This window comes from Camellia sinensis, chromosome 3, assembly GCF_055761805.1.
Source record: "Camellia sinensis isolate YWXY chromosome 3, ASM5576180v1, whole genome shotgun sequence".
NCBI classification, from domain to species: domain Eukaryota; kingdom Viridiplantae; phylum Streptophyta; class Magnoliopsida; order Ericales; family Theaceae; genus Camellia; species Camellia sinensis.
In genome coordinates, this window is record NC_138963.1 from 31,147,076 (window position 1) to 31,215,021 (window position 67,946).

The 67,946-nt window shown below is 37.9% G+C and overlaps 2 protein-coding genes across 2 annotated transcripts; one reads left to right on the plus strand and one right to left on the minus strand.

Moving 5' to 3' along the window:
* The first annotated feature begins 37,315 nt into the window (after positions 1 to 37,315).
* On the plus strand, positions 37,316 to 38,702 carry LOC114300788 (zinc finger protein ZAT5). Its single transcript, XM_028245651.2, has one exon. The coding sequence runs from the start codon at positions 37,727 to 37,729 to the stop codon at positions 38,546 to 38,548; it is 822 nt and encodes a 273-aa protein (XP_028101452.1). The 5' UTR covers positions 37,316 to 37,726; the 3' UTR covers positions 38,549 to 38,702.
* Positions 38,703 to 46,078: 7,376 nt separating this feature from the next.
* On the minus strand, positions 46,079 to 58,517 carry LOC114300791 (uncharacterized). The gene is made up of 5 exons (XM_082919443.1): positions 58,269 to 58,517; positions 57,476 to 57,549; positions 57,224 to 57,405; positions 54,402 to 54,602; positions 46,079 to 46,455 (listed from the first exon to the last, which is right to left on the minus strand). Exons 1-5 carry the CDS (start codon positions 58,394 to 58,396, stop codon positions 46,312 to 46,314), a joined length of 729 nt encoding a protein of 242 aa, XP_082775569.1. The 5' UTR covers positions 58,397 to 58,517; the 3' UTR covers positions 46,079 to 46,311.
* Positions 58,518 to 67,946: the final 9,429 nt, after the last annotated feature.

Genomic DNA, 67,946 nt, shown 5'->3' on the forward strand with positions numbered 1-67,946 from the left:
TTCATAATCTTCGATTAACTCATTTTGTGAATTGCTCAAAAATTTTAACAAGTATTCCTTGCTCCTTAATTATCATTCCTTCCCTCTACACCTTCTCCCCGCCCCCTAATGTGAACGTAAGTTGAACTTAGGATCACATTAGGGAAGTTGGCTTCGTGCCGTAGACCTGATGTGTTCTTCTTTCGCCGATGTATTAAACTTCTGGTATTTAATTCACCCCCTTTAGACCCTCTTTCTCATGGCCTTTGCAAACTATCATCGCTGTTTCCTGAAGCATTTATTCCTTTCACAATTCTGGTCACCACTTCTGGCGTACACTTTAGTAGTTCTAATCAAAACGACGTTTGACTCCGGAGAATCTTTTGCCGACATTTAACTTTGTGCACTCTTTAACTTGTAAATTCTCTCAAAAATTTCAACAAGTGTCAAACATCATTTCGGTTTAACTTCGGCTAAGTATTATCTCAATTTAACTTTAGTTAAACATCACCTCAGTTTAACTTCGGTTAAACATCATCTCGGCTTAACTTCGGTTAAGCATCATCTCAGTTTTTGAAGTTTTTCTTCTTTTTTTTTTGTCGCTTGTACTCTTGTACCTTTTTGTTCTTTAGATAATGTAAGCTCTGCATATGGCCGATGTGCCTCCTTGTTCTTCAATGTCTAATTCAACTTTCCTTCTCTGAATGAAGCGCTCTTCGTCGCCCTTCTAGACGAGGATTTTCTTCAGTGTCTCTTCACTCTTTTTGGCTGGCTCCTTGCCGACATCATCTAGGACCTCCATGTCCTCGTCTTCAATCTCTGCCTTCCCTGGTTCCCGAATGTTGCAGGTAGTTTTCATTGCTGCCATAGAGCAATTCTTCGCCTGCAGTTGATCTCCTCTGACTTCTTCAATCCCATGTTCTGTGGGGAACCGCAATAGTTGATGCAACGTTGAGGGAACTGCCCCCATTGCATGCAACCATGGCCTTCCCAAGATGATGTTGTAAGGTGAAGGCGTGTCAATCACGACGAATTCTGTTTTGATCTTCTTCTAACTGCTCTTGCAAGATTCTATACTTAGAATATTGTGCATGCCTTTCATACTTTGCCTCCTTTGTGCAATCTTCTCGGGGTTACATACCTCGGGTATAATAGCTACAAAACTTTTACTTCGGCAAGATACTGACCTGCAAACTTTTCATAAATTCTAACAAGTGTGAAACATATACTACTCAATGTTAACTTTGCAAACTTTTTCTCAAGTTTCAACAAGTGTTTAAACGGTGATCTCGGTCTAGCCTACTTGTAAATTGCTACAAATTTCAACAAGGATTAACATAACAAGTGTTAAACAATAATCTATTTGTAAATTGCTACGAATTTCAACAAGTGTTTAAACAATATACTTAGCTTTTACCTCAACCTGTAAATTGCTGCAAATTTCAACAGATGATCACATGTCGGCTTAACATTATCTTGTAAATTGCTACAAATTTCAACAAGTGTTAAGCATCTTCTTTGGTTGGACCAACCTGTAGATTGCTACAAGTGTGCAGACTATAACCTCGGCTTCACTTCGACTTGCAAATTGCTACAAATTTCAACAAGTGAAGAGAAACAGTAATCTCGGCTTAACTCCGACTTGTAAATTGCTACAAATTTCAACAAGTGAAGATAAGGAATCAGCTTAACTCCACCTTGTAAATTGCTACAAATTTCAACAAGTGAAGATAAGGAATCAGCTTAATTCCAACTTGTAAATTGCTACAAATTTCAACAAGTGAATTAAGGAATCAGCTTGACTCCAACTTGTAAATTGCTACAAATTTCAACAAGTGAAGACAAGGAATCAGCTTGACTCCAACTTGTAAATTGCTACAAATTTCAACAAGTGGAGACAAGGAATCAGCTTGACACCAACTTGTAAATTGCTACAAATTTCAACAAGTGGAGACAAGGAATCATCTCGGCTTAATTTCAATTAAGCATCATCTCGGCTTAACTTCGGTTAAGCATCGTCTCGGTTTAACTTCGGTTAAACATCATCTGGGCTTAACTTCGGTTAAGCATTATCTTGGCTTAACTACGGTTAAGCATCTTCTTGGTCTTAACTTCGGGTTAAGAATCTTCTCGGCTTAACTACGGTTAAGCATCTTCTTGGTCTTAACTTCGGGTTAAGAATCTTCTTGGCTTAACTATGGTTAAGCATCTCCTGGATCTTAACTACGGTTAAGTATCTTCTTGGTCTTAACTTCAGGTTAAGAATCTTCTTGGCTTAACTACGGTTAAGCATCTTCTTGGCTTAACTACGGTTAAGAATCTTCTCGGCTTAACTATGGTTAAGCATCTTCTGGATCTTAACTACGGTTAAGTGTCTTCTTGGTCTTAACTTCAGGTTAAGAATCTTCTTGGCTTAACTACGGTTAAGCATCTTCTTGGTCTTAACTTCGGGTTAAGAATCTTCTCGGCTTAACTACGGTTAAGCATCTTCTTGGTCTTAACTTCGGGTTAAGAATCTTCTTGGATTCAAGCCGGAGTTTTCAACCCGGCCAACTTTAGTCTGATCTTCTGTGTTTCCTTTTTATCCTCTGGGATCTTAGATCTGTTCGCTGTGCTCTTCTCTTCTCGGACTCAGTTGCCGAGATCTTATCTTCTAGAATCTTGGATTTGCTCACTCAGGTTGAGCTCTTCTTTTCTCGGACCTACTTATCTAGGCCGAGATTATGTCTTCTGGGATCTGGGATCCGGGATTTGGAATCCGGGATCTGCTCACTCAGGATGAGTTCTTCTATACTTGAATGTTATCTCCTTGGGAGCGCTCATGCCCCCTGTCTTTGCATCCCTTCTGGAAGGGTCTTCGTTCCTCCGCAGGTATCTATCATTCCATACCTGGAGGTCTTCCTCGTTGCTTCGATCTGTTGTCTTTGGTGCGTCACCTTCCTGGTCGGCTTCTTTCACTCCGTGACTCTGGTCACGAGTTTCTGTGTTGCGGTTGTCTCCTTCAACGTCGAGATCGATAGGTCTCCGACTCCCAGCAGGAGCGTTGTCTCCAGTCTGATCTTCTGTCCGTCATTGGCCATCTATTCTTCCTTCGTTCCCACAGACGGCGCCAAATTGTGTGGGTGATTTTCCGACCACACTGCCCGCTTAGTAACCAGCTGGAGAGCACTGGCAGAATAGATGGCACCTGACTGACCTGTAACAGAAATATAAGAATCCTGCGGTGGTTTCGACCACCCGGGGGCACTCCGACGATCAAGTCAGTATATCTCTCAAAGATAAATCAAGTATTAAACTCACAAACTTGAGTATCAAAAACATACCTTAGACCCATGGGGGTGCCTCTCTTTTATAGCCAATACAATCCTAGTCCAAAAAGGAGCCTGGCCCTAATGGACTTAGGATTACTGCTAATCTGGGACTCCTAGTGGAATTAGGATAAACTCTCTAAGAGTCTTATCTTTACCCAAACTGAAGTCTTCTCCCAATCTAGGACTCTTGTCCATATCCAAGTTGAGTTCCCTCTTCATTCTAGGACTCTTGTCCCTTATCCGCTTATCTCGGATTCCGATATCTTCGGAGGAAACCTCGGCCTAGCCGAGATGACCTCGGCACAACGACCAAGACACGTGGCACCTCGGCTGACACGTCGGCGTCACCTTGCCACGTGTTGGTACTCAGAAAATATATCCCCACAATAATAATAATAATAATAATAATAAATAAAATAAAATAAAATAAAATAAATAATAATAATAATAATATTTCTGATTGTTTAGTAAATAATTGCCCCAAATCCCACTTTTTATGTAATTCTCCCGAAAATATGAACCCATGTCTTCTTTGAGAATCTGAAGAGGAAATGTTAAAAGAGTACAATAAGGGATGTAAATTAAGAAAATGGACTGAACCTAAACTTGCGGGTGGAGTGCGCACAAAGTCTTTTGTCTATGAAATAGGATGTTGACACATGTATATAGCAACTTGTGTTTCTTATTCCCAAATGTATCAGTTGCAACTCCCAAATTGGTTACTTACTCCACAAACATCTCTAGAACTACTACAACTAGCCATCCCACTTCCACCACCTGTTGTTTTCAAAAAAGTTAATAAATTAAATGAGTTATGTATGGATTTATTTGTACCTAATTTAACTCATAGGAAAGGTTTTGTTTGCTTAAACCTCTTTGTTAACTGAAGAGTTTGGATTAGATTGTTTTAAATGCATAATTCGTTTTGGCTCATCCAAATCTATTTAAACTCGTCCGTATGCCATCTCTAGTCACACTACAAAAAAAGTCATTTTTAACTACTAAAATATTGGTCGCCAATTGTCTGTTTTTTGGTCGCCAAAGCCATTTGTTGACAAAAAATTTTGGTCACTACATTTGTTGCCAAAAACCTGTCGGGGAAGGTTTTGCCGACTAAAAAACCTTTGGTCGGCAAAAAGCTATTCTTTAGCGACCAAAATTTTGGTCGCCAATAGTCAATTATATTTCTTTAAAATCATACATTCACTGACCAATGTTTTAGTCGCCAATAGTCAAGGAATCGCTGACCAAAACCTTTAATCGCCAAAAGCTACCAAACGGCGACCAACATTTTTAGTCACCAAAAGCTTCCTCCGTGAAAAAAAATAATAACCTTTAATCGCCAAAAGCTACCAAACGGCGACCAACATTTTTAGTCACCAAAAGCTTCCTCCGTGAAAAAAAATAATTCATTTTTAAGCTTTCCATCCGCTCTTATAAAGACTCGAACCACCGACCTCCCACAACATAAGCCTTATGCACCACACACTTCCCACTATGCCAATGTAACACCACATGATTATATATGTAATATATATTATTTATATGTATGTAATATACATAATTATTTTTATTGACATAATTTATGTGAAAATAAATCATTTAGTAGGAAAATAAAAATAAAAATTTAACTTTTAGCGACCAAAATAATTTTGGTCGGCGAAGAGACTTTCGCGATAAAAAAGACCACTTTTCGCTACTAAATTTGTTTTTAGTCGTCAATTGGACACTTTTTGGCTACTAAATTTTTTTTAGTCGCCAAAAAACTTACTTTTGGCTACTAAAAAATGTTTTAGTCGGTAAAACCCACATAATTGGCTACCAAACTTAGAATTAGTCGCCAATTGTAGACTTTTTGGGTACTAAATTTTTTTTAGTCAGCAAAAATTGTACTTTTGGCTACTAAAAATGTTTAGTCGGTAAAACCCACATAATTGGCGACCAAAATTATAATTAGTCAACAATTGTTGCCTTTTTGGCTACTAAAATTTTTTTAGTCGGCGAAAACTATACTTTTGGCTACTAAAAATGTTTTAGTCGGGTAAAACCCATATAATTGGCGACCAAACTTATTTTTAGTCGCCAATTGTGGACTTTTGGCTACTAAATTTGTTTAGTCACCAAAAAGCTTCACAATTGGCTACTAATTCTTTTTTGGTCGCTGAAAGCTATACTTTCAGCGACCAAATTCTTTTTAGTTGGGAAATTTGGTAGGCAATTGTGTTTTTTCTTGTAGTGTCATATCATATACAGTTAGCCCAGACCCCAAAATATGCTGTTCTCTGGCTTCTAGATTAACCAAAAAACTAATCAAGGAGGAGAAATTGGATTCTGTTTTTGGTCTGTTTGGCTGTTGGCTAGGGTTGGTTTTCTGGGATTCTTTGTGCTCCCTGATACCACTACAGGAAATCATGGATTTAGCGACGTTTAATTAACAGCGTTTTTTTAAACGTCACCTTTTCTGATAATTAACGACGTTTTGTAAACGTAGCCTTTTGTGTTAATTAAAACGGTTCTGTTTCTGAATAGAGGTCGTTTGAAAGCGCCTCCAAATCCTTATTTCCAAACCCACTCCCTGTCTCTCTTCAAACCCCTATTTCCAAACCCTACACAAAGTCGATCTATTCTCACAACTCCAAGGGGACTCTCTCTCTCTCTCTCTCTTTAAACCCTAATTTCAGTCTCAGAGGATCGAATCAATACGAAGTTCTCTCGCTCGATTCCTCTTCAGCATGGTGATTCCTCTTAGTGATTCATCTCAAAGCGATTGCGATTTTGATTTTGAAGTTCTCTCTCTCTCGATTGTGAGCACCACCTTCTACAATCTTGGCATTCAGGCAGTTATATTATATAAGCAGTTAGCCTCATGGCAAGCATGCTATCATGGTAGTCACTCGCACACATGCAAGGATGCTAAAGCATAAACACTTACCGAGTACTCCGAGCCAAAACAAAAGATAGTTAGTAATCATGCATGATCCTAGCTATGTCAAGAATGCCTAATGCAACACATGCAAAATGCAACTAAGATAGGCTCGACTATTCTAAAATGTCATGTGAAATGCAACTTGATACATGTATTCAAACAGGAATTGAAATACAATGCAGTTAGTATGATGCGCCGAGCCCGGTGCATGCAAGACAGATGAATGAATGCAAACATGCGAGCATAAGGATGCTAATTGAAACATGCCCTAAAACTAACCGTCGTAAGCTGGTAAATAAAAAGGAGAAAGAAATAGGGGTTGGAAGACATGCATCACACACACGCACACTTATTTACAACAGTTGTGCCCTCTCGACGGAGGGTCCGAATGAATAATACAGAACCAACTAACTAATCTAAGCTAATCTAATTAAACTAGTTATTACACAACGAAATGAATAACAAGCTACAGCTAATTATTACACAACTCTAATTAATCAACAAATTAACTAAGTAAGCAATTTAAATAGGCATGTAAACCAAATGAAATAGGGTGCCTCAGCTCTGCTTAGGATGACAAAGGATGCATACATGCTCAAGTTGCCTTGTTCGGAAATCTCTCGCGACGCCCCGATTTGCCTCTGTTTGCAATTGATCTCAGAAACTTGCACGAAACTCCAGAGAGAAGAAACTCCACCTTGGGAATCTGTAGGGATGCTGCCGACCAGATATTGGCCTTGGAGACCACCGGCCGACCACTTTTTGTGGTGAAAACCAGAAAAAGTGGTCGGCCTGCCACTTTATCTAGTCGGCCGACCTGTTTTTGCTGCTGGTTTCTAGTTTTCTGCAATAGAGAGCAAGAAAGGAGCATGGCAAAGTATTTGCAACACATATATGCACAACCACCCTCCCTATCATTATACCAGCTCAAGGGAGTATAGTTCTCGACCCTCGGGTCACTAATCATGCATCTCGATGCATGATGGCCAAGGAGCCAAATTGAACAACTCAATATGAAATGAATGCACACACGAACACATAAAGCCTAAAACTCTATCATGTATAGTCAAGAGTGTCGGCGACCAAGAATTGAGACACGTTTCATCACTTTGAGTATGAAACGTCCCTCGTTTTCCATGTTTGGACTAACTCCTATTCCAAACACAATGCAATAAAACATGACATACACAATGCGGCTCTAGCATGCAAACATATAATGCAACAAAACAAGCATGCAAACAACATGCAAGGGACAAGCATGCAAACATGCAATGTAATGTAACTTAGCATACTCAATGCCAATGGCATGCACAATGCGCAATGCTAAGAACCACATGGCCCACTCAATGCAATGTGACATGATTAACTTAACAAAACTAATGACATGCAAATTATGCTAATGCATGCATACTCAATGCAAGACAACATAAGCATGCAACAATATGAACAACAATTAGCATACACAATGCGAATAGACATGGCATACACAACGCAATGAACCATATGGAATACACAATGCTCGATGGACTTAAACCAAAATGGACTGACCTCAGTCATGCCCAAATCAGTGGCCATAACACCAAGACTAAGGCATCAAAAGGCAAGACACACATGTACACATATTGGTCCACAAGCTCGGCAACAAGAACACAACCCTTAGGGCCACTCAAGGGGTGACAAAAGTGGGAGCATGGCAAGTCTATATGCTCTGAAATTACATACAAAGTGAAGCCATATCATGCAAATAGCTCAAATAAAACATACCAAGAGACTTGAAATACAAAGCTAGTCAAGGGCTTTACACTACAACCGTACCAAACAATGCTCAAATGACCTAAAGCACTCAAAACAGACCTAATGCAGGTCAAAACAGTGGCTGAAATGGATTGAAATGATAGCATGTTAAGCAAGAAAAAGCATGCCCAAATGATGGCTCGCAAGCAAGGCACAAAGCTCAACTCTCAAATACAATTAAAGAGTGATAAACATGAGAGTATGGAAAAGATATAAGCTCTGAAATTCCATTCCAAATGATGTCAAGGTATGCAAACATCACAAATATAGCATGCTAAGGACCTCAAAACTCAAGACTAGCCAAAGCATTTGCACTATAACTATACAAAACATGAGTGATATGACCATGGCAACCCAAAACAGTCATAGAACAGCCCAAAATATGAATAAAATCATGCTGGAGCATAGCCAAAATATGCTAGAATGATGAGCCAAAACATCGTGCATAGAAAGCTAGTAAGCAAGATTTGTTCTACAAGTACATAAGCCACTCAAGAGACAACCAAAACAGCTTTAGACAGATTTATGGCATGCCAAATGATAGTAAAAAACCCATTGAAATGGAGTCAATACATGCTAGCAAGACATGCTACTTTGATGGGCCACAAATGGGATTACACTACACATACTAGATGCATGCACAAGGTGACCAAACCCGCCATGGATAGGCAGGTCCTAAAAGTCACAAAAAAGTGCCTGAACCAAGCCTCAAAAGTAAAGGGATACATGCTCCTTTGATAGGCAAAAAATGCAAGCAAACAAAACCAAAAGAGAGGGGGTCACCCCCCTCTGGTTTTAGGCCTCAAAACCACATGCCTACCACTGAAAATCCACTGGATTTCAGTGGCTAAAAGGCCAAACAAAGACTAACTCAAAGGCATTAAGGCATGGCTCAAAATAAGGCTAAACAAGGCATGCAACAGGGTAGGAGACCCTCAGCACCCAAGAGGCCTTAAACAAACATGTTAAGTACTAAAAAATAAAGCTTTTTTCAGTTAAAAGTTAATCCATATGAAGCATGCAAATATGGCTAAGAGTGTAATCAAAATAGAGCTTAAAAAAGGGAAAAAGAGGGTTACCCTTGAAGCACTGCAAAACCAGCAGATTTCTTGAGCCAAAACCAACTTTTGAGCTCTCACAAGACCCTCTAGCAACTCAGCAATAAGGTAAGAGTGTTTGGCTAGGAGGTTATAGTGCAAAAGTGAAGGAATAACACTCTTTAAGGCACAAAATATAGAGGGAGAGAAGAATATAGAGAGGGAGATGTATGTATATACCCTAAGCCAACTTCAGAACCTGAGACAAGAGAGAGAGGCTTTCCTCTTATAGAAAAACAAGCACCAAGCTTGTTGAAGAAGTTTGAAGCTAGATGCAATCCCTTCATACACGTGTATGGAGGATGCAATCTGTGCACTCCAGCTGGCACAGATGGCATCCACAACACCTATAGAATATGTAGGAAGGCTGCCGACCAGTTAAAGTGGTCGCCCCGCCACTTTTTCTGGTCGGCCAGCTAGTTTTTCTAGTCAGCAGGAAAATTCTGCTTTCTAGGTCTAACTTCAAATGGCCATAACTCCTTCATATGGACTCCTTTTCAGGTCATTATTGTGTCCAAATTGAAGCCCCGAAAGTAAGCTTTCCAATGGTGGCAGTCTTGCATCAAAATTCCAACTGTGTAAAACGTTATACCTGTTTTGGTGAAGCCACGCAGTTTTGGTCCTACCCAAATTCATGCCGAACTTCTCCCAAACTAGTTTTCTTCTCTCCTTTCCTCTTTTCTTCAACTCCAAACCCATAAACAAAGTGTTTTGAAAGATTTTTCAAGGATTTCATCTCTCTTTCATTCATTTCCACTTTGTCCTTGCTCGGTTTACCGAAAAGCGCGATATTTAACAAAATGCGAGTGTCGGAATATCGTAAAAACTTTATTTTCAAAAATTTTGAAAGAGAGGGTTTCAAGGTCTAAAATCTTTTGATCAAGATTGTTTTGGTCCAAAGGGGTATGAAGTTGAGATTTGTCTGTCTCCATGCCGAAGAAACTGAACTTTGCACACATTTCTCCACCAAGTAAACCATCAGTAATGCCCAAGTTTTAAGGGCGGTCAAAAATGGGGTGTCTACAATGAAGAACTGTGTTAAATCAAGAAGGGTTGACTTTTGTTAAATCTATTTTCTATAACAGCTTTAGATATGTTACATATGATCTCTATAATTGAAATTGGTTTGATTTTTTTTTGCAGGAATAGTATGTATCCTGAGCAGTTAACTCATCTCAATTGTGAACTACAACTCTTTATGAGTTCAAGAAGAGCATACAGTCTGTAATGCTTTTGTAATGGAAGTGGATAGAACCATAGATAGACCTGTAGACACCTTAAAGATGGGTTTTGAGCCACTGGTTTGGTATTGTCAGCCAGTGGCAAACAAACATTTTGGTTGTTTCCATCTCCAATTTAGTTATTATGGGCCTGTGCTTATATTGAATATGGCTGACTACGAAAAATTTATCGCTATTTTTTAGTTTTTTTATAGGTATTTTTTTAGTTTAATAACATAAAATTAGCACAATTTAACAAAAAAAAAAAAAAAGAAGAAGAAAGGGCTATCACGGCGTTTCTAAAAACGTCGCTAAATAGCATACCAACGGTTGGAGTTTTGAAAAAAAGATACGGCGGCATTTTAAAAACGTCGCTAAATAGCATGGTGACGTCATGTTACTGTTAGAAGAACTTTTAGCGGCGATTTTATAAAAACGCCACCTACAGTAATATAGCGACGTTTCTAAAGCGCTATAGAGTTATAGTGACGGCCGCATCTTCGATGTTTTGTGCTAAACGTCGCAAAATGATTTAACGGCGTTTTTGAGACCTATAGCGGCGCTTTTTAAACGCCTCTAAAACTCTAATTTCCAGCAGTGTACGTTGATCTGCTATTATTCAGGTGGAACTCTGTTCAAGGCCTGATTGATGTTGGGTAGGCTTCGTGGTAGGGGTGCTGCAAATGCATGATGATGTGTGGTTGCTGGTTGTAAGGGGAAATAAGGAGATGATGCTGATAACATAGTGCTGTTTTTGGGTTGGTCGATAATGTGTTTGGGAGTTGGTGCTGTTTTTAGTTCACAACTGTTAAGGTGGTGTAGTGGGCTAGTGTTGTTGTTCTCTATGGTGTTGTATTTTTGTTTTCTTGTTTTGGTTTGCCAGGTGAGGTTGTTTTTGGGTGTTTGTGGTTGGTTCCTCACCAACTGTTGATGGTGTGCTAGCATATGATTAGGCGATTTTATTGGTGTCAACCTAGTTGGGATTGATTTGGCTCGCTATGATACTTTTTGCACTCATCCTTCTTTTCCTCTATTGTTGTATTACTTTTTCCTCTTCATCAATATAGTTCTTTTCTTTGCTGATCAAAAAAAAAATATACAGTTATGTACGCATGTGGGGATATATTTTTGAGTACCGAAACGTGGCAAGGTGACGCCAACATGTCAGCCGAGGTGCCACGTGTCAGGGTCATAATGCCGAGGTGATCTCGATCAAGCCAAGATTATCTCCGAAGATATCGGAAGACGATATAATCGGATAAGAGATAAGGGACAAGAGTCCTAGAATGAAGAGGAGACTTAGCCAAGTTAAGGATAAAACTCTTAAGGAGTTTATCTTTATCTCTTGAGGAGTCCAAAGTAAGTACTGAACATGAATCCATAGAAGTCAGGCTTCTACTGGAATTAGGATTGAGGTAACTATAAAAGAGAGGCACCCCCGTGGGTCTAAGGTACGCAATTTCATGCTTTTTGATACTCAAGCTTGTGAGTTTAGCACTTGATTTATCCTTGAGAGATATACTGACTTGATCGTCGGAGTGCCCTCGGGTGGACGAACCACCGCCGAAATCTTCTCTTTCTGTTGCAGGTCAGCCAGGTGCCATCTATTCTGCCGGTGCTCTCCAGCTGGTTACTAAGCGGGCAGTGTGGTCAGAAAATCACTCACACAATTTGGCACCGTCTGTGGGAACGAAAGTAGAATAGATGGCCAGTAACGGACAGAAGGAAAAGATTGGGGATGACACTCCTGCTGGGAGTGGGAGACCTATTGACCTCGATGGCGAAGGAGAAAGGTCGAACGCAGAAACTCATAAACAAAATCACGGAGCGAAAGACGTCGGCCAGACTAGCGACGCACCAAAGAAACCTGATCAAAGCAGGTACTACAACGAAAACGACCTCCAGGTTTGGAAGGATAGGTGCCTACGGAGGGACGAAAAGGTAAAAGAGATGGCAAACAAATTGGCACACCTGCAGTCGGTCGTCAATCTCATGATGCAAAATAACGTCATGCAGCCACCATACCCGCTGCACGACACGCCGATTCCAGCGGCCAATACCCAAAAGGGAGGACAGAAAACAATCCCCGTAGTCCCTCAGCACAACGGAGACGAGAGATACTCACACCGACCTTCTAGGGAGGACGGACGAAGAGAATCAAGAAGAGAAGGATCATGGAGGACGCATTGCACAAAGGAGGCAGACCCCAAAGGACATCGGCATGTTCAGGGACAGACAATGTGCTTCGACACAACTCATGGAGAAGGATCGAAAAGGGCTCACCACGAGGCCGAGAGTAGTATACCGAAAAGACTGAAGTCGAAAGATAGTCGAGCTCCTGGGCGGAGCAAAGAAGACTTAAGAGATTACCTCAAAAGGAAGCAACAGAATGCCGAAGCCGAGGTAACCTTTCCAGATAAGCCGAGAACACCATTCTCGGTGGAATTAGACAGCTTTGAGGCACCAAAGCGATTCAATATGCCGAGGTTTCAAATATACAATGGAAAGTCAGACCCCAACTTCCACGTTGGACTATATTTGAATTCAATGGCATTATATAGTGGAAACGAGCCGTTGCTCTGCAAAGTGTTCCCCTCATCCTTCGGGGAGATTGCATCAGATTGGTTCCACAAACTACCGAAGGGAAGCGTGAAGACTTGGGAAGGCCTGGCCGAGATGTTTGTGGCCAGGTTTGTGACAAACAAGTTGAAGCCATTAAGGGTGGACGCATTAATGGTTCTGAAGATCAGCAAGGATGAAGGCCTTAAGGCCTATGCAAAAAGATACTATGAGGTGTTCAATCGAATACCCGAATGTAATCAAGAAGTGGCAGTCGTATCTTTCAAGAACGGCTTGAAAGACAACTGTCCACTATGAAAGTGTCTGGCAAAGACATTGCCAAAAAGTATGGAGGAGCTCATGGCGAGAATCGAGAAGTACACCAAAGCCGAAGAAGACACGTCGGGAACCAGGGAGATAAAGCAAGAGAAAGGAAACGGCTCGTCGAAGTGAGGCCGAGGTAACAACGGAATGAGCAGGCAAGAGGCAGAACTGAGGGCCACACAAGTAGTAACAACTGTGTTCCGAATCCCAATTCCCAAAGTCCTGGATCAAATTCGGAACCAGCCCTATTTCAGAACACCAGAAAGGATTTCAGGAGAGTTCATGGGAAGAAACATTGACAGGCATTGTGTCTACCATAATGAAGATGGGCATACAACTCAGGGTTATAGAGCCCTGAAAACATATTTGGAAGATCTAGTGAGACAATGACATCTGAGAGACCTTGTCGATGAGACCAGAACAAGGGAAGAATGGGCAAGATTGCCTCAGGCACCAGCAGCCCCACCTCTCCCAGCATAACAGCCGCAGGCAGGAGGACCTCGGATAATCAACGTAATCCACTCGAAGGTCAACGAAAACGAAATCCGAGGAGAGACCCAGAAAGTGAAGCACCTGCAACATGTCTACCAAGTCGGGAAAAAAAGACATCGGGCAGAGGAATGCCAAGGACCAATGATGACCTTTACTGAAGCCGACCTAGAGATGGTTCAGCATCCGCATAATGATGCCTTGGTAGTATCCCTCCAGGTTGGGGTGTGCCAAGTGAAACGCATCTTGATTGATCATGGCAGCTCTTGCGACATCATGTACGTCCGATGTTACAAAGAGCTCGGCCTTCATCAAGATGATATGGAACAGTCCAATGCCCCAATGGTTGGGTTCAATGGAATGCCGACATGGCCTCTGGGAACAGTAAGCTTAGAGGTGCAGGCTGGCACCAGAAAGATCAAGACAGAATTCACCATCATCGACACACCCTCCCTTTACAACATCATCTTGGGGAGGCCATGGTTGCATGCAATGGGGGCTGTTCCCTTAACATTGCATCAACTATTGCGATTCCCAACAGAGAATGGGATAGAAGAAGTCAGAGACGATCAGCTGCAGGCGAAGAATTGCTCCATGGCAGCAATGAAATCTACCTGCAGCGTGTGAGAGCCAGAGAAGGCAGAAATTGAAAATGAGGACGTGGAAGTCCTAAAAGACGTCGGCAAAGAGCCAGCCGAGAAGAACGAAGAGGCACTGAAGAAAATCCTCGTCCAGGATGGGGATGAAGAACGCTTCTTTCTTCTCGGCTCAGGTTTAGCCGAAGAAGAGGAAAAGGAGTTGGAAACTTTTTTGAGAGCAAGTATTAAGGTGTTCGCTTGGGCACCTTACGAAATGCCTGGCATTGACCCCGAGGTCAAGTGCCACAAACTGAATGTTGACAGGTCGGCCAAACCTGTAATTCAACGAGCCAGAAGACTGCCGTTGATGCACGTCAAAGCAGTAGAAGAAGAAGTAGACACGCTCCTGGAGGCCAGGGCCATTAGAGAAGTACACTACCCCACATGGCTATCCAATACAGTGGTGGTAAAGAAGAAGAACGGTAAATGGAGGGTCTGCGTAGACTTCACCAGCCTCAACAAAGCCTGTCCCAAAGACAGCTCTCCTCTACCAAAGATTGACCAGCTAGTAGATGCCACTTCAGGGCATGAAAGAATGAGCTTCCTAGATGCCTACAGGGGGTACCACCAGATAGCCATGTGCCCCTCAGATGAAGAGAAGACAGTGTTTATCACCCCAAAAGGCCTGTATTGTTACAGAGTAATGCCTTTCGGGTTGAAAAATGCAGGAGCAACTTACCAAAGGCTGGTAACCAAAATGTTCAAGCACCTGATTGGCCGAACAGTAGAAGTCTACATCGACGACATGGTCGTTAAGACCAAGGAGCCTGAGGGTCATCTTGCCGATCTAAAAACAGTCTTTGAAATCCTTAAAACATATCGGCTCCGACTCAATGCATCGAAGTGTGCATTTGGAGTTGGAACTGGTAAGTTTTTAGGATACCTAGTGACCAGAAAGGGCATCAAGGCCAGCCCAAATCAGATCAAGGCCATCCTAGAGTTCAAGAGCCCGACGTCAGCAAAGCAAGTGCAGATGCTAACTGAAAGGGCCGTAGCCTTAAACAGATTCATCAGCAAAAGCTCAGATAAGTGCAGACCTTTTTTTTAACTTGATAAAGAAAGCCACAGACTTCCTGTGGACAGAAGAATGCGAAACCGCTTTGGACGACCTAAAAAAATACTTGACCACAGCTCTAGTTCTTTCAAATCCAAAACCCGGGGAGGAGCTGTTCTTGTACTTAGCCGTTTCAGAACATGCTATAAGTGCAGTACTAATCCGAGAAAAGAAAGGGGAACAAAGGGCTATTTACTATGTAAGCAAAACCCTAGCCAATGCAGAAACGAGGTATCTGCCCTTAGAGAAGTTGGCACTAGCTTTAGTAATGGCTTTAAAAAAGTTGAACCATTACTTCCAGGCCCATAAAATTGTGGTGCTAACAGAGCACCCCTTGAAGTCTTTACTGCAACAAAGAGACCTGACAGGAAGAATAGCCAGATGGGCAGTCACCCTAGGCTAGTATGACCTGGAGTACAGGCCAAAGACAGCAATCAAAGGCCAGGTTCTGGCCAACTTCGTGGCCGAGTTCACACTAGAGTCCATCGAACATCGGGCTCCGTTGAGCCAGGAAGAGCGATATCCAGCCAAGTAAGGAGAAGCACAGCCAAAGGCAAAAAAACAAAGGAAAGAGGACAAACTTAGACCCTGCAGCATTTACATCGGCGACTCCTTTTGACTGTTTGTCGATGGGAGTTCAAACCGACAAGGAGTAGGGGCAAGAGTAGTATTGATATCCCCAGATGGGCAAGTACTAGAACAGTCAATTCGTTTGGGGTTCAAGGCCTCAAAATATGAAGCAGAATATGAAGCACTCATTGCAGGACTGAAGTTGGCAGCAACAGTGCAAGTAGATGAGGTAATAGTTTTTTGTGATTCACAACTAATAGTTAATCAGACAACAGGTGATTTTGCAACTCGAGATGAACGAATGTCGGCCTACGCAAAGGAAGTCATCAGACTGTCAGCCTTATTTCAGAACTGCCAACTACTTCAGGTAAGCCGAGATGACAACAGCCACGTCGATGCATTGGCTAACCTAGCTAGTGCAGTACAACCTAAAAAAGCAAGGACAATAATGATTGACTACCTGTCGGGCCCAAGCATTGAACCAGTAACCACAGACCATGAAGCAATGTGCATAGACATGGGACCAAGCTGGATGGACGCAATTGTTACGTTCCTAAAAGAAGGAAAGCTACCAGAAGACCGCAAGGAGGCACACAAGATCAAATTGAAGTCGGCAAGATTCAGTCTGACAGCAGAAGGACATCTTTACAGAAGGTCCTTCACTGGACCCCTTTTAAGGTGCGTACACCCTTTGCAGGTTGAAGATTTTCTATATGAAATCCATGAAGGAATTTGTGGAAAGCAGGGGGTAAATCACTAGCTCACAGGGCTATTACCCAGGGGTATTGGTGGCTTTACATGCAAAAAGATGTAGAAGCCTACGTGAAGAAGTGTGAACAATGCCAAAGGTTTGCACCCTTGATACACCAGCCAGCTGCTGACCTGAACCCTGTATCCAGTCCTTGGCTATTTGTCCAATGGGGCATGGATCTCGTTGGGCAATTACCCCAAGCAACTGGACAAAGAAAGTACTTGCTAGTAGCAACAGATTATTTCACAAAATGGATAGAAGCAGAGCCTCTTGCCAAAATCCGAGATGTGGATGTCAAGAACTTCATATGGAGAAACATCATCACCAGATTTGGAATTCTGAGAGCAATTGTTGCAGACAATGGAACTCAATTCGACAGCAAGCTAATCAAGAACTTCTGTACAAAGTTCAAGATCAAGAACTACTTTTCAACCCCAAGCTTTCCACAAATCAATGGACAAGCAGAAGCATCCAACAAAGTAATTTTGGATGGAATAAAAAAAAGGCTGCAGGCAGCAAAAGGCAAGTAGGTAGACGAATTGCCCAATGTACTCTGGGCATATCGGACTACGCCGAGAAGATCAACAGGAGAATCCCCCTTCGCCATGGCTTATGGCACAGAAGCAGTCATTCCGCTGGAGATCGGCATCCTAGGAATCAGAACCCAAGGAGTTGAAAACGGGACTAATGATGTACTGTTAGCCCGAGATCTGGATCTTTTAGAAGAAAGAAGAGAGAAAGCTGCAATCCAGCTTGCAGCATACCAGCAGCAACTTGCAAAAATTTATAACAAGAAAGTCAATCCAAGAGAGTTTCAAATCGGCGACCTAATCCTGAGGAAAGTCGTCGGCAATAAGAAGGATCCCAGAGAGGGCAAGCTTGGCCCAAACTGGGAAGGACCCTACAGAATCATCTCGGTACTGGGTAATGGGGCATATCGAGTTGAAGATAATGAGGGCAAAGAGTTGCCAAGACCTTGGAACACTTATAATTTGAAATTTTTCTATCATTAAAATTCCTTTGTTCCTTTGCCATTCGTCGAAGTAAATAAATAAAGATTTTGTTCTCTTTCCAAGAAAACTTGACATTGTCTCTAGAACACATGCAGAATGAGAACTCAAGTGGAACTCAGGTTCACATTAGGGGGCAGAGAGAAGAAGAATATGCTTAACACTTGTTGAAATTTGTGGACAATTTACAAGTTAAGTTAAACCGAAATTATTACTTAACACTTGTTGAAATTTGTGGACAATTTACAAGTTAAAGTTAAGCCGAAATCTTTGTTTAACACTTGTTGAAATTTGTGGACAATTTACAAGTTGAGTTAAACCGAAATCATTGTTTAACACTTATTGAAATTTGTGGACAATTTACAAGTTATGTTAAACCGAAATCATTGTTTAACACTTATTGAAATTTGTGGACAATTTACAAGTTATGTTAAACCCATATCATTGCTTAACACTTGTTGAAATTCTGTGTGAATTTACAAGTTGAAACTAAGCCGAAGTCATTGTTTAAACACACTTGTTGAAATTTATGGACAATTTACAAGTTGAGTTAAACCAGTATGATGTTCAACACTTGTTAAAAGTTTACAAGTTAAGATTAAAACCAAGAAGTTTGTCTATCCGAGGTTTGTCACCCCGAGAAGATTGTACAAAAAAGAAAAAGTATGTGAAAGACATGCAGAATATTCTAAGTATAGAATCATGCAGAGGCAATAAAAAGAAGACAAGAGTTCAAGCATTTAGAAAAGAAAAGTTGTATTAGCATCCACCAAGAAAAGGACACATTGACCATGCAAAAAGCTTATATTGTTCCAAAAGATAAAGAAGAAACAAAATACAAATAAGCAAAAGAAAAACATGAGGCTAAGACTCCTCTCCACCAGTTTGTTGAATTTGAAGATCAGATGATTGTTAAGAAGACATCTCAGTAGCCTTATCCGCCGCGACCTCGGCATCAATTTCTGCAAGGATATTATCAAGGTTCTTATCAGCAAGGGTGGCATCGGCTGAATCCTTCACATAAGCAGCGTCTTTGTTAACCTCATCGCCTTCTTCATCCTGAGTCAAGTCTAGGACTTGCTCATTCTGAAGAGGGGACTTGGCCCCATCAGCACCTTTGGATTTTCTTACCAAAGCCTCATCCTCTTCCTCATCACCATCCTCAGACTCAAATTCGCCGATATCTTGACTTGGAAGTTGAGCTGGAGGGAATAGAAGAGGAATGGCATCAGCTTTCCTCAGTGGTGAGTCCTCTGGGACATTAAGTTTCTTTAGAAGGGACATCCAACCAAGGTAAACCCTTGTTGTATGCCTCCTTCACCTGTTGTTCGTAGGCATCTGTGACGTCGGCCATGCCTTGGGCATACGCCTTCTCGTCGGCTTCTTTTATTTCGGCTTCTTTGGTGGCCAGTGCCTCCTGAAGCTCCTTTTCGGCTTGGACCATTTTTTCCTCGGCTTCTCTCTCCTGAGACTCAGCTACTTTCCTAATAGCCTCAGCAGCCTCAGCCTTCTCTTCGGCATTGGTCTGAGCCTTGATTGTAACCTCGGCTTGGTCCTCCAATTTTTTCATCTTTGATTGAAGACCTTTGTTGGTCTTCTGGAGGGAAGAGAACTCCTTCTTCATCTCGGCCAACTTCTCCCGGTTTTCAAAATACTGAATTGAAAAGGAATGAGCATGCTGAATGGCCTGAAAGTGAACAGAGCGAAAATTATTAGAAAATTTTCTAAGTATGAAAAAGAAAAAGTACCAGATAAAAGACACATACTTGGACAGAACGCTGAAGCATCAAGGCATAGTTTTCATACTCGCTGAAGCTGGCGTTTCACTCCAGATCCCTTGGCAGAAGCAGAGCAGTACTAAGCGCAACGCCGACATTGATATCCTCGGCACTATCATTAGCCATGACTGGCTTATCTTCCAAAGTTATTTCAGGGGCCCAGGGGGCAGCAGGCTTTTTAGACCTCGAGGTCGTTGCGAAAGATGACCTCGGCTTCTTTGATTTTGGCAATTCGGATGGTTGGGCTTCGGAGTGCCTCTTTCCAGCAAAAGGTTGAGACTTGTCACTCTCAGCGAACTTGGAGATTGGCAGAGCATCCTCAGACTCAACTTTAGTAACTTTAGCCTTTGGCTGAGATTTTTTTACTCTTTTCGACTTCGGTAGAGGAAAGATTTGTGCTGGTTGATCGTCAACAGATGATGGAATGCTGGCCAGAAGGTCTTTTGCAGCTGGTTTTGGGCGACCCATCTCGGCAGTAGAGACTGTTCGGCGTCGGCGGCGGCGTTGTGATATTGGAACCAAGTATGGAGCTGAAGTTGATGGTTGCTCGGCTGGATCAGAGGTTGACCCCTGTCCGAGATGTGGATGCGGTCTGTGGCGTTGTGGCAGATGATGAAGAAAGGCTTTTATTCTTCCTCCTAGGGACGTCGGGCAAAGCGAACCTGTATGTTGGAATAAAGTTGAGGAGTAGAGGCGCCTTTCATTTGTGAATTGGCACGTTCAAAAGTTTTTTCAAATCCTTGCTGGGATAGAAAGATTGGCGAAAATTCTTTGGAGGTTGAGGAAGAACTGCAAAAGATAAAAATAGCACAGACATTAGAACAGAAAATATTGAAAACTTTATGCAAGAAGATAAAAAGAAACTTAATGAATGGTGGCCCTTACCAGCTCCTTCCCCCAAAACAGTGCAGCTTAAGGAATAAAGATGGAGGTTGTTGTTTGGCTGAAACTCCCAATTGCCCGAGACAATGAAGTAATCGCCTCCAGCTCCCTTGTTGGAGTCTGGGAGGTCGGCTACGATTTTATATTCGGTGGATCTCGGCTTAAGGTAATAGACATAGTTTGTGTCTTTTCTAAGACGACACATAGTATGGCAAGTGTAATCCTGGCATTCTCTTGTTTAACTAAGACTATGGTACCAGTAATAACTCGGTAAGAATTGATGGCAAGTTGCATTGGGTTCAACTTATAAAAGTGAAGGATTTAACGAAAAAAAGGGTCAAGTGGAAACCGAAGTCCACACTCAATAAAGGCAACTATAGGGAAGGGCATGGAGTGATCAGTAGACATGATAGAATCATCATCCCCAGCCAACCTCAGATTGACATCGGTTGGGATTTCAAACTCTTGCCTAAAAAAGTCTAGCTTAGAAGGGGTGTCTACCCAATGTTTCTACATACCCATGATATCGGGATAACTAAAGGTATTGGATTTCAGAAAGAAGATGTTTCGAAATGGGTTATTGGGACCTCGGCTAAAAACCTAGGTTTGAACTGGTGCAGAAATTTGTAAGGAATGTTTCAGTTTTTCCTAAAATGTGGATTCTACAAACAAATCCCAAACCTAAAACTATGGAGATGAAGATCAAAGGTACAGATCTGGAAAAGACACAAAAAACAGAAAACAAAGGCGAAGTTTCAGAATCAAGAACAGAGATGGACTATAAAAAACATAAAGAATACAAAGGGTTGAAGGCCAAGAACAGTGGCAAGACGTGTAAGAAAACTGTGAACAGTACATGTATTCAAGGCATAAGCAAAAAGTAAAATCAACGCAATCAGATGTACGATTCACAAATTAAATGTTTGAGCAAGGCAGTAATAAAAGATCAAGAACTGGAATAAAAAGAAAACAGTTGCTTACCAGAAAATATGAAGCCGGTGTAAAGATCGCTGAAGTCAGACGATGGTCGTGGAGGCAACGAAATGGTGCAAAACAAGTTTCAGAGCAAGAAAGCTTGAACAATGGCGGACTCGAGAAGAGAAAGTTAGAGAGAGAAAAAGTTTTCCAGAAACAAGAATAAAGTGAAAGGGAAAAATCGAAAAGATGTTTTGTTAAAAATGAAAACGGCGGCAAAAAGTAATCAATACGCCTAGAAGAACGAATACGTCAGATGGCGTACGTGAGAGAGAGACGGCTTACAGGCGCGTCAGAGGTACGAACCCGTAAGAATGAAACGTGTGGCTAAAAACGGTTGAATTATGGTGTATGACAGCTCATACGCGTGAAAGGATTCTTGAAGTTCTTGTTCTTCAACAAAGACATGTCAGCCAAAATAATGATCTCGGTTGAGATACTGAAAACCGATGTACTGGAAAAACGGAATGATATAGGTTCCATCTCCTCAGAATGCTGAGGTAATAGAGCCTAGGGGGCAGTTGTGGGGATATATTTTTGAGTACCAACACGTGGCAAGGTGACGCCGACGTGTCAGCCGAGGTGCCACGTGTCAGGGTCATAACGCCGAGGTGATTTCGATCAAGCCGAGGTTATCTCCGAAGATATCGGAAGACGATATAATCAGATAAGAGATAAGGGACAAGAGTTCTAGAATGAAAAGGAGACTTAGCCAAGATAAGGATAAAGCTCTTAAGGAGTTTATCTTTATCTCTTGAAGAGTCCAAAGTAAGTACTGAACAGAAATCCATAGAAGTCAGGCTTCTACTGGAATTAGGATTGAGGTAACTATAAAAGAGAGGCATCCCCGTGGGTATAAGGTACGCAATTTCATGCTTTTGATACTCAAAGTTGTGAGTTTAGCACTTGATTTATCCTTGAGAGATATACTGACTTGATCGTCGGAGTGCCTCCGGGTGGACGAACCACCGCCGGAATCTTCTCTTTCTGTTGCAGGTCAGCCAGGTGCCATCTATTCTGCCGGTGCTCTCCAGCTAATTACTAAGCGGACAGTGTGGTCAGAAAATCACTCACACGACGCATACTGATAAAATTGCATAAATTTAAAAATTTAGACTTTACAATAACGAAATCTCAATACATTGGCTTGTCAATATTTTTCTATTCTTTTCATTATAATCATGTTCTACTGATTGTAGAATAGAACATCACAAACATTTATCGTTCTTCAAGATTTATGTAACAAAAAAATCCTTGAAATTCAGACTGGTCCATTCAAGTTGTGTAATGGGTTTATTCCTTTTAAATATTTCATATTCTTTAATACAAATGTCCTTTACCTTTGTTCAAGGGTCATGAACTAGCAGTACATTAGATTGAGATTTTCCATATAACAAGTACATTCTTAAGGGATCTGCTTGCCCCATAATATTAGATGAGACAAAACAAAAAAAAATAATAATAATATTATTGTAGTATCAATCCTTGCGGATCCAGTGCACATGAGAATAGAGGACCAAGTACATCACTCAAGATAGAGAATGGGTATATTGGTGAATTCAAATATAGAGAATAATATATGTTTACCTATATTACATGGACTCTTTAAAATAAATCAAATACCTGTGTCGGACACCCGACACTCGGACAAGGGTATGAGATATGTGTCGGATACTTTTCAACGGATACTTCTTATATAATTGTATATAACACTATTATTATATGTACATATTGTTGTATAATTACTATAAATGTCATTTTGACACTATAAGTTAAATATAATACCATTTTATCTCACATTTTAGATTAAAAATATAAAAATATAACATTTTTTTGCCGAGTCCACGTATCCTTAAATTTATGATTTGATGAGTCCGACCTCTGGATACATACCCGCACTCGACACCTGTACCCGAGTCCATGTAACATAGATGCTTACACAGCTCCTCTCTCTGTGTCTCCCAATGATTAAGGCCTAGAAAGTGGAGCTCAACCCACAAAACATGCCCTTCTTTCTCTCAATAATTCAAAGACTTCTCTCTTTCTGGAGTCCCTGTGGAGTGGAGTAGAGTGGATTGAATATCAAACGTACTTCACAATATTATATATTCACCAGCTTGCTTGCTTGTTCTCCATTTCTTCTATGCTTAGATGACGGACCAAATTAGTTATACAACTGTACAACATATTAAATATGGGGCAAGTTATCCTTATAATATTCCTAATTTCAATTTGATTTTTATAGTTTCAATGACAATGATTCACATTTGAATTTTTTATGTTACGTCAATTTAAGTCCGATTGATAATGATTTCATAAAATTTGACTAAAATCAAGAGAAAAACATTTTATTTACTCTCTTTAAAATAATCGAGGAATTGGTATCCGATTGAAAACAATTCATTCACTTTTGAATCAATAATTTTTTCCCTCGTTTCTATCTAATTTCTTAACAAGCATTATTAATTAGGATTCCTTTAGGTGTTAGCTAAAAACTAATTTTGGCTAAAAATAAACCCACAAAAAAGTTAATTCTAAATTTTTTTTTTTTTTTTTTTTTTGGTATAGTTCTATTTTTTATGTTAATGGTTTTTAAGAGTGATTGCGAGAAATGGGCATATCAAATGACGTCGGACTTTTTTTTAAACAAAATAAGTTTCTTAGTCAGTGCCAAAGGAAGCCTTAGACTAAAAACTAACCTGATATGAAAAATAAAAAATAAAAAATGATGAAAATTTTGAACTATTACGAACCAAATAAATACAAAATACAAATTATAGGGATGATGAGGAGTGTAATTTTCAATTAAATATATAAATTGAAGTAGAGATACATACATAGAAGATAAGCATAGAAGAAGAGTATAACAAGAAACAAACTCAAACAAAGAAGCCATGTCATCTCAAGTATACCAACCAAAGCCCACAAAATGATGTAATGAATGAATGAATATGAATTCCTGGAAAAGTGATGCTTTGCTTGGGACACTTAACTAATAATGCTACTAAATACATAGATAGATAGACATGCTGGCAATTGAGACCCCTTACTTGCCCCTCACAAATCCACTACTCCGCCTCTACCATGTAGTAAGTAGTATAATTTCCTTACGCTAAGAATCTTCCCTTCACTTGTTTCTCCAACATAGCCAAGCAATCTTTGTACAGCCACCGCCCAAGTTTTTTTTTTATCTTTTTCAAGAGGTAAAATTATTTTCAAATATTAAGATACTTGGATCAAATTGAACATTTACTTATTTAAGAAGAGAATTTTGTAAACATTTGTCCTTAGAACACATGTTTAGAAATTAGAAGCTTAAAAAGATTGTATATTCTATAAGAATCGGAAAGTTTAGGGATCTAGACTCTGGGTCCAAGATTTTTATCAAGAATAATAGTATGTGGTGAAGATTGAAAATGTGTATTGTGAAATTTATGTGTAGAATTAATTTGAATCACATATTGATTTTTTGAATAATTTTTAAATAAAATTCTTGAGTTTTAATATTACTGACAAAGAATATATAAGTTTTTTAAGTGAACAATACCATAGCACATGTTCAGTAATTTGCAACTTCGCAAAATCCAAATTAACCTATTTTACTCTCTTTTTTTTTTAACAAAGAAAAATACTACATATAATTTCTCTAGCTTTTTTAACTTTTAGATAGAATTAAGTGGTTCAATAAGCATTTATTAATGTGGGTCTCATTATTTTATTTTCAATGTGAAAAAATGAGATAAAAAATAAGATTATATATAATATTGTTCTTTTTAAAGCAATGAGAATAGATTATTATGCAAAATCCAACATATTAATTACGGTTGTTCTGTTTATTGATGTTTAGATGGGATGATCTACCCCATTGTGATGCTTTGTGCACCATCCTCTCTTTATTGATGTTTAGATGTTTTTGTGTGTACATCTTATACCTTTCATCAAAGTTCTGTTTATTTTCCCGATCAAAAAAAAAAAAAAAAAAATTACGGTTGTTCTCAAAATTTTCAGCCCCATATTTCAACACGCACATTTATCGCATCATATGAGAATTGTAGGATACAAATATTTTAAAACGTGGGAACAAATGAATTTGCTTGTAATGCTTATCTAATATTTTGAAGATAAATGTCTGGCATAATTTCCTTGTTTTCTTCCTTTATTATTATTATCTATGCTATCTATTTATGAAAATAGAGTTTTTAATAATAAAGGGATGTGACAGTTCCACATGCTCAATCTCAATTTTCTTTTTTCAAGTTTAAAAGTTAATTAATAAATCACACTCAATTTCATATATGATTTTACTATTTTTCCAATTTTACAAATTAAATAAATAAGGCATTTTTCATTCCTGAAATCATTCTTTCCTTACAATCAAACAAAGAAGTTTTTCAATTTTAAAAAAAAATAATAATTAATAAATCACACACTCAAAAATATTTCAATTATCAAATATTCTCCATAAAGCATGAAATGATTTATATAATTAAATTTCCGTGATTATTTGTTTTCTCACTATGGCCATTAATAAATGTTTTTATTACTTATTTTCTAATTTCAAAAAATTAATTACAAATCGAATAATCTATAATTGATATTAGTAATGTCTAATAAATAAATCACACACTCAAAAATATTTCAGTTATCAAATATTCTCCATAAAGCATGAAATGATTTATGTAATTAAATTTCTGTGATTATTTGTTTTCTCACTATGGCCATTAATAAACGTTTTTATTACTTATTTTATAATTTCAAAAAATTAATTACAAATCAAATAATCTATATATATTAAGCAAAAAGAAGTTTTCAATGATGAAGGGTGTGGAACCTCCAAAACCTCATACTAAATTTTACAATTTTATGATTTTTTAATAATTAAAAGAAATTTCTATTGGTTAATTCTAATTTAATCATAAAAATAAAATTCTAATAATCCCATAAAGAACTCTAACTATCCCACAAATTATGACTTTGAAAAGGAAAGTTTACTTAACCATTTTAAAATTTAAATTTGTGTCACTATATATGAAAGCAATTTACTAGAATCTAATTACAATAATAAAAATAACATAAAATTCTATAGCAATATGTATCTATCTATCTATCTATCTATCTGTAGGATAACAATTAGTTCCATTTTATTAAATCATTATCACCATAACATTACTCTTTTTAAAAATCTAAAAAAAAATTCAAATTTTTTAATGTGAATTATTCACACCTTATTAAGAATAAAAAAAATTATATTAGTAAATTATAAAATTATCCTTATTATTACATTTCATCCAAATGGCAGGCCAGATCCAAATAATTCAGTTGAAGAATAAAATCTAGGTTAAAACATTGGTTAGACAGGTTCAGTTATTATATACAAATATATATACTTTTTTTATTTATTTATTTGGTGAATTAACTAAAAACATTAGCCTTAATAAGCATGCAATCATATTTTTTCATATTTTTTTACTAAAAAAAATTGTCATTAATTTCAAATCTCAACACAAACTGTAAATTAATTAAATACATAAGATTATTCAAATTAATGTTTATAAATCAACATACAAAGCAATCAAATTAGGGAAAAACTAAGAGATAAAAATGAAGGAGGTATGCCATTTAATTAATCATATTAGGGTTATCAACAATATATAAATGGATAGGTACAAGTTACTTTATATATATACAAGCGGGTTAGATAGGTTTATAGCAGGTTGACAATAAAACACATCAATTGATTCATTAAATTTATCGTTTAACCTGTGCAACCAAACCTATTCCATTGACTTTCTCAAATTATATGCATTGATTTAGTTAACCTGAGTTAATGTGAATTTTTGAATTTTTGCATACTTCTACACTTCGCAGTCATCTTCATGAATATAATTAAAATTTGTTTAACTCTAAATTATTTTCCCTTATAATATATTTCAAACAAATTTTTTAATATTATTTAATTTTAAAATTAATTTTGATTAATTTTTTAAATTTATACATAACATGAGTAATATGTTGGTTTAAAATAAAATAAAAATAATTTAAAGCTAAGTCAACTCTAGCACAAATTAGGAAGTGTCCCATGGTTTTTATTTGGTCCCACAATCCATTCAACTTTCTTTTCAATTTCTCATCTCAAGATATGCCGAGTGTCGTACAATTTTTGAAAACGATATCAAAATTTACATGAACATTCTTTTTTTTTTACCACTAACGGTTTTTTTTTTTTTTTTTGGGATACATTTTACCACTAAACTTTTTTTTTTTTGATCGGCAAAAAAACTTTATTGATGGAAAACATAACGAGAACGATAGTTACATCAATAAAGAAGAGGGTGCAAAAAGCATCACAGTGAAACATTTGGATCCCAACTAGGTTGGCACCTAAAAGCACACCAAATCATCTGCTAGCACACACTCGAGGCTCCAAGATGGTGAGAAACCATCAAACAGAGCGAAACAAAACAAACAAAACAAAAAAGCCACAGAAGCACGCCAAAGCTGGGTCATAAGACAGAACACCAAAACAGTAGCTGAGCCTAACAAACAATAGCAGACCAGTAGTTGCACCAGAACTGAGCATAACCAATCACCATTCAAACACCAATCTGTCATCCATAGACACAGCCAGATTTGAGGGTGGAGAACCAAGCCACCAACATCTCAACAGTTAGCATGATTGCAGCCTAACAGCAAGCTCCCATAGTCATCTCAACTGTTGGCAGCCTAACAGCAAGCTCCCATTGTACTTGCATCAGTAGCTAAGCATATTTGAACCTTGACATATCAACATAGCACTCCACTAATAAACTTCCATCAACTCTGATTGCACCACTCACACACGGCAGATTTCAGACCAACATATCTATGTATATCAAAGCTGTAGCAACCCAGCGGAACAAAACAGATTAGCAGCTGCATGCTGGTAGCCCAGACCCAGAATTCTAACAGATTGGAACCAAGAAATGGGCAATGAAGCAAGATATGGACAGCAGAGTAGAGTTAGAAGCAGATTTCTTTTTATTTTTTGAATCCCCTCTGATCTTCACAGGAGCACTGAAGACCACCAACATCTCACAATTCCACCCAACAAGCAAGGGCACACTCACCTACCCCCACACACCTGCGAACCTGCTCCAGACTCTCAACCAAATCATGGACTGAATAATGCAATAGCCTAGAATTATATTTAATCCACAGAGCAATTCTGGTTTTAATCAGATCGCATACTTCCTCTAAGAAGGGCTGTTTACCCTTGAAAATGCACTCATTCCTCAGAGTCCAAATAGACCATAACACAGCGAATGGAATTACATTCCAAATCTTGGTTTCAAGCTTACCCCACTTGTACCCACTCCACCACTCCAGCACCCCTCTAGCATTCTTAGGAATCACCCATTGCATCCCCCACCAGGACAAAATTCTGGACCATATTTTCCAAACAAACATGCACTGAACCAACACATGACAATCCGTTTCAACAGTATGCCCACAAAACACACACTCTGTTGTAGCATCCGGATTAAGGCACCCCACATGTTGCAGGAAAGCTTTAGACTTAATTCTACCCTTCCACGCGAGCCAACCAAAAATCTGCACTTTTGGTGGAGATACATTTTTCCAAATCCACCTCTCATCCTCCACCCCAAGTGCTGCCTCAGGCCTGCTATATAATGATTTCACAGTAAACATACCTGAGGTTGAGGCTTTCCAAACCCAGAAGTCAACTCTGTCAGCTAAAACTGGCTCATGTGTAGATAGGTAAGCTCTAAGTCTACCCACTTCATGTTCCTCCCAAGCCCTCAGGACTCTTCTGAATAGAAAACTCCACCCATCTGAGCTATTTTTCCTGTCAATCATCTGTTTAAGAGTGGACTCTTTGTTAACTGACAGGTAAAAAAGTCTTGGAAACATACTCCTCAGGCTGCACTTCGAAGACCAATGATCCTCCCAAAAACTAATTCTCCTCCCATTCCCAACTTTAATAACTGAATTCTCCATGAAGTAACCGAAAAGATTGGGGCTACTGTGTTCTAGACTTAGAATGTCACCCCAGATTCTGGAGCACTGACCCCCCTCCACCGGAAGAGGCCTCCATCTTCCACCAAAGCTACTATATTTGCTGTTGATAATTTCTTTCCACAGTGCTTGATCTTCCCCACCATATCTCCACCACCATTTTGCTAAGAGACACTCATTAACATCCCTCAGCCTTCTAATGCCCAAACCTCCGCACCCTTTCTTTTTAGTGATCTCCTCCCACTTTACCATGTGAAGCTTCTTTTTGACTTCATTGCCTCCCCACAAGAATCTGGCTTGGATTTTATCCAGCAACTTCGCTACACCCACTGGAATTTTAAACACAGACAAATAAAACACTGGTAGTGAATTTAACACTGACTTGATCAGAGTTAACCTCCCCCCAACAGAAAGAACCTTTCTCTTCCAAGAAGCTAATCTAGACTTGAATTTATTTATTACTGGCAACCAAGTTTGCTTCTTTTTTGGACTGGCCCCAAGAGGTAGCCCGAGATAAGTGAAAGGTAGCTTTTGACCCTGGCAGTTCAGCTTCTCAGCGATACCCTCCAGCACCTCCTCCTGAACTCCCACCCCACAAACCATACTCTTATGGAAGTTTATCCTTAAACCAGACATCACTTCAAAACATCTCAGAACCCGTTTTATATTCAACATTTCACGCTCATCAGCCTCGCAGAACACAATAGTATCATCCGCAAATTGCAGATGGGTAACATTAATCCTCCTATTGCCAATAACCACCCCTTTAATAACCCTCAAATCTTTTGCCCTTTGAAATAACATATTAAGGCCTTCTGCCACAATTGTAAAGAGAAACGGCGATAATGGATCCCCTTGTCGGAGTCCTTTTTCTGGACAGAATTCAGCCGTGGGTGAGCCATTCACAAGGATTGAAACTCTAGATGATTGTAAGCATTCCTTAATCCACCCGATCCACTTATTTTGAAAACCAAAGCTGGACAACATAGCTAATAGACACTCCCAATTTATATTATCGTAAGCTTTTTCAAAATCCAATTTCAAAATCAACCCCTTCTGCTTTTTCTTCTTCCACCAATCCACAATTTCATTAGATATTAACACCCCATCCAGAATATTCCTTCCACCAACAAAGGCTGTTTGAGCTTCCCCAACTATCCTTGGAAATACCTTTTTGAATCTGTCTGCTAGGACCTTACACAAAATCTTGTAAATAGACCCAATAAGGCTGATTGGTCTATAATCAGAGATGCCCTCCGGACAATCTTTCTTAGGAATTAGCGTGATGAAAGAACTATTTATACCTTTAGCTAAACGCCCATTATCATAAAATTCCTTGAAAAACTGCAAGATTTCTTTTTTAAATACCTTCCAACACTTCTGAAAGCAAGACAGGTTAAACCCATCCGGTCCTGGAGCCTTATTGCCATCACTCATCTTCACAGCCCTCCATATCTCCTCCTCAGAGAATGGTGCACCTAACCCGTCTGAAACAGCATCACACCCAATGGTTCTGAAGATACCTTGAAGCTTAGGCCTTGAAGTCCACTCTTCTGAAAATCTCTTCTTGAAGTAATTAAATACCTCATGCTTAACTCTACAGGGATCTTCATACACCACCCCATCAACAACAAATGAGTTCAACAAGTTTTTGTTCTGTCTGCTGGTCGCGACAATATGAAAAAATCTCGTGTTTTTGTCCCCTTGAAGATTCCAATTCAATCTAGATTTCTGTTTCCAAATCCAACCCTCACGCACAGATAGTGACCATACTTCTTTTCTTAACTCTCTTCTTCGTCTAATTTCAATCTCCTCCAGACTTCTAGATTCAGCCATCAAATCAATAGCATGAAGCTCCTCCTCTGCTACCTTTAGCGCAGCAGACACATTCCCAAAAACCTCCCTATTCCATTTTTTCAACTCTACTCGAAGTACCTTCAGCTTGTTCGAAATGACATAACCTGCCCAGCCAGAAAAAGCAGACACATTCCAGGCTTTCTTCACAATACTACCGAAGTTAGGATGAAGGGTCCAAGCGTTTAGAAAGCGAAACGGCCTTGGACCCCAATCTCTCCCATCTTCAACCAGCAACAGGGGGCAGTGATCAGACACACTTCTCTCCAAGCCCCATAATTTTAAGTTGTATCTTTCCATCCACTCCGTTGATAACAGAACTCTGTCAATCCTACTCCATCTATCCCCTTCAATAGCATTACACCAAGTGAATTGCCTACCCATCATAGGTAAGTCAATGAGCTCAAAATTATCTATGAATTGGTTAAACTCCTTCATCCCTTTGTCTCTTCTAGAGCAACCCCTTCTCTCACAAATGCTCCTGATCTCATTAAAATCACCAACTAGGCACCAAGGATCACAAAACACTGTTTTCAGTCTATGAAGAACCTTCCAAAATTTACCCCTATCATTAACCTCAGATGGTGCATGAATGTTGACCAGAACGCACTCAAAATTTGGCAAGAGAGTCCCTGAGATTATAATACAATGACGAGTGCTACAGCACTGGGAAAGATGAAACACCGACATCTTCCAAATACACAACAAACCCCCTGCCCTGCCTATAGAGTCAACTACCATAAACTCCATATCTTCATATGGCCATAATGATTGAACAAATAATGATGAAATATCAGACCTCTTAGTCTCTTGGAAACAAACAAAATCAATATTCCTATCTTTAATTATACCTCTAACCTTCCTCCTCTTTTCAGCTTTACCCAAACCCCTAACATTCCACGAAATTAGCTTCATAAAAACAAAGTGAATACCACCTTATACCCCCAAAATACTAGCACATCAACACTGTGCTTCTGCACTCCTATTAACTGCCCTCTCCTTATCCTTGACTTCTATCTCTGTTAGCTTGAGCATTACATCCACTTCCTTACCTTCGTAGCAGATGCCGAGAGCTTTGCCCAAGCGAATTGTTGCCTCTGCCTCATCTTGTAGAACCTTATCAACACTCGAAGACCTCCCATTTAAATCTGACTGTGCTGACGACCCATGAGACACCGGTCTTGCTACCAGCCCCGATTTTGCCCTAAATACAGCACCTCTGCTCCAATTACCCATAGCTAATGCTCCACCTTTTCTCGCACTGCTCCCATCTCTTTTTTTCCTCTGAGTTCCCATCGAGCTGCTGCTAGCAGATGACGCCCCCCTCCTCCTCACCAGCTTTCTCCTCGGCTTCATCTCACCCCTTGTCGAACCCGTGTTTCTTTGAACAGAATTGTGATATACTGGTAATGGGTCTGATCCATTCCCATGGGTCTGCAACCCTGTATTAACCAAGCCCACTCCTCTTAAAATATTACCATTAATGAGCGGCCCATTTGATAACTCAATATGATATTTTTCACCTAAGTTAACTTCCAGTGATATACCCTCTTTATCCAGCCCATTACCACTCAAACTTCTTATGAACCCATTAATCGGCCCAGTTTCATCCTCACTCTTGCTCCCTTCGTTATGACCTTGAGCTGTACACAACTTAACAGCAAATGTTCCCACGCCTGCTTCTAACTCTTGTCTTCCCGAAGCAACAGCTAACGTCTCCTCTACTACCGAGGTGGAACAATCATTCAGAATCTTCTCCACCACCCTAGGTACATTAGTTGCCATCACCTCCTTGTAAGATCTTGCCACATCAACGTAGGTGTTCAGCTCATTTTGAACTGAATTCTCTGCCTCCACCTCCTCCTTGTTCGAATGCTTACCATGCCCAGCATCATGGCTAGACATCCCCACTGCACTACAAAGATCAACCCTCTTCTGTGATGACTTCTCTTCACAGGGTTCACCAATCATTTTTGTTACCAACACCTGCTCTTCGCACACCCTAACTGGATACATTATACCATTGCATTTGATGTGGACTACTGTGTTGATGGAATACATAACATTTGTTGCTACTTTTATCCTCCCACAGCTAAATGATGTTTGATTTGAAATATCCTCATCTAACCGAAGTATTTCTCCCCATAACCGGCCAATCTTCAAGAACGTATCACTGCTCCATAAATTCAGGGGAACCCCATAACAACAAAGCCACACACCCCTTTCCGGAGTTAGACATACTCCCCTCTCCCACTTTGTGACTGATACACACCATTGTTTTAGACATTCCTCTAAGAGGACCAGCTGAGCCTTCATGACCTCTGCCGATGAAAACGACACTACGGCCATTCTACCCCCTCCTTTTCTGACCACAACGTCCTTCGACCCAATTTGATGGACACTATCCCGAAACTCAGAGAAAGCATAGAAGCTTTTTAATTTGACGATAACGCTAGCGTACAACCAGCTATTTCCTGATTCCACCCCTACTATGACATGCGCTATGTTTCCTTGTTTATTACCTTGAACCACAGCATCAGCAAGAGTGATGACTCATCCACTCCTTACCTGCTCTGCCATCATTTCTATCCACAACACCACTCGGTTTGCCTCTAGTGGGAGCAACCTTTTGTACCCCCTCCCCCATATTCTTATTGTTTCTACCCTTCTCAAAATCTGCTAACTTCACATGAAGTTCCTTATCATCGCACCATATTCCATTGGTTTTTTGGATTGCCACATCAGCTGCCACTGGACAATCATACCGAACAAACCCAAATCTGGAACTTGTGGACTTCCTGGTCTTATTTGGGATGAAAACATCCTTAACTACACCAAACTTAGAAAAGAGATAGAACAGACCTTTTGGATTCATCGACCAAGGAATATTGTCCACAAAGACCGTAATGACGCCCACTCTATCCTTCTGAACTCCAACCCTCTGAACAGGTCTTCTTCTCCCGTACATCACAGGCTGCCATCCACCTGCTCCGCCATTTCCGTCGTAGTTCTTCATATTTACTACGTACCTACCTTCTTATTTATCTTCAACTTCTAATTAACAGCAACATGATCATATCTATTTAACTATTTCCAAATCAACGCTTCAGAACTATTTTACCACTAAACTTAACAGACAACTTTTTGTCCTTTTGTAAAAAGAAAACCATAGGATCAAAGTCGTAGCAACAATATCAATTATTGTTTAAATGGTAAATTGTATTTTGCCACTGTTATATTTGGTTATTTTTTATTTTAATTTTTAAAATTTATTTATGTTTTTATTTTAATCCTTCATGTTTTAACTTTTTCCCAATTTACTCTTAAAGTTAATTTTTATTAAAAATTAGACATAAAATGATACATTGACAATCACTTGGCAAAAAAAAAAATTATTATATATAATTCACATCTCTGACATAAACCTAAACCCAATATAATAATATATTTTTTATAGTATGTGATAGTTATTATGATATTTTCTGTCTAATTTTGAACAGAAATTAATTATAAGAGTAAACTAAGAAAAACTTAAAACATAAATGGTCAAAATGGAAGAAAAAAAAAAAAAACAAATAAACCTTAAAGAGCCAAAGTAAAAGTGATCAAATATAAAGAGATAAAATGTAATTTATCCTTGTTTAAAAACACTCACAAAAAGTGACATTGCTAGTATGTTTTTAAATTCAGTAAAAGCAACACTACTTGAAACAGAAATTCAGAGACAAACAATTGTTTTCATAATTTATTTTCGGTTTACCAAAGCTTAGTATCTATCATTTTAAATAGAGACACTTATAATTGTTTATGTTTGATAATATTTTAAAAAATTAAAAAATTTAAATAATATCTCCTCATATATTCTGATCTTATAAAATGGTGAAAATAAGTAATACATATATAAGTTCTCTTTCAAATAATTTACAATGTTTGAAGTAGTCATTCTCAATGTATAAGCCTATAGATAACATGTACTAAGCATGATTAAGATGGATTTGTACGCCAAGAAACTGAAAATTAGACTCAAATCAACTTTAAGGACACCATGCAGTTTTGATAATAATTCACAAAGGCCTCGTTTGGTAATGTTTATAAGTCAATTTATTTAGTTATTTGATTGATTAATGATGTACAATTTTAGGTTATAAGGTATTTGATTTTTTGAATTTATTTCAAATTCTTGAATATGTATAAACAAAAGAACTCCTATCTGTTTTGCTTTAATCATAACTTTTGAGGACATAAAACAACTTATTTAACTAAACACATTCAACCCCTTTTTACAAATTATGAATAGTTACAGTTATCAATTATAACTTAATTTAAATATTTAAAAATAATAATTTAAAAAGGTATATAATACAGGCTAACTTATAAGTGATGCCAAATGAGACTAATGCAACATTCTTAGCATAATTAAGCTACTCACTTAGGCTTAGCCTAGTTGGCCACCATACCTTTCTTAGGGCTTAATCCCAAGGAGGTCATGGGTTCAATTCCTCTTAGGAGGGTTGAATTAAGGGAGTGCAAGCACTTATGTGATTTGCCAAGGGTGGAGAGATTTTTTCCCATAAGTGCTAATCTAACAATTAATAACTAACATTTGCCGATCAAAAAAAAAAAAAAAAAAATTAAGCTACTTCATACATAAGGTTCAAACTTGACTGCAAAAATCTGTGGATACAAGCATGTGTATTTCAAGTCTCAATAGATTGTCAATATTTGATCACAATAGTTAATTACATTCAGAATTTAAAGATAGCCCAACAACTAATATGTTAGAAAGTCAAGTGAAATACATTTAACATGCTATCAAATTCAAAATTTATAATTAATTCATCGATCCCAGGACAACATAATAATCATCATATTAATCCAAAATTCTTGTGTTTAAATGAGAATACAATATTGGTCTGTACCTTTACCAACCTTAATGATTAGTCAGTGCCTAATATGAGATACTAATAATTCCAATTAAAAAAAATTAATCCAATAATTTGCACAATATAGCCGGCGCAAATTTTGGGTCATGAGGCATCCAAGAAGTTGATGAATAGTGTGTATGATAGAAGGTGGGTGGGTCAACTGCACATGGAGTTGCTTGATTAGTTTAGTTAGTGTCTAATTCAAAACCCAACTTCTAAACTTTCACACTTACAATCCACCTTCCTCAAAAACTTACTCTAAACCAATATTTACTTACTCTTCACCAATACTTACTCTTTTGTATGTGCAATTCTATCATGCTTCAAATTTTTACTCCGATGCAAAGAGAGTGATATGGTGTAAGGATTAAAAATAAAAATAGTTATCTCATATTTAAATTTATTCAATTAGTGGAGGCATAAGTATCCGCATGCTGAATAGAACTTATACCCAATCCACAAATGTAACTTAAATTGCACAATTGGATCAGTAGGACCCATCATGAGTTCAATTTGATGATCTAATTTGTTTATTTTATAAGTTTTTATGAGTGGATTATATATATATATATATATATTTTAGATTAATTTGATAGTTGTAAACATATTATTATATTTTTAAAATTATTATTTCTATAATTATTGGATTTTTTATTTTATTTTATTTTATTTTTTTCATGGATGATTTATACGTAGAGATTTACAAAATAAATGGATCAAATCATTAGGGCTTGTGGTAGGCCCGACACTCCAATTGGACTGTGAAGTCTTGTGGACCAGAAACAAGTTATGTTGTCTTTCGAGTATAAAAAATGTTATATAACTTCACTTTTGTATTCATGCCGACTAGCATATTGAGATTATAATATAATAATAAATATAGATAAAAAAAAGTCTCGGTGCACGAATTTCTCATTATTATAGATTTTGATACAGATTTTGTAGATGTATGCAATCTCATCTCGTATAAAGAACAGTCTCGGTGCACGAATCTCTCATTATTGTAGATTTTGATACAATTTTGTAGATGTATGCAATCTCATCCCGCATAAAGAACAATTGTTTTGGCAATTTCAATTTATGACACCTAAATCATAATTAAACAATCTTACCATTTCACAGAAGGGTGATAAAAAAATTTAAAAAAACTTTAATATTGAGAGAAAGAAGAGCAAGAAAGGCAAAGAGTGACGAGAAAAAGTAGAGGGGAGGGGGTGGTGGAAGCGCAAATTCTGTGGGTGCCAGGCTTGCACTCTAATCCTCCCCACAAGGAATCGTTGCCAAAAAGTAATGGGTTTGCTTCAAAGCCAACCGAATCTCACTCGTTTCCTCCCCTCCTCAAACTTCTTACATTGCACCTCTCTCTCTCTCTCTCTCTCTCTCTAAACACATACATCTTTGTCATAAATCATAATATATAGTATTGCCTATATATATCAATTCCAAGGTTGCAAATGCAATAGAAGATTGGCGCACACATTCACTGTTCACAGTGCACCTTTTAAAAACTACTATCAAACAACCACCTCTCTCTCTCTCTCTCTCTCTCTCTCTCTCTCTTAGAAGGTGTAGATATGGAGGTTCAAGAGGAAGCTATGTTGTCCAAAGATAACACACAAATTATAAAAGGAAAGCGAACCAAGCGGCCTAGACAAGCCTCTCCTCTAGCCTTAACCATGTCCTCCACCTCATCAAGCATAGCAGAAGGCGGCAGCAGTGGTGGTGGTGGGGGCAGTGTTAGCGATAATTCAGGTGGTGCCGCCACTTCCCACACCAATTCAGGTGAATTCACCGACACCACAGTAGAAGAGGAGCATGACATGGCCAATTGTCTAATTCTTTTGGCTCAAGGCCAAAACACTAAATCACCTGAGCCAGTGGTGGCACCAACAACAACAAGAAGCAAGGCCACCGGGCTTGATCTCTATGAGTGCAAGACGTGTAACCGGTGCTTCTCTTCGTTCCAAGCCCTAGGCGGCCACAGAGCGAGTCACAAGAAACCCAAGGCCATGGGAGAAGAAAATAAGAAGCCATTAATGGTGTTCATGAAAGAAAGTGATCAAGATCGAGCTCATGACTACGAAAGTACAGCCCTTTCGCTTCAAATCCCAAATAGGGTTATGCCCACTACTCAAAATAAATCTAGGGTTCATGAGTGCTCGGTCTGTGGTGCTGAGTTTTCGTCCGGTCAAGCTCTTGGAGGTCACATGAGGCGGCACAGGACCATGAACAGCCCTGCTGAGTCGCCAGAAGTTAAGAAACCAAGAGCCGTGCTATCCTTGGATCTTAATCTTCCGGCGCCTGAAGATGATCACCGGGAATCTAAATTTCCTTTTGGTTCTAAAGAACAAGTTATCGTCTTCTCCGCAAATTCTTTGGTAGATTGTCATAACTGAATTGGATAGCCTCCCTGGATTTGGCTCATGAGCCAAGATCATTGTGAATTATTGACATTTATTCTTTTTTTAGTATACTTTTTCATAATTGTAATTCATTCTTTGAATTCTTTACAGTTTTAAATTGATCATCTAGTTGAATTAATTCTTTAAATGGTCTGTGTTCATGGTGTCATTTCATTCATGTTAGTGTTGCGATGTTATTTTTGGGTTACATAATATTCCTTTCGAATTTGTTTCCGTGGAAACGCGTATTCAAAAATAAAAAATAAAAATTAATCAACAAATATTTTTGTGAGTACCGAAAAATAAGTTCATTTTGATAATAATAATTAAAAAACAATTTTCACTTTTAAAAAAAATACACTGTATTTTCAAGATTTAACAAGACTTAAGGCTATGTTTGGCGACTAGTAATTAAAATATCTTTTTATTTTTTTACACATCTTTTTTGTAAATAGTAAAAGAAATAAAAATAAAAATCAATTCTTAAATGAAATGTAAAGTTATGTTTGGTTGTGGAATTTGAGAATGGATTTGAAAAAAGAAAGGGAAAAAGTAGGTAAAATGTAAATAAAATATATCAATATTTCATCTAGTTTTACACATTTTTTCTATTTTTCTTTTCCTTTCCAAATCTCTTCCCAAATTCTCCAACCAAACACAACATAAGTCTCATACGAATAATACCATCACAACCATCGCCACCAACCACCGTCATAATTTTGTTCTTTAACCCTATTTGGTGTAACTTATAAGACTGGTTATAATTTTTTTTTTCTTTTAATAGCTATTGCCAAAATATTTAGTAGTATTTCTGTTTATAACTTATGAAACAAAAATAATTTAAATAAAGTAAAAAAAAAAAATTGATTATGTACTTTCCAATTCAAAAAAAAATTACAAACTTTGAGCTACAAAAAAAATATACTAAAAAAATCAATTTAAGTGATTGTGGGGGTGTAGAGAGAGAGAGAGAGGGGAGATGGGTTGGGTTCCATTGTTTCATTCACAAGAAAGCAAGCTACGAAAGAGACCCCCTCCTCCCCCCAATCTGTATCTGTATATCTGTCTGTTTCATTTAAAATGACAAACAATTTTAACGGATATGGTGCAAACAGGTAGGCACATAACTGCGCTTCTTTAATGGATTAATTCATCTCTATTTCTCTCTGATAACGTGCCTTAACATGCAATTAAACCCTATTTCTTAATTAATTTTCTCTCTCCATTCCCCACTTCTCACCGAGGTCACTCAAGTTTGGACCGGTTACTTGGTATGTATGAGACGAGTAATTATATGCATTTAGGATGGTAAACGATTTGAATTGAACTGAGTTGAATTTTGAAGTGTTCATCCTTAGCTTGTTAAAAATTAATCGAGCTAGAATTGAGCCGAGCTTGAAAAATCAAGCTCAAGCTGAGCTTGTCAAGTGTTCGAGAAACTCAAGCTTGAGTCTAATCAAAATTCAAATTAAATTCAATATTAATTTGCATATTAAGAAGAGAGAGAGAGAAAGAGAGAGAGAGAGAGAGAGAGAGAGAAATATTAGCAAAATATAAAAAATACTCATTAATAATAAATTTTATGAATTAGTTTATACAAATATCAAATAACATACATAGGGAAATAAAATAAATTAATGAAAATATATGCAATATATTATTAAAAGCAAATCTTAATTTATATTTTTTGTATTTACAAGCCCCGTCAAATTGGGTGAAGCTTGATTATTAAACAAGTCTAAAGAATGATCTCGAACTCATTCATTTAACAAATAAATTAAATTTAAATGAACTTTAAATAAATCGAGCTTGAGTTATTTTTGAGCAGGTCAATTCGTTTACCACTACTCTACATTGAATAGGTCAATTCGTTTACTACTAATGTACATGCATCCCAAGATTAGTCAAAAGAGCAAAAGAAAACAACTTTCTGTTAAACATGCATCCCAAGATTAGTCAAAAGAGCAAAAGAAAATTACTCTCTTCAATTAACAGAGTTTTGCTATTTTGTATAAGAATGTCAATTTGAGCACTCAACCAAAACCGTGTGCATAACCACAACAAAAGCATAGACAGCTTTAGTGCGAAGAATGGAAAGTTTTACTTGACGTTTTAAAAAAGTTAATAAATAACTAGGATAAATTACACTTACACCCCTAATGTTTAGATTTAATACGTATTATTTTTTGACGTTTGAAAAATTACGTAATTTTTTTCTATTTTTCTACTACAAGTTATTGCCTTTTATATGAGCAAGAAGTTTGTAAAATGAGACTATCAACCATAGGGGTGGGAATGTAATTTCTCAAACGTTATGGAGTGGGATGTATTAAATCTAAATCTCAAGAGGCGTCGGTGTAATTTATCCTAATAGCAATAATTAATTATTAATTAAATGGTTCTTTCTTGGAAAGTGACATCCAAATTAATGTGCCTAACTTTGTAAATTTAGAAGTTAGTTATGCTTAATATATGACATAAATGTTCTATATATCAAGGTCTAATTTAGGTAGTGGACATGCATAAGAAAGAACATTTATGTCATATATTAAGCATAAATATCAGGAGGTGGGATATATTAATCTCAAATCTCAAGAAGTGTCAGTGTAATTTATCTATAATTAATTATTGATTAAATGGCTCTTCCTTGGAAAGGGACATCCAAATTTGTGTGCCTAACTTTGTAAATTTAGAAATTAGTTATGCTTAATATATGACATAAATGTTCTATCAATGTCTAATTTAGGTAGTGGACATGGATAAGAGAAAGTTTAAGTGTATAGAAAACCAAACACAAAACAGACAAAGATAAATGGACATTAATTAGTGTTGTCCACTGTCTTTAATCATTTGTGTTTGTGTTCATTTTATGTCTAGTTCTCTGTACTATATGAATAATTCATTTTTATATACTGTGGAGGAGAATATTAGTGGTGTAGAAAATCTAGTTCCATAATCTATTAATTGTTAGATAAGCAACACATATAAGTGTGGTAATGCACATGGATAATCAATTCTATTGCATGTGATGATGTACACACCATTTCAAAGAATCCAGTGGTGCAACTTTTTCGTCCATGGCATAGCCAATTAGTAGCTCATGATCAAAATAATAAGTCTAGAAATACAACAATAGGACACAAAAGGATATTGATGTGACATAATTCTTTTAAAATCGGTTCATCACTATACATATATTTATTGGATTATGTATTTAATTTCTATATTTTTGGTATTTCTTAAATAGAAAATGTTGACCTCACATATTTGTCACTTCCAACTTTATTTCACAACGATGAATTTGAATTTTAGGTACTTAATTTACTATGTTTAAAAATCAACAAGGTTAATTAATTTGTCGGTTAGAGCCCTTGTATGTCACGAAGGTATCATTTGTGATACGTAGTGATGAGCAAAAAAAATTGCAACGTTTAAAGGTTTCAAACAAGGATGAGATGTATGAAAAACATGATTAGTGTCACTTTTTAGGCTTCATATTGTTTGCTTGTCAAAATAATAATAAAAAACATAATTAAAGGGGAAAAACTTGGTTGAAAGATTAGACCATCCTAGTGTGTTTTCTTTGAACTCATTGACAGACAAACAAACAAGTGTACTTTCTTCCAACTAAGGGAAATTAGTGAAAATTGCAAATTAGTGGGACAATGAAAAAGTAATGGTATGATAAATGAAATTTTTTCTAGTGCAACTCTGACACGAAATGATTTATACCAAGTGCAAGAAGGTCTTGCACCATACACATGAGAAATTTGCGCCACCATAAAAATGCAAATATTCTTTCAATTTGCAATATTCCCAACAAATTATAGAGTATTGGAGCAAATTTACATGGTGTCCCAAATAGGTTATTATTGATTTTTTTTTTTTTTTGAATGTAGAAAAAAGATGCTCTAAAATGTCCTCACTGCATATTCGTGGGCTTAGATCATAGGATAACCGGTTGCCAACTTGATTTAACCTAATCCATAGGAAAGGACTTACCACCGAGGCACCAATGAAACTCAACCACAGGTCTCAGAAGAGGCCAAGTGTCGATCGGAATACAATGTAAGATCTCTGTAGAAAACCAGCTAGATAACTCAACACATTCACAACCCCCCCCCCCCCCGCCCCCGCGCAGGAGTCAAACCTGACTCACTCCTGGAAAATGAGCTGCCTTCACCATTAGGCCACCAACCCCATTGATTTATTATTGATTGAAATAGTAAGACTAATTACTTTATGTTAACTTTTAAAAGACCAGTGAACAAGTGACACACTGAATTTGGTAGACAAACAAAAAATATGTGTGTTTAGTATTCCACAACTGTGTTCAAACTACTACAAATCTAACAATTTTATTAGGTTCTCACTTTATCACATGTGATAAAGTATAATATTAACAGTTAGAGAACATGTGAATGTACAGCACTCTCACTTAACTAAGCTTGGTACCCTGTTCGGCAGGTACACCTCATTTTTCTGATTCATAGCCAAGTAAAAGTAGCTGATTACAAATCCACCAAATTCTGTTTTTTGGGTCAAAAAATGACCAAATTCACAACCACTAAATGATCAATCATCTTAAAGAGACAGAAATGTTTTATGGTATCCTTGTCTAAGCAATTCTTGCTCATCACACACCTCATGTTGTGGGTTCCAAAATGTTGATGGACTTGGCCAAAGTTTTTTTGTTTTTTTGGCCAAAGTAGTTTAGTTGAACTTGTGTAACCATCCATAACTAGGTAGTGAGAGGCAGTGAGAAACTAAAAGTCCAAAAAGTGCAAAACATCTTTGCCTTTACAGTTTGGGACATTTGGGGTTGGTTTCACCATAAGCCAATTTAACCCAACATTAATTCTATCAATTATATAAATAAAAAACCTTAATGAAAAAATAAACAGAATGTAACGTTAGCAGCACCATGTTAATTATTTAGTGGAGTGTGGGTCCATTGAAATGAATGCAACATTATTAACATTGTATTTATTTATTTTTTGAGTTAAATTATACTGATCTTTCTTGAAATTTGAAAAAAAATATAATAAATCTCACAAGTTTGATATAATTACACTGGACTTTCTTAAAATTTTAATTCATACAACAATTGGTCCCATTTTCCTCATAAATTTGTCAATTATATGAATGAAAAAATGATGTTATCTTTTTTACATTAAAATATATATTTTATATTTTGTATCTTTGTGTTTGCATTGGTTTTGACCTTTTTAACCTTAATAACATAGGACCCCGAGCAATTATTCAAGTGGTCGTGGAGAGGATACTTAGGTGCCAAAGTGAATGATATTTCAAGTTCGAATCTATAAAGAGACGTTGGCTTGCGTTGTAATATAACTTATAACATACTGATTGATATCTTATAAGAAAAAAAAATTCTTCCTAAAAGAAAGGTCAATATAATTATGTCAAAATAGTAGAATTTGTTATATTTTTTTTTGAAACTTCCTTGTAATTTACTTTATTATTTATCTCTTAATACTAGTCTTAAAAGTGAGTGAACATGTGTGTTGTCATAAAGAGATAATGCCACTATGCTAAGGTAAGATCAAAGATGGCATGAGAACTTGTGCTTTTTAGTGTTTTGTTATCTTGTTCTTTGACCATTGCAAGGCAAAATTTAGTGGTAAGAGAGAGAGGTGGAGATTTCATCAAATGCTTTGTAGTATTTGTCGTGGGCATATATATTTGGTGAGTATTGAAGCGAAGCATGTGACAATGCATTAGACAACCACATAAGAGAGATATGATCATTGGCATTTGCACATGCTTGGTAGTTACAATGTCCTCATCCATCCGAAAATTATTCAATAATTTAAAAATATTACGACAACATGTATATAAGGTTATTGATCAAGGATGATGCATAAAAAATTTAAATGGACTCAATTTTGTCTTTCACTCAGTCTTTTACTCAATTAATCAAAGTGAATTATGTCAACTTTGTTCTCATTGGTTAGAATTTAAGTTAGAAACAATAAATGTACATGTCACAGTGTATTATTCTGAGAATTACTTAAAAACTCTCCATTGTTCATGGTTCATAAGAGGCATTATGCATATATTTGCACAATACTTTTCTCTGGTCTTCAAAAAATGACTAAACCATCCAGTAGAGGTCATGGGCCCATCACGCCCCCATTTCGATAATATAATTTATTAATTTTTAAGTCTTTATTGTGTAGATGATCAATAAAAAAAAAAAAAAATTAGTTGGTGCAATATTATAATGACATTATTTAAAATCACACTTATCATTTGTGTTTTTTTAATTATATATATAGATATATATGTGATGAAATCATGTTATTATTATTATTAAATAAAAAAAAATTCAAACAATATACACAAAATAACTTAAAATATGAACAATCAAATCATCAAAATAGAGTCTATGTTAAACCCATCGACCCAAATTAGATGATCCAGTCCTCTTTTGTGGACCGGAAACAATATAGATTAGGTGGTTGTTTAATCAAGGGCTTTTCATGGTCACCCAACTAACCAAAGAAGCATATGCTCCGGAATGCTATAAAGTGTTGTGATGGAAATAAGGCTCTGGTTTGATGGGTTCAACATGTCATTTTTTAAAAAATGTTAGCAAATAGTATGGGTTGATGTGTTACAGTTTATGAGGGAGTTCCATCAGAATGCTGGTCTGGTTGGTGGAATTAATAGCTCTTTCATTGCTCTAATTCCAAAAGTTTCAAGTCCTTCTTGCTTGAATAAATATAGGCCTATTAGCTTGATTGGATCCTTATACAAAATCTTAGCTAAGGTGTTAGCTAACAGATTGAAAAAGGTGATGCCCAAGATTGTTGGTGAGGCCCAATCAGCTTTTTTCACTATAACAAAAAAGGCCTTTGGTGACAGACTGATTTTGTCTCCAAACATCAAATTTTTGTCACTAAAGTGATCTGCGACGAAAAAACTTTGTCACCACGTTTGTGGCCTATACGTCGTCGTTGAAAGTACCTGGTGATGAAAAACAGTTTCGTCGCCTATTTTTTATTTTGACGACGAAATGTTTCGTCGCTAAAAGTTGAATTTTTCGTCCTCTATAACATCAATTTCGTCACCAAAACTAACAATATTTTATTTTAATTATTTTTTGCGACGAAATATTTCGTCACCAAATAGATTTTAGTGACGAAAGTTTTCCACACCAATGATATGGATTAAGGTGACAAAAAAATTCGTCACTAAAATGAGCAGAAAAGAAAATTCTTTAATGACAAAAACATTTTGTCACAAAATATTTCAATTTAGCGACGAAATATTCAACAAATGTGACGAAATTATTTGTTTCGTATTATATCATTAGTGACAAAATTATTCGTCATGTTTTTTTGAAAACTAATAGCGACATTTTTTATTTCGTCACTAATAAAAATTAAAAAAATTGAAAATGGAGATACTATTTTCTTCCGAAATTTTTTCTTTTCAGTAACAATTCCTTGCGCATTTCAATAACCTGTTCAATAAAATATCTATTACAAATCAATATAAAAATCTGTTCATTTTCATAAACATCACAATCGAATTTCAGCACTATCCACAAAAATATCATATGAACTGCATGTGGATTGTAAACATGTCTCCTAATATCCACAGACAATGTCTACTAATATCCACAAAAATATCATATCAACCGCATGCGGATTACCAAACACATCTCCTAATATTCAACAACAAAACATGTCTACTAATATCAACAAAAATAAAATATCAATGGTGGATTACCCAACATGCCTTATAAAACTAACAAAAATATAAAATTTACAACGCAACCAAAATACATGTAAGGTAATATGAACAAAAACATAAAATGAGCTACCATCTGCCCTCCAACTTACCAAACATGTCCATATCAAATCTTGAATCTGCAAAAAAATAAAACACAAAAAACAAAAAAACAAAAAAAATGCAAATTAGACAATTATTATCTTATCTATAAAAATATACAATTTAACATGCATTTTTCGAATTAGTTTTCAAATTGGGAGTCCGGTGCAAGTTCCGTAAGTTTCCACAACTTACATTGGTCCCTCCCGACGTGTTTGAGGTGTTTCCCGGGCCGTCCTGTGGCTGTTGCACAATTTTGGCCCCCGAATGTCTATTTTCAAGCTTAAATGTGAAAAAGTGCAATTTTGGACACAGTTTTCAAACCGAGAGTCCCGTGCTAATTCCGTAAGTTTTCACAACTCACATTGGTCCCTCCCGAGGTGTTTGAGGTGTTTCCCGGGCCGTCTCGTGGCTATTGCACGATTTTAGCCTCCCATGACCTATTTTCAAGCTTAATTGTGAAAAAGTACATTTTTGAACTTAGTTTTCAAACTGGGAGTCCAGTGCTAGTTCCGGAAGTTTTCACAACTCACATTGGTTCCTTCCGAGGTGTTTAAGGTGTTTCTCGGGCCGTCTCGTGGCTGTTGCACGATTTTGGCCCCCCGAAGGCCTATTTTCATGCTTAAGTGTGAAAAAATACATTTTTGGACTTAGTTTTAAAACCGAGAGTCCCGTGCAAGTTTCGTAAGTTTTCATAGCTCACATTGGTCCCTCCCGAGATGTTTGAGGTGTTTCTCAGGCTGTCTCGTGGCTGTTGCACGATTTTGGCCCCCCGAAGACCTATTTTCAAGCTTAAGTGTGAAAAAGGGTATGTTTGGTTTGAGTTTGGGAGATGAGTTTTAGAGATAAAAAGTACGAAAAGTTGTTTGGTTTGGTTTTTTTCAAAAGATATTTTGAAAAATTATTTTGAGAGAGAATTTTGGAAAAAGTGATTGATTTGATGTGTATGAGAGAAAGATTTGTTTGGAAAACTTGTAAACCAAACAAGTTTTGAGAAATTTTTTTGGAAAAATTTGTTTGGTTTGATTACTTTTGAAAATTTATTTGTAGAGAATTTTTTCCAAAACTTTTTGGGAAACACAAACCAAACAAGGCCTGTATTTTTAGACTTAGTTTTCAAGCCGGGAGTCCCGTGCTAGTTCTGTAAGTTTCCACAACTTACTTTGGTCCCTCCCGAGGTGTTTATGCTGTTACCCGGGCTGTCTCATGGCTGTTACACGATTTTGGCCTCCGGTGGCCTATTTTTCAAGTTTAAGTGTGAAAAAGTGTATTTTTGGACTTAGTTTTCAAACCGGGAGTCCCGTGCTAGTTCCGTAAGTTTCCACAACTCATATTGGTCCCTCCCAAGGTGTTTGAGGTCTTCCGCGGGCCGTCTCGTGGCTGTTGCACGATTTTGGCCTCCGATGGCCTATTTTGAAACTTAAGTGTGAAAAAGTGTATTTTTTGGACTTAGTTTCAAACCGGGAGTCCCGTGCTAGTTCCGTAAGTTTTCACAACTCACATTGGTCCCTGCCGAGGTGTTTGAGGTGTTTCCCGGGCCGTCTCGTGGCTGTTGCACGATTTTGACCTCCGATGGCCTATTTTGAAGCTTAAATGTGAAAAAGTGCATTTTTTGACTTAGTTTTCAAACCGAGAGTCCCGTGCTAGTTCCGTAAGTTTCCAAAACTCACATTGGTCCCTTCCGAGGTGTTTGAGGTGTTCCACGGGCCGTCTCGTGGCTGTAGCACGATTTTGGCCTCCGATGGCCTATTTTCAAATGAAGTGTGAAAAAGTGCATTTTTGGACTTAGTTTTCAAACCGGGAGTCCCGTGCTAGTTCCGTAAGTTTCCACAACTCACATTGGTCCCTCCCGAGGTGTTTAAGATATTTTCTGGGCTGTCTTATGGCTGTTGCACGATTTTGGCCTCCGATGACCTATTTTCAAGCTTAAGTTTGAAAAAGTTCATTTTTCTACTTAGTTTTCAAACCAAGAGTCCCGTGCTAGTTCTGTAGGTTTCTACAACTCACATTGGTCCCTCCTGAGGTGTTTGAGGTGTTCCCCGGGCCGTCTCATGGCTGTTGCACGATTTTGGCCTCCGATGGCCTATTTTGAAGCTTAAGTGTGAAAAAGTACATTTTTGGACATAGTTTTCAAACTGGGTGTCCCGTGCTAGTTTCGTAAGTTTTCACAACTCAAATTGGTCCCTCCCGAGGTGTTTGAAGTGTTTCCCGGGCCGTCTCATAGCTGTTGCACGATTTTGGCCTCCGATGGCCTATTTTTAAGCTTAAGTTTGAAAATTTTCATTTTTCGACTTAGTTTTCAAATCGAGTCTCGTTCTAGTTCCGTAAGTTTTCACAACTCATATTGGTCCCTCCCGAGGTGTTTGAGGTGTTTCCCGGGTCGTCTCGTGGCTGTTACACGATTTTAGCCTCCGATGGCCTATTTTGAAGCTTAAGTGTGAAAAAGGATATTTTTAGACTTAGTTTTCAAACCGGAAGTCCCGTGCTAGTTTCGTGAGTTTTCACAACTCACATTGGTCCTTCCCGAGGTGTTTGTGGTGTTTCCCGGGCCGTCTCGTGGCTATTGCACGATCTTGGCCTCCGATGGCCTATTTTGAAGCTTATGGCCTCGTTTGGGAACCTTCCTTTTTAGCCAAAAAGCCAACAACCCATACCAAAAAGTCAAAGATTCTCTTTTCTCTTTACTTTTTACACATCTTTTCATAAAAAGCCAAAAATTTATCCCAAACATACTAGTTTTTTTTAGCTCATATGTAAGAAATAATGTATAGAGAAAGAGAGAGAATAAATTGTATGTATTATTATTGATTGATATATATTGATAGATTACAAGATTCATGATTCCTATATATAGAAGAGGGTGAGTGTGTAGTAGGTAAGGAGTAGGTGAAGTGGAGGTGGTAGTGGTGTAGTGGGTTAGGTTTAGTGGAGTAGGTGAGGTGGTAGTGGTGTAGTGGGTTAGGTTTAGTGGAGTAGGTGAGGTGGTAGTGGTGTAGTGGGTTAGGTTTAGTGGAGTAGGTTTAAGTGGGTGAAGTAGGTGATAAATTTTAACAGCCCCCCGCAAACTCAAGGGGGATAGGAACTAGCCAACTTGAGTTTGGAGAGAGTAACAAAACAAGAAAATACATAAAAATAAAAGAGGATAGGTGACACTGTATGGTCGTGTCAGACCATTGGTGAAGACACTGGATGGTGGTGTCATAACGTTGTAGAGGACACTGTATGGTGGTGTCATAATGGTGTAGAGGACACTGGATGGCGGTGTCAGACCGCTGTAGAAGACAGTTTATGGGGTCATGTCGGACCGTTGTAGCAGACAATGTTGTGACAGTTGTTGTGACAGTTTACGGAGTCTTGCTGGACCCTTGTAGAAACTAACCGGAATCAATGTCGGGACAGTTTACAGAGTCTTGTCGGACACATAAAGGAGCTAACCGGAATCAATGTCGGGACAGTTTACAGAGTCTTGTCGGACCCATGAAGGAGCTAACCGGAATCAATGTCGGGACAGTTTACAGAGTCTTGTCGGACCCATGTAGAAGACACTGTATGAGTGTGTATATAGGCTGCCCACAAGATATACATGTAGATATATATATCGAGCCCGCAAAAGTCGCGCCCTCAAAAGGCGCGCCCACTTTATCAAAAGATGTGCCCGACAGAAATCATCGAGCGGCGAGCCATCAAAAGGCGCGCCAGACACGCGGCGATGCACGTGACCGACAGAACGCGTGTCGGCCTCTTCGTCAGGGTCTTTATAAACCGAAGCGGAGGCTGAGGCTTGGAAGCATAACAAACCAGTTGAAACCTCTGCATTCTCAGAGAGCTTGTCTCGAAGAGCTGCAAATCTTGAAACACTCTGTAACCAACCCTGTCTGACAGTACCAATCGGTAATCGCTGCTTCTCTGAAACACTTAGCAACCCAAAAACATGGCCTCTTCTTCCCGTCCAGCTACCCAGAACATGGCCTCTTCTTCCCGTGGTCTGCTTACTCTCTTTCCCGACCTCAACGAGTCCACAAGAGAGATAACCGGTGCGGTTGCCCTTGAACCTCAACCAAACGCCCCTGAGTTTGCTCCGTTGACCTTTCCTATGCGGTCTGTGGAGCAAAGAATGGCAGCGCAATCAGATATTGAGGCGAATCAGTATACTTTGAAGTCATGTGTGGAAACCATGACTGCGGTCACAAACTTGTCGCACCGGCTGCAGAGTAGGACAAATGAGGTGCAGCAATTAAACTCCCAGCTGGCTCTGCTCCAACGCATGTATAAGGATGCGCGAGCAGAGATAAGTGTGCTAAAGGCGGAAAACAAGGAGCTGAAGCGGAAGGCCAGTTTTATGTTCCGATTTGGAGGGCCGCCATATGCTGCAGTGGAGGAGCAGGGAGTAGTGATCATGCCCAGTGGAGTGGGAAACACGGAGGCAACACCGGCAAGGGCCGCCCAGGATGGAGGCAAGAAGAAAAGACCGGCGGCAGAGTAGAGAAGAAAAAATCCCACCTGTGAATGTGGTTGTTTGTTTGTTTGTTTTTTTTTTGTTTTTTTTTTTTTTGTAAAATTTTGATCGGGGTTGATCCCTGAGATGAATAAAATATGGTTTGGTGTGCAAAGCTAGATGGTATGAATGGAATTGGAAAAAGATTAAAAATAAGGTGAAAGAAAAATAAAGAAAGAAATAATAAAAATATATTTGAAATCAAAAATGAAAGATGGGGAAATAAGGAAAGTGGTTTGGAGAAAATAAATAAAAATAATGGAGTTTGAAATCAAACGGAGGAGAGATGATTTTTTTTTTTTTTTTTTTTTTTTTTTTTTTATAATAAAAAAAAGAGATATATATATATATATATATAAAATAAAGAAAGTGGGGAAAGTGGCGGTGGATGCAAAGTGGGTTGGAAAGTGAAAAGATGAGAGAGAGAAGGCATGTGGGTGGTTGTCCATTGTGGAGGACAAACATAGTGGGTTATATTATATTCAGAAAGTTGTCCATTGTGAATGATGGTTTTGATGATGGTGATGGAGGAGTGAGTGTGGAGAGTGAAGGGTATTGAAGAAGAGTGAGGAACGATGGGTCTGTGAGACATATGCTTGTGAGAGAAAAGGAATCTGAAAGAAAGAAGAGATGGGTGTTGTAGCTTTCTCTCTCATCCTGGCATTACCGTAAGGGATGAGCTCGGAAAATGGAAGACATGAACACGAATGGACATTCAGCACTCCACATGTCAACCTTGGCATCATATTGCTGAAATTGCAGAATTTCTGGGGCCATATACAGTGGAGACCTGCAAACTGTCTCTGCGTGATCATTAGGATGTAAAATTCTTGAGAGACCAAAAACAGCAATCTTTAGCACTGCATCACTGTGAGGGCTTGAAAGCAAAATGTTCTCTGGTTTCAAAGTGAAGGTATGTGTTGTGTAGAAAATAAGCGGAATAGGTTGAGGTCCGGCGGGCGGCTAAGGTGAGGTTGCCGCCCGCCGGGGAAGCGAAAATACTAGGTTTTAAACCAGCTCTGATACCATGTAAGAAATAATGTATAGAGAAAGAGAGAGAATAAATTGTATGTATTATTATTGATTGATATATATTGATAGATTACAAGATTCATGATTCCTATATATAGAAGAGGGTGAGTGTGTAGTAGGTAAGGAGTAGGTGAAGTGGAGGTGGTAGTGGTGTAGTGGGTTAGGTTTAGTGGAGTAGGTGAGGTGGTAGTGGTGTAGTGGGTTAGGTTTAGTGGAGTAGGTGAGGTGGTAGTGGTGTAGTGGGTTAGGTTTAGTGGAGTAGGTTTAAGTGGGTGAAGTAGGTGATAAATTTTAACATCATATTTTAGCCAAATAGCCAAAAAGTTACTAAATTAGCATGTTCCCAAACGAGGCCTAAGTGTGAAAAAATACATTTTTGAACTTAGTTTTCAAACCGAGAGTCCCGTACTAGTTTTGTAAGTTTTCACAACTCACATTGGTCCCTTCCGAGGTGTTTGAGGTGTTTCCCAGGCCGTCTCGTGGCTGTTGCACGATTTTGGCCCCCCGAAGGCCTATTTTCAAGCTTAAGTGTGAAAAAGTACATTTTTGGACTTAGTTTCCAAACCGGGAGTCCCGTGCTAGTTCCGTAAGTTTTCACAACTCACATTGGTCTCTCCTAAGGTGTTTGAGGTGTTTCTCGGGCCGTCTCGTGGTTGTTGCACGATTTTGGCCACCCGAAGACCTATTTTCAAGCTTAAGTGTAAAAAAGTGCATTTTTGGACTTAGTTTTCAAATCGGGAGTCCCGTGCTAGTTCCGTAAGTTTTCACAGCTCACATTAGTCCCTCCCAAGGTGTTTGAGGTGTTTCTTGGGCCGTCTCGTGGTTGTTGCACGATTTTGACCCCCCGAAGGCCTATTTTCAAGCTTAAGTGTGAAAAAGTGTATTTTTTGACTTAGTTTTCAAACCGTGAGTCCCGTGCTAGTTTCGTAAGTTTTCACAACTTACTTTGGTCCCTCCCGAGGTGTTTATGCTGTTACCCGGTCCGTCTTGTGGCTGTTACACGATTTTGGCCTCCGGTGCCCTATTTTTCAAGCTTAAGTATGAAAAAAGTGCATTTTTGGACTTAGTTTTCAAATCGGGAGTCCCGTGCTAATTCTGTAACTTTTCACAATTTACTTTGGTCCCTCCCGAGGTGTTTGGGGTGTTACCCGAGTCGTCTCGTGGCTGTTACACGATTTTGGTCTCCGATAGCCTATTTTTCAAGCTTAAGTATGAAAAAGTGCATTTTTGGACTTAGTTTTCAAACCGGGAGTCCCGTGCTAATTCTGTAAGTTTTCACAACTCATATTGGCCCCTCCCGAGGTGTTTGAGTTGTTTCCCGGGCCGTCTCATGGCTGTTGCACGATTTTGGCCTCCGATGGCCTATTTTTGAAGCTTAAGTGTGAAAAAAGTGTGTTTTTGGACTTAGTTTTCGAACTGGGAGTCCCGTGCTAGTTCCGTAAGTTTCCACAACTCACATTAGTCCCTCTTGAGGTGTTTAAGGTGTTTCCCGGGTCGGCTCGTGGCTGTTACATGATTTTGGCCCCCAATGGCCTATTTTCAAGCTTAAGTGTTGGAAAAGGGCATTTTTCTAAATAGTTTTCAAACAAAGAGTCCCGTGCTAGTTTCGTAAGTTTACAAAACTTACATCGGTCCCTCCCGAGGTGTTTCCGGGCCTTCTCATGGCTATTTCACGATTTTGGAGCCCGATGGCATATTTTCAAGCTTAAGTGTTAGAAGCACAAAACACTACTTATCTCTGGTGTTCAAATTTGATTTTCAAATTTCATGTTTGGTTTGATTTTCAAATTATACTGAAACATGAAAACACAATATAAAAGTAGAGGAGGGTAAATTCAACATATATACCTTATATATGAACTTTTAAATCAATGAATTCTAAACCTACTTATTGTAATAATATTTTGAGGATTCAACCTAAAGCATCATACAAAAAAAAAAAAAAACCAGCAAATAACTTTAACTCAATATAAAAAAAATCCTACAATAAGAAATCAAACATATCCACTATATGAGTGATTCCTGCTAAAGGAAAAAATCCACTTATCATGGGAAAAAAAAATCTCTTCAAACCTACTAATTGAATGCAACTCTTGGTTATTAGACTGGGTATAAAGACTACCCCACAGGAAGGTCCACTAACAAGTACTCATTGCATTGGAAGATATGATACAACCCAAACTTAAAAGGAAACCCACCACAAAAATATTGCCTCCCACACACCAAGGAACATCCAGTGTACCACTAGTAATGCTAACTGTAAGGCATTGCCAGGTATTTTTTATCAATGCCACATCTAGTACAACTAGAAAATATTTACTATTTAGTAAATAAATACATGTTATCATGGGAAAATATGGTCATCAAAATACACTACATTCATTCAAGACCTGCAATGGAACATAAAAGAAAAAAAAAACAAATAATCAGAAAACTTTCAGAGCCAGAAAAGCATACCAATCCAACTATCTTTTTTATAACTACTGCTGGATTTGAATTTAATCCTTTCACCAGAGTCACAGTCAGCTGCTTCAGCATGGAAAGCTTCTTATCTTTATCATCCACTACAATAACATCTGCTCTAAGACCTTCTGAATACAAAGCATGAAGTTCATCTAGAGAAGGAATAGAATCAAACAGTTTCTTGAGTCTTCTTTCCTGCACTATATTGAGTTTTATCAGACAATGATGGTATTTATTGGTATACTAGGCTGTCAAACAAAGACAAAAAACCATTAATTTAAACTTAATTAGGTTTCAGAAATTTCTGGAAATTAACTACCAGATTAAAACATAGAATACTAAATTCATAAGCAACGAGATCTTAACACTTTCTCAGTAGTATATAACACATGAAACAACTATATATCTTTAAAAAAAAATCAATCACATTCTCCCAATTATCTTATGAAGGTCTATTTAACTGTTAATGCCAATTTCCCAACAATGATGTTTCAGAGCCTATAATCTACCTTTTGTGATCAAATCCCAAATGAACTGATTTGTTTCTTAATCTACAAGGCTCCAAAGGATTAAAATAAAATAAAATAAAAAAGTTAGATGCTGGCTACTTTTTCTATTATCTTTGTATACTTTTACATTTTTTCCATAAGCATAAACTACACAATAACAACATCATCTTCATAATATTGCTCATATATCATTTTAAAGTTGTTGCTTCCAATAGGAAAGAACTATGTTTAGAAATAGTTTACTTATTAATCATTTTTAGCCAAAGTAATGACATACAAGGAAAAACTACATAATAAATGGCTAAAACAGAACTGTCAAAATATTGAGCACAATGTATGTAGTGTCTCAGTCGAAGAGTCAAAATGTAAAAAACAATAGAAGGCATAGAATATAAAGAAGTTTGTATCGATATAAGAAAAGAACCTTTTTTTTTTAAGGTTGATCTTTCTAGGGCTTTTCAGAATTAGGCATCTTACTATCTTAAGACCCAAAAAAAAAAAAAAAACCGAGCATAAATTTCTCCTTTCCCACTAGCTATGTGGCCAATGGCAAGGAGTTTTTGTATTGAGTTGTGTCCAAAATTAAACCTATAATCAGGTTACTGCTAAGCATTTGATCAGTGTCTTACCTGGCAGTACTGAGCCAACAGCCATTGCTCAATTTTCATTTTCAAGCATTTAAAGAACTCTACAACTTCTAAAAACCGGAGTGCATACTTTAGCTAAACATTTATTTAGTGCACATGCATAACAATTTTTTTTCATTTTCCATATATATATATTTGGATTCTTGAGACATTTGTTACACCATGCATAAATCAAAGAAACAGACCACTAGATGCCAAATGCAAAACTAAGGGTCAATCTAATTACAATGAGATATTTACCAGCCATTTCAATTTTTTGGGTTCACAAAGGGTCCTAAACAGTTTTTAAAAGTCAAGTAATACACTACCATATTCTCCTTGTGCCTTTCTACTATTTAGTACAATAAATGTTATAGATTTTTAGAATCCCCAAGCATCATATTGCATAAAACTATGTGCAAGTTTAGGTATTAGGTGCACATGAGAGGAGATAAAGGCAGCATCATCCAATATGAAAGAAAACCACTTATAGTTACAGACTGTTAGATTGCCCACATACATATACACTATGATATGCTGATCTACTTCAGTAGACTGCCCACATACATATACATTATGACATGCCGATCCATGATTACTAGCGATGTGCAAGTTTGATGGAATCAGCCACAGACAAGGCAAGAAACTTTAGCACACTATACCTGCATTCAAAATTCAAATAATATATTATTTTTTTGCTAATCACTTCTAATCTCCAAACATGCTCACTTGCACCAAAGATCCTAGCACAGAAAAGCAAAAACTACGTTCTACTAATTGCACATTTCAACAAAAATATATACTACTCACTGCACCTATAGAATAGAAACCATTGGGAATTGGTTCAGAAAGCGTTACAGTGACCCACAGAATCTGTGAAGCTCTGTGTGATGCCAAACCCTCAACCTTATGCTCTTGGCCTGGAGAAAGCGTTACAGTACAATTATTTTTTCCACTCCTTACCCCATAAATGACAATTGATCCTACGAGAAATTCCTTCAATAAAATGTTTCCTTTTGGTTTTCTTGGCCTGCAGATCATACGGCTTGCAAATTTGGACATCATGCTTGTTATGATAAAAAATCAAATGTACTAATTCAAATAAATTTGAAATAAAGACCCAAAGGTAGTTTCTATGCCAATATACTCATGTAGAGAAATAATTTATGTCTCGCTATCATGTAGAGAGATCAGAGTGTTTTTCTTTAGCAACCCAACCTCACCACCAACCACCATTTACCTTTATTTTCTTCTCTCATAACACTGTTTGTAATCATACTAATATTTTAATTGCTAAAAGATTTTTTCAAAAAAAAAATTATATTGAAATTCTTCAATCAATTGATAAGAATTTTCTTCAAGAGCCATTGTGGAACTAAAACTACCATTTACTAATAGCTTAGGCTTTTGGGAAAATTAGGAACTTAACACTAATATACCTGGACAAACAAGGAAAACCAAGGAAGAAGAAAAAAATTGCAACCAAATACAACAATTTGATATACACCAAGGATATAATTGTAAAAATTATGAAGAACTAATTTACATTAAAGCCTAAGGCAATGCCCATGCAATTTAATCAAAAGAATTGACTATTCATTGAAAACACTAGAATTAGGAAGAGCATAAGGTAATGAATCATTAAAGTTTTCACAAAATAAGAGCATCCTAACAAATATACCTGATGATTTATAATATTAGCAGATAGCCTTTGAATTTCACGCTCTTCATGATCTGCAAACAGTTTTGCCTTTGTTGCAGCAGCAGCAAGACCAGCTTTGGCAGCAGATCTCACCTTTTCAGCAGTTAATGGAGCAACCTCACCATTCTGATTCCATTGGCCATGTACTTCCAAGTTATCTTCTGAAAATTTTAATTTACACGAACCGTTAGGGAAGATAAATTAGATCAACAAGCAAAATTAGCATTCTACCTTTTTGTTGACTTGAGTTTGTATTTTCTCCATGAGAACTGCCTTCACTATTGCGCGTACTCTCCATATTCATCCTTCATAGGTCAAACAAGAAGCTTTTAAGTTTCTTTTCAACACACATCACATAAATACCACATTTCCAATCTAAAGCTTTGACAAAATTTCTAATGAGCTATAGAAATTAAATGTTCCTCTATACTTCCAAATCATTATAAAAAAAAATTCACAGAAACTAGAAGCACAAAACACTCTTGAATGATAGCTTAAGGATTTGCAAAACAATCAATTTACCATTTTCCTTTTCTCAATTTATAATCAATTTACCATTTTCTTCAAGAACAATCAATTTACCATTTTCCTTTTGTCAATTTACCATCATAACTGCCATTTGAAAACAAAAAATATCGAAATCTCAGCTGTATTTCAAATTTCAATTGAATTTTATTTAATTGTGGAGTCTCATTAACAAAGATGTAGTGGTGCATTGGCAGTGAAAAGGCATGGATAGTGTCTACATGGATAAAACCCCAAATTCAAAGAAAGACAAATCAAAGAAAAGAGAGAATAAAACCCCAAATTCAAACCTTGATAAGGTGGTGTCTACATGGGTAAAACCCCAAATTCAAAGAAAGAGAAATCAAAGAAAAAAGGGAATAAAACCCCAAATTCAAACCTTGATAAACAATCAAATCATTATAGACAATCAAACCATTATCCATTTTAAACCCAGATAAACAATCAAACCATTATACACTTGAAGCATAGAGAGAAAGACAGAGAGGGAGAGAGGTACCGGAGGGGGTTCGAAGAAGTTGATGATGATGACGGTGGCTGTGGTGGTGGTGAAGCCAATCGAAGCACAGTGGGAGGGTTGCGACTTGAAGCCACTAAAGAGCCAACTCGGTGAGCTAATCGAAGCATGGTTTCGCCAAAACACTGAATCAGGAATGAAATATTACCTTGCGAGTAGCGAGTTGGAGGGTTACGACCTAAAGCAGAGCGGGGGAGAGGGAGAGAAAAAGCGCGAGAGAGAAGAATTTGGAAGACAAAACAGCGTCGTTTTGTCTCTTAAATTATAGGTGACGATATTATATTTGTAAAAATTTTACAATGGTGATGAAAATTTTTGTTTCTAATATGGCACTCAAATTTTTCGTCAAAATTTTCAAGAGCGGGAATTTTTTTTGTGACGAAAAATAAAATTTAGAGATGAAAAAAAATTTCGTCACCTATTATTTTATTTATTTTAAGCATTTGGTGATGAAATTTTATTTTTGTCTCTAAAAATAGTACAATTAGAGACGAAATATTTTTTCATCATGCGTTTTCGTCACCATAGACCTTTTTTGTTGTAGTGTTTAGGGGGAAAGAATATTTTAGATGGAATTCTGATAGCTAATAAAATAGTGGATGGCTGAAAAAGATCAAGCCGAAAAGGTTTGGTGCTCAAGTTGGATTTTGAAAAGGCCTACGACTCGATTAATTGGGAGTTTTTATTTGATATGATGTCGAAGTTTGGCTTTGGAACTAGGTGGGTTAGATGGATGAAATCTTGTGTTTCCTCTGCCAAGATCTCTGTTCTGGTAAATGGATCACCAACACCTGAGTTTTGTCCACAAATAGGTCTTAGACAAGGTGATCCATTGTAACCATTCTTATTCAACATGGTAGCAAAGGGCCTCAATATTTTACTAAGTAGAACTAAAGAGTTGGGTCTAATTAAAGGGGCAGTGGTGGGTTCTAATGGCCTTAGAGTCACACATTTGCAATTCGCAGATGACACGATTTTGTTTTGTGATGCGAATAGGGTAGAGATGACCAATATCAAAAGAATTCTAAGATGCTTCGAGATTGCTTCTGGACTAAAAATCAATTACCATAAGAGTGTCATATGTGGTGTTGGGGTGGAGGAGGAACTAGTGCAAGAGTTTGCTTACTTTTTAAATTGTCTTCAGCAAAAGCTGCCTCTCAAATATTTGGGGCTACCTTTGGAGGCAAACCCTAGCAGGAGGAGTACCTGGAAACCCGTTCTTGACAAGTTCAAACAGAAATTGTCCACATGGAAGAGAAGGCTGTTATCCTTTGCCGGGCGTCTAGCTTTAATCAAATTTGTAATGTCCTCTTTACTTATTTATTATTTATCATTGTTCAGAATTCTAGCTGGAGTGGCTAAGGAGATTAAGAGATTGCAATCAAATTTTCTTTGGGAAGGCTCTGATCTTAGAAGAAAAGTTCACATGGTCCGGTGGGAGGTGATTACTAAAAATAAGAAATTAGGTGAGTTAGGTGTGAGGAGGATTAAAACTTTGAATCAATGTTTACTATTAAAATGGTGGTGGAGATTTGGTGCGGAGAATCAATCGCTTTGGAAGGAAGTGATTTGTGCAAAATATGTGCCAGTGGATGGAAGATGGTTCCCAAATCTGATTGGTAGGGAATCAAAGCTCTGGACTGATATAATTCATGTTATTCTTTCCAATCCAGAGCTGCATCAATTCTATATGAATAACTCTCAGCTGGTTCTGGGGGATGGAAGAAGAGTTTTCTTTTGGAGGGACAAGTGGGTGGCTAATGTATGCTTAATGGATGAATTCCCAAGGCTTTTCTTATTATCTAATGATAAAAATGGTGTGGTTAGTGTGTTTTTTGAAAGAAGGGCAGAGGATGGTGGATGGAACTTGGGATTTAGAAGATCTTTGCTGGTCTGGGAGGAGGAAGAAGCAAGTAAATTATCTTGTCTGCTTAGCACTGCACCAACACTGTGTAGCACCAAACCTGATGAGCTTATTTGGTGTGCAGACCCATCTAAGATCTTTTCTGTTTCGTCGATATATAATTGGACTGAATCACTTCTGGGATCTGCAATTCCAGTGGTTGCCTCAATTTGGAACAACTTTGCACCCCCAAAAGTGCAATTTTTTGGGTGGTTAGCTTGGCTTGGTAAGGTTAAAACCTCTTCTTTCCTTTATAGAATTGGAATTCTCACAGGAAATGTAAATCTTGGCTGTGTTTTTTGTCATAATGAGGTAGAATCTGTGGAACATATTTTGCTACACTACCCTTTTGTATGGCTGCTTTGGTCAGATATTATCCACTGGTGGGGATTGCAGTGGGTGATTCCAGGATCTGTGCATGGTTTGTTGGGTTGATGGTCTGGATGTGGAATGCAGAAGCTGGAGTAGCAAATCTGGAAGGTAATTCCTTTGGCCACTCTCTGGTCCACATGAAAGCACAGAAATGACTGTGTGTTTAATGGCTCTCAACCAAATCTGGAAGCTTTGTGTGAATTAGTGAAGGTTAGAGTTGCTACGTGGTTCAAAGCATCGAAACTCCAGGTGGATTTCTCTATAAATGATTTGGTTTGTAATCTGCCTCAGGTGAAATATTGTATCAGGAACGGAGGTTGAAGGCTTTAGCTCAAGTCTGGTGTTTTTTGGCCTCATAAATTTGTTGGGCTACTAACTGGAGTTCTCTTGGGTGCTGCTGTCAAATGGATGCTCTGTGATAGAAGGGTGTGATCTGATCTGATCTTCTTGTAAACTGATGCTGCATGTCTAATAAGTTTTGTGCTGCTGTGATGCTTGTGTGCTGTTGTTTCTTTGTTTTGCTATGTTTGCACCAGTGTTGTTGTGATGCTGTCTCCTCTAATAATGGTTAGTCACTCTACCAGCAAGTTGCGTACAAGTGGTGGCTTTATGTTACTTATGGTTACCCTCATTGATGACTATTCATGTGATCCTTCATCATCTTCATCAGCAATCTGTATGCTACTGCTGATGTCTGTATTGGTTCATGGATGTTCTATTGATATGGCACTTGGTGTTTCGGAGCATGGCCACTGTCTAGAGTCTGCTACAGAGTTGTTATGGCTGATCTGTTGGGTGATGTTTTGATCCGTTTGGGTGTTGATCTGCTGTTTTTGTCACTGTCTGGAAGTTTTGTTGAATGATTGAAGGGTGTGTAAAGGCAGTGTAGAATGGAATTTAAGGCAGAGTTGTTTTTAAGGCAGTGTAACTTGCTGGTTCAGAGTTTGTCTTCTGATCTGTTCTTTTCTAGTCTATTTTTCTGTTCTCTTTCTTTCTTGTTGGTTTCTCACCAACTGAAACTTCGAGCTTGTGCTACCTCCGAGCTCCTCTTTATTGATATTCTCTATCATACCTTGTATGTTTCCATCAATAAAGATTTTTCGCCGATCAAAAAAAAATATATATTTAGGTTGATTCAACTTTTTTAATACTCTCTAGAATTTTGTCATTTCATTACTCATGATATAAGTAGGTATTTTAAATAAATAAATATTAACAAGTGTTCTTGAAATATTGTTTAGTATTAAAATTAAAGTGAAAAATGAGAAAAGCATTCGAAAGCTAATGGAAATGAAGATCAAATCTGTTAAATGGTTCAGTTCAATGATCCTCCTTCCCAATTGTTGATATTTATTTATTGGGTTTATGTCTGGGATTAGTAGAGGATAAAGTGAAAAGAAAAGAAAAAATTAATTTACATTTACATTTCATTTCTCATTTTTCTTTTTCTTTTTCTTTTTCTTTTCTTTTCTCTCATTTTTTCACATCCTACATATCAATCAGTTTTTTTTTCTCTCACAATCATCTATTCAATTACAAAAAATAATAATAATTTAAATCATCCTCAACTATAAAACTATTTTCAAAATATATAACCAAATAAATTTTTAAATTTTATAAACTATTTTCAAAATTATTTCACTCATACAAAACAAACATGGCTTATGCATGTCTTTCATCCAACTTAATTTCTCACCAACCAAAAAAAAAACTTTGTTTGGATGACCTCGATTAGATGAAATTAACTTTGAATGAAATAAATTAAAATGATCATTCTATTAAAATATATATTATTGACTAAAAAAATAATAAAAGATGTATTACAGATAGAATCATCATTCAACATTGTAAGAGAATGTATATTCAATAAGGGAGTTTAAGGGATAGCCATTTCATTTCATGCTTTCCCATTCCAATGAGCCAAATAGAGCATTAATTTTAAGATTATCAATTTCTTTGGATTATCTATTATATCTCGTTTTGGATTGGCTTAAAATTATATGGAGGAGTTTATAAAATCTTATCAATTTTACAATTTAACTAATTAGTTTAAACTTTTTCTTAATCTTCCATTTTGTATTTCACATTCACTTAGAATTCAATAGTTCCTCATATGAGTGATATATTTGTTGGCTACATATTTTGTACAAGCCAATTACAATTCGACGCGTGGCAAAATAAGGATAATATAGGAAGACTATTCAAGTCTTCGATCCTGATTGTACACGTGGCAATTAGTATTGGTTATTATGAGATCTGAGTAGCAGTGGATCAACAAAGAGATGCAAGGTGATGTGACTTCAACAGTTACTCACATTTCAAATTCAAATTTAGGAGGGAAGCCTAACTGTAAGTAATAGCGAAATGGAGCTAATCTTGAGGCAATATGATCAGCGATCATGGAGGAGCAGTTCGACGGTTAGAAATGCAGTTCGACGGTTAGAAATGCAGTTCGATGGTCATCCTTGAGCAGTATAAATAGCAGAGAAGGCCCCAGAAAAAACCCCCAGACTCAGATCCAAAAAACCAGTCTTATTCTACTTATTTTCCTTTCCAGTTTTACATTTCCAGTCTTATATTTCCTGTTCTTTACATTCTTGTACTTTAAATTCCTGCACTGCACTTCGTTCATAGGAGTAGTTTCAGGTAGTAGATTGTCGCTATAAACCTCTACGAGGCTGAGTTTGGATTATTGTAAGTTTTTCATTTTAATGAGATACTTCAATTGTTCTTCGTTTTATTGTTATCTTGTTTAATTTTCCTAAATCAAGTCACCAGTAAAAGTCCTCTTCATTGAGGCTGAAAGAACTAAAACACAATCGTCTGATAATTGGTTGGCAATTAATTCTTTGTAAGGACTAATTGATCCTTACTAGCACGCTCGCAATTACAAAAATAACCTTCGAAAGCCAAAAAGCCAACATATATTTTTGGCACGCCCAGTGGGACTAATTGAAATGGCTAGACGTAGGAGACAAGGAGAAAATGAACGCTTGGAAGAGGGCGTGGAAGGAGAGGTAGAGATACCTAATCCAGAGGATAATGTGATAACATATCCTGTAGAAACTCCCATTTTATCAGAACCTATGGTCGAACAGACTAGCACTTCAGAACAAGTACCACATGTTCGTAATATTGGACGAGACCAAGGAATTGGACCATCCATTGTTCCATCTACTCAGCTAACAAATCCATGGGGTGGCCTAGTAGATGCCATGGGACAACAATTAATAAACACGATGGAAATGTGGGCAACATCCTTTTTGGATCGAATGAATAATCACCAAACAACAAACGCAAGACACATAGAGGAAGTTTTAAATGTCCCTCAGCAAAGATTGGCTAGAGATAAACAGCCTATACAAGTTAACGGATATTCTAATGGTCAAACTAGTAATCAGAACTATAAAAGATCATCACCTCAGTCTTGGTACGAGCCTATTCCAAGGCCTATAACAGGTCAAAATGTCTCAGTACTTAACAGTGAAGCCATGCAATTTGGTGGATCTGGCCCAGTACAAGAAAATGGCATAAGAATAGTTCCAAATCCCATGTTCGAAGCCATACCTTGCACAAGGGGTTTCACTAATCCCTTATTCGAATTTATACCCGGGGGGTTGGAAGGTTTTCCTACAAATGGAAGAGACACAACACCAGTTCCAGCATCTTTCGCAAGTCCTTTCGCAGGACAGGCTCAAAGGGGTTACCCACACCCCCAGCAGCAACCTGCACTGCAAGGACAACCAGTCCCAAATATACCACCTTATGGACCAAGAGGACCACGGCACAAGTTTGCCCGCCAAATCCTGTGTTTGTCCCTCCAGTAGTGGTTCAGCAGGCACAAAATCTGGTCCCTAGGGACCAAATTGCTGACATTGTTAGAGAGATATGTGGACCAATGGCTCGGGGGGTCCAGACTCCAGTTTACAGGAAACCATACCCAGAATGGGTGGATAGGGTACATGAATACCCGAGAGGTTTCAGGATACCAGATTTTGCCCTTTTTTATGGGAATGGAAACCAATCAACAGTGGAGCATGGTGTTAGGTTTGCTGCTCAATATGGTGAATTTACTAATAATGACTATATGAAGTTAAGGTTATTCCCAAATTCCCTAACTGGGGGAGCATTTGTATGGTATATTAACCTTACACCTGGCTCTATCCAAACTTGGCAACAAATGGAAGAGGCATTTCATGCCCAATTCTTCCAATCAGAGCCAGAGGTTTCCATGGCAGGCTTGGCAAGATTGAGTCAAAGGCTTGACGAGAAGGCTACTCAGTTTATTACCAGATTTAAAAAGGCTCAAAATAAATGTAAAGTTATCCTACCAGAGCCAAAATTCGTGAGATTGGTTCAAAATGGCTTAGAGTTTAAGCTTCGAAAGAAGTTTGACTCGACTGAGTTCAGAGACTTAGTGGAACTCACTTATAAGGTGTCTAGATACGAAACATTACTAGAGGAGGAACAAGATCGAAATAATGCATCATACAAGACATATTATAGAGATCCTAATTATGAGATCGATGCAGCAGAGATTGTGGGGAAAAAACTTGTGATCTGTGAAGCATTGATTCATAAGGATACAACAATTGACCAGCAGTTTAAAAAGAATGACCTTCACAGGAAATACTCTTTCGATTTAACTAAGGCAGATGACATTTTTTATCATTTGCTTGCAGCCAACTTCCTTAAGTTACCAAAAGGGGTTAAAATTCCATCTCTTGATGAACTTAAAGGAAAAGTATATTGTAAATGGCATAATTCTTGATCTCACTCGACTAAGAACTGTATTGTTTTTCAAGACAGGATCCAAGAAGAAATTCGGAAAGGAAGTTTGAAATTCTCAGCCAAAGCTGAAAAGGCCATGGGGATAGACAGTAATCCATTTCCAGAAATTGGAGAGGTGGTAGCCAATGTCATTATGTCGGACTTTCAGAACCTGTCTTTAAAAGAATTGAAAGAAATCAATGTGCAGATGCATGTGGCCAACCAGAAAACTATCAAGAAAGACACTGGAAATCTACCAGCTATTGGACAAGGTTTCTCACACCAGAGAGAAGACTCTGATAAAGAAGCACTGGATGACGATTCCTTAGAGGCAGCTGTAATGCAAAGGATGTGTCCTAGGTACAGACTAAGCTACAAGTGGTTGAAAGGACTTCCAATTGATGGGAAGCAATATTACAAGGATGTGCAGAGACGTCTTAAACCAACCAATGCTTACAATAAAAGGTCATATCCATCTGGTGTTAGGCAGCAACCATTGAGGGTTGAACCAACAGTTGATAGAATGCATTCAAAGGGCAAGAGGCCTTTACATGAGTCCAGGCCACCTAACTATTACAGAGTGGAGAACAGTCATTCTGAAAGGAGGTCAGAGATGGGCTCAGTTTGTGGGATCAGAGCCAGAGATTGGCCGCCTAGACCAGTATCGCGCAGAACAGAAAGTGGCTACCTTCATCAAAGGCCTGAGTTAGGCCCAAAACATGAAGCCAGGGCCAAGCAGTGGCCTTCGCAGCCAGCTTCGAAGATGGCTTCGAAAGAGGAAAGAAGTAGTTCAACGGCAGGGTCATTAGGTTCGTGGGTACCTGAGGTCCCAGATTGGTTTGTGATGCAGAATAAACCTAGGGAAATGTTTACCTAAAGAGATGTAATTGGCAACCAAGGCAGGATGGTCAAGCCTCCTTTGGTGGCTCCAAACAATAGGGTGTTACTTAAGCACCCAAAAACAAAGGAACCAGATATGGTCCCCGTAATTTCTAGATCACAAAGGAGAAAAATTCAGCGAAGGTACACTCAGTACCAGCGAGCCCTGAAAGAGATTGGAGAGAGTTTTTCATTGGTACAGACAAAAGGAAAGAAGAATCCAAAGTCAGACCATACTCCAAAACCAACTCTACAAGGCAAAATAGGTTGCAGCAGAGAACAGTTGGCCAAAGTTCACTCTGAACTAAAAGCCAGAGAGAAGTCCAGTTTAGCGGGATTGGAGAAGGCATTGATGGAGAATGACAGCGAGACGGAGAAAGAAGTTAGCTTGGGCCAAAAGAAAAAAATAGTTGAGGAAGAAATGTTTGAAGCCTTCATAGCTGAACAAACATTTCTGGTTGAAAAGCCAGTCGTGACAGACCATTCGAAGGATGAAGTGCCAGAGAGTAGCATAGAGGATGCTTTTGGAGTAACTGAACAAGGTGGCCAAAAGGAGAAACAGACACAGCCAGTCATCCAATTTGGCTCAGTGTCAGTGAACATGGTACACATACTACCGCATGAATTCCAAGCTGGAGATGAGAATCAAAAGGGGCAAGAAATTGACCCAATTCCAGTCTCTAGCGAAGACTCACAAGTGAGTATGGTGCAAGATAATTCTGGAATGGTTACCCCAATGGAAACTGAATATGAGAGTGAATAAGTGGTGAGTATTAACCTCTGATATCCTTTTGAGTATCCTCGAATTCTATGACATAGCATGTCAAGCCTTTGTATATCAAGGCCTTCTTTGATGGGATACAATTGAACCGAGTCTTAGTGGATAATGGGGTAGCGGTGAACTTACTACCGAAATCTTCCTTGAATAAATTAGGGAAAAGGAATCCCAGGTTAATCCCAACCAGTACAACCATTGCTGGTTTCGCTAGAGACAGACAGATGGCTCAGGGAATTCTACCCATCAACCTGAGTATGGGAACTAGGGACTGCATGACGGCATTCTTCGTGATTGACAGTAATGCTAAGTACAATGCTTTACTTGGTAGAGATTGGATCCACACTAACAAATGTGTGCCTTCCTCTTTGTATCAGAAAATAATGATGGCCTTGGGCAATGGAGAGACAGAAGAAATTGATACAGATCCTCAACCTTTCGTAGCCTGCGCAGACTTCATAGAGGCCAAGTTGTATATTGAGGGAGTGACACCACTTAGTATACTGAGGAAATCTGATGGCTCAGCCGAAGTGACGGCTGATGAGAAAGTGACACACCTGAAGCACTTAGTCCAGGAGAGTGTTGATGAAGAGGTTGTCGTTAAAGATGACAATGATGCCTGGTTGTAGGCAAAGAGATGAAGCACCAGAAGCCAAGTCTTTGACTCTAATTAAGTTTTCAATATTGGATGTAAAATCAATAGTCCAGAAAGTGCAGAAGCAAGAGAAAGAAGCCATGATAATTGGCAGCAAGCAGGAGCAGCAACAAGCCAGAGTTTTGGCCCTTGATAAATACTGTGCGTTGGACATTGAAACAAAAGTCCAGGAGATACAGGAAGAAAAAGCCTTGTGGACAGACTTTGTCTATGAGGAGGAGGGTAAAAGTGTTGACTCAAAGAACCTGGGAGCAGAATACAGCAAGGAGATTGCTTCGAAGCCAGAAGGAATCAAATAAGGAGCTT

Excerpts from the sequence above, each read along its gene's own strand:
- LOC114300791 (XM_082919443.1), bottom strand. The coding sequence starts at position 58,396 with ATGCTTCGATTAGCTCACCGAGTTGGCTCTTTAGTGGCTTCAAGTCGC. Across the intron at positions 57,406-57,475 it reads AAACTCAAGTCAACAAAAAG|AAGATAACTTGGAAGTACAT; the intron begins GTAGAATGCTAA and ends TAAAATTTTCAG. Across the intron at positions 54,603-57,223 it reads CTAATATTATAAATCATCAG|GAAAGAAGACTCAAGAAACT; the intron begins GTATATTTGTTA and ends AATATAGTGCAG.
- LOC114300788 (XM_028245651.2), top strand. The coding sequence starts at position 37,727 with ATGGAGGTTCAAGAGGAAGCTATGTTGTCCAAAGATAACACACAAATT.